Source organism: Canis lupus, chromosome 24 (genome assembly GCF_003254725.2).
Source record: "Canis lupus dingo isolate Sandy chromosome 24, ASM325472v2, whole genome shotgun sequence".
Taxonomy (NCBI): Eukaryota; Metazoa; Chordata; class Mammalia; order Carnivora; family Canidae; genus Canis; species Canis lupus.
In genome coordinates, this window is record NC_064266.1 from 20,746,215 (window position 1) to 20,812,655 (window position 66,441).

The following is a 66,441-nucleotide window of genomic DNA, read 5'->3' on the forward strand; positions in this document are numbered from 1 at the left end:
GGAAACAGAACATGAGAGACTCCTAACTCTGGGAAACAAATAAGGGGTAGTGGAAAGGGAGGTGGGCGGGGGTTGGGATGACTGGGTGACGGGCACTGAGGGGGACACTTGACGGGATGAGCACTGGGTGATATGCTATATGTTGGCAAATTGAACTCCAATCAAAAAAATTAAAAATTAAAATTAAAAAATTAAAAAAAAGAAAACCCAAAAGACTCCACCCTAAGATTGCTAGAACTCATACAGCAATTTGGCAGTGAGGCAGGATACAAAATCAATGCCCAGAAATCAGTGGCATTTCTCTGCACTAACAATGAGACCGAAGAAAGAGAAATTAAGGAGTCAATTTCATTTACAATTGCACCCAAAAGCATAAGATACCTAGGAATAAACCTAACCAAAGAGGTAAAGGATCTATACCCTAAAAACTACAGAACACTTCTGAAAGAAATTGAGGAAGACACAAAGAGATGGAAAAATAGTCCATGCTCATGGATTGGAAGAATAAATATTGTGAAAATGTCTATGCTACCCAGGGAAATTTACATGTTCAATGCAATCCCTATCCAAATACCATGGACTTTCTTCAGAGAGTTGGAACAAATCAACTTAAGATTTGTGCAGAATCAGAAAAAACCCTGACTAGCTAGGGGAATATTGAAAAAGAAAACCAGAGCATTGAGGATCACAATGCCAGATTTCAGGTGGTACTACAAAGCTGTGGTCATCAAGACAGTGTGGTACTGGCACCAAAACAGACACATAGATCAATGGAACAAAATAGAGACCCTAGAAATGGACCCTCAAGTCTATGGTCAACTAATATTTGACAAAGCAGGAAAGACTATCCACTGGAAGAAGGACAGTCTCTTCAATAAATGGTGCTGGGAAAATTGGACATCCACATGCAGAAGAATGAAACTAGACCATTCTCTTACACCATACACAAAGATAATCTCAAAATATGGTCAGTCTTACAGGTAACAAACTCTGATTTCCAATTCTTTTCAGTCAGCTGAGGCTTATTTTTATGGACTAGGGTATAGCCTACCTTGGTATATGGCCCATGAGAGCTTGAAAAAATATGTATTCTGCCGTAGTTGGGTGGAATGGCCTATATATGTCATTGAGATCAGTGGTTGATGATGTTATTGAGTTTCTCTATTGTTAGTAATGATTTCCTTTCTTCTTCTTGTCAATTGCTGAGAAGGAGTAGGGATGTCCCCAAATATAATTGTGTATTTGTCTAATTTCCTTTTAAGCTTTTGCAATTTTTTCTTCACATGCTTTGCAGCTTCGTTGTTTGGAGCATTCACATTAGATTTGCTCTGGTGATGAATTTGTCCTTTTATCATTATATAATGACTTCTATAATTCTTCTTTGCTCTGATGTCTACTTTTCTGATATTAATATAGTCATTCCTGCTATTATTTTTGTTAATGTTCACCTGGTATATCTTTTTTTATTCTTTTATTTACAACCTAATTTATGGTTAAGTTTGATGTGAGTTTCTTATAGATAGCATATATTTAGATTATTGTCTAGTATACTCTGAGAATCCCTGTCTTTTAATTTGTATATTTAGATATTTAAATGTAATAATTTAAATGTAATTAATGGTATCATAACACTTAAATATTTCATATTATTTTTGTTTCCTTTATTTTATTTATATCGTTCTCTTTTCTGCCAATTTGTGGATTACTTGAATATTACTTAGAATTCCACTTTGATCTATCTATAGTATTTTTGAGTATACCTCTAATTATAGCTTTTGTAGCAATTACTCATAGTATTACATTTATATCCGTAAGTTATCAGTCTACTGAAGAATTATTTTACCGTTTCAAGTGAAGCTTAGAAATTTTATCTCCCTTATGTCTTCTTGATCTTTTCTGTTTAAAACATAATTGACTTATTATACTACCCAAAGCAATCTACAGATTTAATACAGTCCTTATCAAAATATCAACAGCATTTTTCACAGAACTAGAATAAACAATCCTAAAATTTGCATGTAATCACAATAGATCCTGAATAACCAGAGCAATCTTGAAAAGAAAAACAAAATTGGAGGTGTTACAATTCTAGACTCCAGATATATTACAATGCTGTAGTAATCAAAACAGTATGGTTCTGGCACAAGAAAGGCACATAGATTAGTGGAACAGGATAGAAAACCCAGAAATAAATTCATAATTTTATGGTCAATTACTCTTCAATAAAGGAAGAATGAATATACAATGGGAAAAAAAGATATTCCCTTCAATAAATGAATGGTGTTGGGAAAATTGGACAACTACATGCAAAGGAATGAAATTGGACCAGTTTCACCATATACAAAAACAAATTCAACCGCTGCGCCACCCAGGGATCCCCAAAAACAAATTCAAAATCAATGAAAGATCTGAATGTGAGGCCTGAAACCGTAAAAATCTTAGAAGAGAGAACAAGTCGTAATTTCTCAGCCATAGCAACATTTTTCTAGATAACATCTCCTGAGGCAAAGAAAATAAAATAAAAAATAAACTATTGGAACTACATCAAAATAAAAAGCTTCTGCATAATAACAGAAACAATCAGCAAAACTAAACTGAATGGGAGAGGTATTTGCAAGTGACATATGTGATAAAGTGTTAGTATCCAAAATATATAAAGAGCTTATAAAACTCAACACCCAAAAACCAAATAATCCAATTAAACAATGGGTAACTGAGTGATGGGCATTAAGGTGGGTGGGCATGTGACTGGGTGTTATAGGCAACTGATGATTTATTTATTTATTTATTTAAAGATTTTATTTATTTATTCATGAGAGAGAGAGAGAGAGAGAGAGTCAAAGACATAGATAGAGGGAGAAGCAGGCTCCCTGCAAGGAACCCAATGTGGGACTTAATCCTGGGCCCTGGGATCATGCCCTGAGCCAAAGGTAGATGCTCAACTGCTGAGCCACCCAGGCGTCCCCTGATGAATTATTTAAAACTACATCTGAAACTAATGATGTAGTGTATGTTGGCAAATTGAATTTAAAGTTAAAAAATAAAAATAAAAATAAATGGGCAGAAGACATAAACAGACATTTCTCCAAAGAAGACATACAGATGGCCAACAGACATATGAAAAGATACTCAGCATCATTCATCACAGGGAAATGCAAATCAAAACTGCAATGAGATTTCATCTTGCACCTGTCAGTATAGCTAAAATTAAAAAAAAAAAAAAACAACACAAGAAACAAGTGTTGGTGAGGATGTGGAGAGAAAGGAACCTTCTTGCATTGTTGGTGGGAATGCAAATTGATGCAACCATTGTGGAAAATAGTATGGATGTTCCTAAAAAGAATTAAAAATAAAACTACCCTATGATCCAGTACTTGCACTACTGGGCATTTACCCCCAAATACAAAAGCACTAATTCAAAGGGAGACAGGCACTTTTATGTTTATTGCAGTATTATTTACATAGTCAAATTATGGAAGTAGCCCAAATGTTCATCGATAAATGCATGGATAAGAAAGATGTGGTGTATATACATACAATAGAATATTAGCAATAAAAAAGAATGAAATCTTGCCATTTGCAACATGTGTGTATGTGTTTAAGATTTATTTATGTATTTGAGAGAGAGCACATGCATGTGTGGGGGTTGCAGCAAGGGAAGGGGCAGAGAAGGAGGGAGAGAGAGAATCTCAAGCAGCCTCCCTGCTAAGCAAGGAATCCAACAAAGGGCTTGATCCCATGATCCCAAAACCATGACCCCAGTGGAAACCAAGAGGCGGATACTCAAACAACTGAGCCACCCATGTGCCCCCAACCACATGTGTTTCTTTTTAAGATTTTAGTTTTAATTCCAGTTAGTTAACCTACATTTTATATTAGTTTCAGGTATACAATATGATGACTCCATGATTCCATATATCACCTGGTGCTCATCACTCTCAAGTATGCTCCTTAATCCTCATCACCTACTAATCCATTGCCCCACCCACTTCCCCTCTGGTAACCATCAGTTTGTTCTCTGTAGTTCAGAGTCTATGAAGGCCATTTGCAACAGCATGGTTGGAGCTAGAGAGTATAACGCCAAGCGAAATAAGTCAATCAGAAAAAGACAAATACCATATGATTTTACCTATATGTGGAAGAAAAACAAAACAAATGAGCAAAGGAAAAAAAAAGAGGGAGAGAAATATTCCATTGTACATATTACTCAGCCATTAGAAACAATGAATACCCACCATTTGCATCAATGTGGATGGAACTGGAGGGTACTATGCTGAGTGAAGCAAGTCAATCAGACAAGGACAATCATTATATAGTTTCACTCATACGGGGAAGATACAAAATAGTGAAAGGGATTATAGGAGAAAGGAGAGAAAATGAGTAGGAAAAAATCAGAGAGGGTGACAGAACATGAGAGACTCCTAACTCTGGGAAATGAACAAGGGGTAGTGGAAAGGAAGGTGGGTGGGGGGATGGGATGACTGGGTGACCGGCACTGAGGGGGACACTGGATGGAATGAGCACTGGGTGTTATACTATATGTTGGCAAATCGAACTCCAATAAAAAATATACCAAAAAAAATTGCCATAAAAAAAAAAGAGGGAGAGAGACTAATCAAGAAACAGGCTCTTAACTATAAAAAACAAACCGATGGTTACCAAAGGGGAGGTGGTGAAAGGGATGGGTGAAATAGGTAAAAGGGGATTAAGGAGTGCACTTATCATGATGAACAGTGAGTAATGCATAGAAGTTTGAATCACTGTATTGTATACTTGAAATGAATATAACACTATGCTAACTGTACTGTAATTAAAATTTTAAAACAATAAAAAATAATTGACTTTAATATTTCTTATTCCTACATTGAGAACCACAATAGTGGTTATAATTTTTGCTTCAACTGTCAAACATAATTTAGAAAACTAAAAACTAGAAGGAAATTCTATGTATTTACCCATGTTTTTGTTTTTTCTGTTGTTCTTTCTTACAATATTGTTATTACAAGATTTCATTTTTATTCACTTTCCTTCTGTGCGAAGAATTTCCTTTAGCCATTCTTTTAGATTAGTTTTATGACCTACCCTCCCTCTCAGTTTTCCTTCAACTGAGAATGTGTTTATTTACTCTTTATTCTTGAAATATAATTTCCAAGATATAGGTATCTGAGTCGACACCTAATATTTTCTCAGTACTTCAAAAATGTTATGCCACCTCCTACTGGCCCTTATAGATTCTTATGAGAAATCTCCTGTCCTTTGGATTGTTCCCTCGCCTTCCCAAGTGTTTTTTCTATTTTTTCCCCCTAGATGTGAGAGTTTTCTCTCTGGTAGTTATAAAGACTTTTTTCTTTGTCTTTATTTTCCAAGAACTGAATTTGATGTGTCTTGGGTACATAGTTTTTTGGGGGGGTGATTCCCTATTTTAGTCATCTTCTTGCATCTATAAATTTGTCTTTTCTCCAACTGCTTTTAAAGGCTTTTGGCCTTTATTTCCTTGAATTATTTTTTGCAGTCTATACTTCCCTTCTCTTTGTTTTTAGGACTTCAATGCTGTGAATACTATATCTTTTGTTATCATCCCACAGGTCACTGAGGCTTGGTTCATTTATTTTTCATTGTACTTTTCTCTCCATTGTTCAAATTGAGTAATTAGTCTTGCCCAATCTTTAAGTTTACTGATTCTTTCTTTTGTCCCCTTCATTCTGCTATTCAATGTATATATTGAGTTATTATTTTTCATTACTGAATTTTCCAGTTCTAAAATTTCCATTTAATTCTTCTTTATATCTATTATTTCTTTGCTGGGGCTTTTTATTTGTTTAAAGTCTTAACTTCCCTTTAAAAAATTTTGTTTCAAGTGTGTTCATTATTGCCTGATGAAGCATCTTTATGATGGCTACTTTAAAATCCTTGTCAGATAATTCAAACATCTATATCATCTCTGTGTTGGCATTCATTGATTCTCTTTTTTCATTGAAGTTGAGATCTTTCTGTTTGTTTCATATTATAAGTGATTTTTTAGATTGAAATCAGGACATATTGTCACGTGGTTCTGGATTATAATTAAAACTTTTGTTTTATCAGGCCTCTACTGATATCACCCCATTGGCACAGCCTCATTTCTGTCTGATGCAGGTGAAAGTTCTGATTCTCTACTTTGTCTCTGTGGGTATGAGGGGTAGAGGAGCTCTTCATCATTATGGAGTAGGGGTAGGATTTAGGCCTCCCATGAAGCTTCTACTGATGCCACTCTGACTGGGAGGGGAAGAAACCCCTCATTACTGCTCCAAACATGGCCTTAACTGATTTAGACTATATGTGTGTAGGCCTCATTACTTCTTAGTCAAATAGCACACTGAATTCTCCAAGAAGGGTGGTACATCCTGAAGCATCAAACAAATAATGTTTATCTTGGAACATTAAGATCTAATTGTGCTGGCAGCCTGTAGGCATATCCTGAGCTTTCTGGAACATCACAGGGGTCAGGTGAGGAACTGCATGTTCAGACCACCATCCATGAAAGGAGCAGGCTAGAGATTTGGCAGATAAGAAGAGCTCTGTTGACAGATATTCAGTGCCACTACTGGTTTAAGTCAACTGAAGAAATTTGACATGTAATATCAGCCTACTTTCCCTGGAACGTATAGGGGCTCCTCAAAATGCCTGCCATTTTTGGATACAAAACATGGTCAGGGCATTGTTAGTGTTGGTAAAAAAGTATTAAGAGTTAAAATGTTTTCATGCATGTTAGTTATTTCCTGATTCATTCATATGGTCTCTATCCCACCTAAGCTCTTTGTTTTTGTAGTAGTAGTTATTGTTGTTGTTTTACCTTGTTTTAGCAAATAATTGACAAAGATAATCATTTCCAAAGTTTACGATATGAAAGTGATTGGCTTAGTTTCCATGCAAGGATACTGTAAGATAAATAAAAGAAACACATGGAATAAACAGGGGTTGGTCAAAGAAAAATAATTTTTTTTCTACAAAAAAATACCACTAAGTAAAATAAAATATTGAATGACTATTATTAATAGTATTCTGCCATTATAGCTTGTTAATGTTGGACCTCATCTATTAATTTATTTGTTATAAAAGAAAAATTATTTATTATTCTTTTATAGCAATAGTAGGTGAAGCTGTATGTTACCTATACTTTATCTCTGAAACCGTCATTCTTTTTACAGTGTGAGCTTATTGCTATACAGGCTATGGAGCTCTCATCCTATAATTTTGTTTTACTAACCTGAGTTGGCATAAATATCCCTAGAAGTCATATGTAAAATTTTTCAATTACTCTTTCTTTTTGTTCATGTTACTTCTTTTAAAGAGTGTGGGAAGTAAACATCAGTACCATGCATTCCAACATATATATTTTTTCTATATTCATATTCAAACATTGTAATAAAAAACCACGGACAAATTTGCACACATAAAAATGGCTTATAATCAGCCTTATTATGTGTAAGGGTGTATGTGTATACATATATACAAATTATATATGGGTTGGGGATCCCTGGGTGGCTCAGGGGTTCAGTGCCTGCCTTTGGCCCAGGGTGTGATCCTGGGGTCCTGGGATCGAGTCCCACATCGGGCTCCCTGTGTGGAGCCTGCTTCTCACTCTGCCTGTGTCTCTGCTTCTCTGTCTCTCTCTGTCTATCATGAATAAATAAATAAAATCTTTAAAAAAATTGTGAATGGGCAATTTGGGGTGAGCAGCTGCCAGAGACTAATCTACAATATGACTGAAAAATAAATGAAAAAATAAGGTCACATCAGAGTTATTATTTGAGAATAAGTTTTTTTGTATGTATATTTTTTATTGGAGTTTGATTTGCCAACATACAGTATAACACCCAGTGCTGGGATCCCTGGGTGGCGCAGCGGTTTAGCGCCTGCCTTTGGCCCAGGGCGCGATCCTGGAGACTCAGGATCGAATCCCACGTCGGGCTCCCGGTGCATGGAGCCTGCTTCTCCCTCTGCCTAGGTCTCTGCCTCTCTCTCTCTCTCTCTCTCTCTCTATCATAAATAAAAATAAAAATTAAAAAAAAAAACACCCAGTGCTCATCCCATCAAGTGCCCCCCTCAGTGCCCATCACCTAGTCACCCCATCCCCCTGCACACTTCCCCTTCCACTACCCCGTGTTTGTTTCCCAGAGTTAGGAGTCTCTCATGGTCTGTCACCTTCTCTGATTTTTCCCACTCATTTTCTCTCCTTTTCCCTATAATCCCTTTCACTAAGGGATGCTATGTAAAGAGAAAAAGAGAAAGAACAAACTTTAGGAAATTAGAAATATGGTTAAGATAATGTGAAGAAATATTTAAAATGTAATTCCAAGTGGAATGTGTGAGCAAAATGTGTGAGACATAGAATGTCAATTCAGGAAAGCTGATATTTGATTAATTATGTGTCTGGTTAATTATCTGGTTCTCAAAGGGAGGACAGAGTAAAGAAAGGAAAGGAATTATTAAAAAAATTACATGAATTTGAAAATGGATATTCTTTCCATATAAATAATGGATCTTCTTTGTTTTCCAGAAATGCTCAAGATAATACTATTTCACACAATAAGTAAAAATGGTGTTCTTCTAGATAAAACACAAAGAAAAAGAAAAGCTGAAAATAGCTAGAGGGAAAAATGAGGTCCTTACCTTACTTAGGGTAACTATTCTTGTTACTGTGACAGATGATTTTTCACTAGCAACAACAGAAGCCATAATCTATGGAATAGCTTCTTCAACATATTACCAAAAAAATAGTAAATGCCACCTAGAAATCATATCCACCAAAAGTATATTTTAAGATTAAATATAAATATAGCCTTTTCAGATTATTTCAAAAAGAAAAATTCCCAAAGACATAGACATCAAGAAATCTCATGAAAGAATAAAATTCTAAAGGATACTGTTGTTGAAAAAATGACCACATTTTTCTGTGATGACAATTTGTGACGGAGAAGTAATTAAAAATGTGATAAAAGTGGATAGATCAGAGAGCTTGGAAGCAACCCTGATCAAAGGATGTTGAGTCCAGAGTCCTATCCCTGCTGGACTGCAAGTATCTGACCCAGCTGCATGTCCTCACTGTATATGGAGGATGCAGTGTGCCAGCTGCCAGAGAACAAGGAAAATAGTAGCCAATATGGTATTGCCAGGCTCTTCACTGAATATTTTAACATTTTAAGTCAGGGAACTCACCTCCTCTTGGGATTTCAGCTTCATCCAAGCCACCTCTCACAATAGGGCATCATTCTTTCTTTTTTTCCTAAAGATTTTATTTATTTATTCATGAGAGACACACAGAGATAGGCAGAGACACAGGCAGAGGGAGAAGCAGGCTCCCTGCAGGGACCCCGACACGGGACTGATCCCGGACCCTGAGGTTCAGGCCCTGAGCTGAAGGTAGACACCCAACCACTGAACCACCCAAGCATCCCAATAGGACATCATTTTTAAGGGCCTTCGGCAGATGCTTCTGAATTTTGGGCAAAAATGGGGACATTCAGATCCTAATCCCTGGAACCTGTGAACGTTATGTACCAAGAAGGACTTTGGAGATAGGGTTAACTTAAGGATCTCAAGATGGGGCAGATTATCCAGGATAATGTAATCACAAATATTCTTGCAAGAGACAGACAAGATTTGATGACAGAGGAGGAAAAACATGATGTAAAAGTGTAAAACGGGGAGGAGAGGGCCACGAGCCAAGGAATGGGGACATTCTTTAGAAAATGGAAAAGCAAAAGACACGAACAGAAATCTCACAGAGGAAGATGTAGACATGGCCAACAGGCACATGAGAAACTGCTCTGCATCACTTGCCATCAGGGAAATACAAATCAAAACCACAATGAGATACCACCTCACACCAGTGAGAATGGGGAAAATTAACAAGGCAGGAAACCACAAATGTTGGAGAGGATGCGGAGAAAAGGGAACCCTCTTACACTTGGTGGGAATGTGAACTGGTGCAGCCACTCTGGAAAACTGTGTGGAGGTTCCTCAAAGAGTTAAAAATAGACCTGCCCTACGACCCAGCAATTGCACTGCTGGGGATTTACCCCAAAGATACAGATGCAGTGAAACGCCGGGACACCTGCACCCCGATGTTTATAGCAGCAATGTGCACAATAGCCAAACTGTGGAAGGAGCCTTGGTGTCCATCCAAAGATGAATGGATAAAGCAGATGTGGTTTATGTATACAATGGAATATTACTCAGCCATTAGAAATGACAAATACCCACCATTTGCTTCAATGTGTATGGAACTGGAGGGTATTATGCTGAGTGAAGTAAGTCAATCCGAGAAGGACAAACATTATATGTTCTCATTCATTTGGGGAATATAAGTAATAGTGAAAGGGAATATAAGGGAAGGGAGAAGAAATGTGGGAAATATCAGAAAGGGAGACAGAACATAAAGACTCCTAACTCTGGGAAACGAACTGGGGGTGGTGGAAGGGGAGGAGGGTGGGGGGTGGGAGTGAATGGGTGACGGGCACTGAGGGGGGCACTTGACGGGATGAGCACTGGGTGTTATTCTGTATGTTGGCAAATTGAACACCAATAAAAAATAAGTTTATTATTAAAAAAATAAAAAATAAATAAAAATAAAATCTTTTTCTCAGGAAAAAAGAAAGAAAGAAGAAAGAAAGAAAGAAAGAAAGAAAGAAAGAAAGAAAGAAAGAAAGAAAGAAAGGAAGAAAGAAAATGGAAAAGCCAAGGAAACAATCTCCCTTAGAATCTCCAGAAGAAACCAGCCCTGCTGACACTTTGATGTTAGTCCTGTAAGACAGGTGTTGGACTTATTATGGCCTTCAGAAGTTTTAAGAGAATAGATTTCAGTTGTTTCAAGCCAAAAAAAGGTGGATAAATCAAGTTAAGAACTGGCAGGATTGAATAAAATGTATTTTGTTTAAAGAATCAAAATAAACTGAGAGGATTGAGTAGAATTAAAGTGTCTTATGTTCCATGTATTTTCAGATATAGGGAAAATTCATGGATTAACTTTACAGTAGATGAAAAAATAGGTATTGTTTACAACAGATATATGTAAAACCAAAAACATAAAGATTAAAAGTTAAAAGATGATAAAAGACATAAAATGCATATAAACACCAACTAAAGAATACTTCTTAATGTTGAACAAAATGGCATTTAAGGCAGAAATTACTGCTGGAGAAATATGGGTCATTTAATAATAATAACTTGTTGGATTTAGCTATAAAGTACAACCATCTCTAACTGGAATGCATGCAATCATTCTGTCTTAATATTATAATAGATGGGAATAAGATAAAATAATAGAGTAAAAAAACACAATAGGGAGTAAGTCTGAACTAGTGGTTTAAAGGGTATATTGAGTTAAAGTATTCCATGAATTATCTGAGTCAGGAAGCTAGAGAGCAGAGATTTGAACTCTAAAGAGCAGAGCTGAAATACCCTGTTATTTTAGGGCTGTGGTTGTTAAGACCCATCAGAATCTCAAGAAAAAGACTGGAGAGCTCTATCTGAGGAACAGGAAAGCTAGATGTAGGTGGAATCATTACTAACACTGAAACAGAGCCCTGAACAAGCAAGATACTTTGTTAGAGTGAGTAATAAGGCCTTTATTTGCTATCTGGAGAAAGGGAGAAGATTTTCTAGTTGAAGATAACATCACTTAGAGTCTTTATAATCAATCCATCTTACCTAGCATCTGGCATACAATAAAACTCACAAGCCATAAAATAAAACTTAGAAAGAATGGGGAATAGCCATATGATAAAAGCAGTATGGTGGAACAGACCATAAGGTGACCCCCAATGATCAGTAATTCCTTGTGTTCAGGCTCCTGAGTTCCTCTTGAGAGCATGCAGAACATGTGATTTAATATAACTTATGGGATACAGCAAAGGTGATGTGCTGTCATTCCTGTTATAACATTATATTATGTAAGAGTTCATCCAGAAACTCATGCTGGTGATTCTCCTTGATGGCTTGATGAAGTAAATGGTCATGTTTGGATAGATTCCAGGTACTGAGGGTAACTTCTGGCCAACAAAGAGCAAGGAAATGAAGACATTTGTTTTACAATTTCAAGGAAATAAATTCTGCCCAGAATCTGAGTGAGCCTGGTAGCTTTTTTTCCTCTCATTTGAGCCTCCAGATTAGAATGAAGCCTGGCCAATATCTTGAAATTCTTACACTCTAGTATAAGCAAAGAACCCAGATAAGCTATGCCCAGACTGCTGAATCACAGAAACTGTGAAATAATAAACGTGTGTGTTTTTTTAAGCTGCTAAAGTTGTGGTAATCTGTTATGCCACATCGAAAACTAATGATAGCAGACTCACTGATGATCCAAAATTTGGAGTTAAGAGATAAGGACTTTTAAAGCAATCATAATTAATGTGTTAAAGAAATAGAGGGAAAATACAGATGAGCTAGATGGATAGAGGATAGAGAATTGCAATAGATGATTGAAACTAATAAAAAAGAGTCAAATGGGGTTTTAGAACTGAAAATATAATGTATAAAAATAAGAACAAAATGGATTTAATAGTAGAGTCAAAAAATGACAGATGATTGGATTAGTGAATTGAACAGATAAATAGAATATACAAGAACTGAAAACTGAAGAGGTAAAGACAAAAGAATGAAAAGAGAAGTGAGCATGTGGTGGATAAGATAATGCTCCTCTTCTCCCAAAAGATGTTCATGTCCAAATCCCTAGAACACTTGAATGTCATTTTATATAGAAAAAGGACTTTATGGACATGATTAAGTTAAGGATCTTGAAATGGGAAGATTATCCTGGATTATCTGGGCTAAACAATGTAATCGCAGTGGTCCTCAGAAGAAAGAAGCAGATACTGGAAGAAGAAAAATGAGATGCGACAGAAAATGAAGATGAGACAGAGCCACGAACCAAGGAGTGCAGGTAAGCTGTAGAAGCTGGATAGGAAGGTGACATAGTCCTCCTTTGAATCTCCAGAAGCAACACAGCTCTGCTGACATCTTGATTTTAACCCAAATTGATTTTGGACTTTCAACCTTCAAAACTAAAATTGTGAAGTTTAGGTAGTAAATCTTTGTTGTTTGAAGGCACTAAATTTGGGGTAAAGTAGCAGTAGATAACAAGTAGAGATTTTGATTCCTGGAAGTGAGATGTTGTTGTGACAAATAAATATAAAAAAATATGTAAATGGCTTTGGAACTGAGTACTAGGTGGTAAACACAAGATTTAGGAAAAGCATGATATATAAAGCCTAGATTGCCTTGAATAGTTGTTAAAAGGGATATGGATGCTAATAACTTTGCCAGCGAGGACTCAGAAGGGATTGAGGAGCACGGTAGAAAAATACTAAATCACCCTAGAGAACGTCTAAATAATCACAAACAGACTTTTGGTGGAAATATGAACAGTGAAAACACTGCTAGCAATGACTCAGAAATAACATGTTATTAGAACCTAGAGGGAAGTTGTCCTTGTTATGTACAGTGGCAAAAACTTAGCCACTGTACATATTATATTCTATAGTTATATGGAAATCAGAATATGTAAAGTGATGCATTTGGATATTTAAGTGAGGATATTTGCAAGCAATGTGCTAAAGGCATGGGCTGTATTCTTGGTGCAGTTTATGGTAAAATGCAAGAGGAAAGATATTGATGGAAAGAATTGTTCAACAAGAAGGAACCAGCATTTGATAATTTGGAAATTCACCTATCCAGATTACAAAAGACATTCAAATTTGGAGATCTACTATCAATAAAACATGTTCTGGAAAGAAACCTAAGGGTCTGGCTAGCAAACCTTTTGCTAATGCCTTGGAAGGATCACTGAAGTCATAATATTCAATCACTCAGAGGCTTCTTCCACGTGATTAAGCATGGGACTAATGGCTCCTCTCAGCCATCTAAGCAGAAGCTGTGAATAGAGAGAGGATTATCCAGAAAATATCTTTGGAGGGATATCTTGTCTAGTGGAATGAATCTCAAGACATACACAGGAGACCCACAAGGTTTCTGAGAATGTTGTATCTTGGACTGAAAGTGACAGAGACAGAAATAAATGAATGAAAGAAGACTGTTGAACTCCCCAAATCCTACAGGCAGAAAGCAAGCTAATCAAATTACCCGTAAATACATGCTACCATTCATGAAGAAGGAAGGATGGGTGGGGTGACATTAGTGGATGTGCTGCAACAGGTGGCTCTGAGTGTCCATTCCTACAGAGAAACATCGACAAATCAAGCCAAAAGTGTCAGAATTAATTTTGTCAGACATCTGGAAAGTAGTCAAAGGTTTATAGTAACCAAGCAAAGACTGAATCATTGAAAAAAAGGAAATTTTTAAATGGTGGGAAAGCTTTGCAGAATTTTTTCTTGTCTTTGCCATAACTGCCCCTGACTCAGTAGTGGTCTTGAAGACAAACAGCCAATATTCTCAGTGTATGAGGCAGTCTAAGGTGAACTGATCTTATTCTCAAGAGTTATGTTCATTGAACACTACATCTGAAACTAAGTATGTACTTTATGTTGGCTGATTGAATTTAAATTAAAGAAAGAATGATGTTTATTTGTTTTAACCTGTCAGAGGTAAACCTAAAGGACTGGCACAAAGCATTTACCATTATTTTACCTAAGTCAGAACCCACTTAAGATAGAAACTGTCTGTTTTCATTGAAAACTTTGAAAGGAAAATGAACAACTTATAACCTCCTGGGAACAGAGATTACAACTGAGGCAAGCATTAGGGTATTGAAAGCCTAGCAGGAAAAATTTGTTTTTTGAAATTAGGGTTTCTCAAAATCCCCATGTAGACTGGGTAATTTAGCAAGCTACACATGTAAAGGGAAGGACACATGCTCAGAAATGACCTTTTTCTTGTTTTAAGGTTAGAATGACAACATCTAAACTCTTTACAGGTGGAACTGAAGTAGGAACTCTGTCTTGGTATATAATTATTGGGATATAATCCTTTCCTTGCAGAAGTCTTCACAGATTTATACATTGCTTTCCAATATATAAATTGTGTTCTATATTTTAGCTTATAGTCTTGCAGATACTATGTAGTTGTTGGTCTAATTCTTTTTTCCTTTGTTAATGTTTTATTCTTTCTGATTGGAGGCTCGTAAGCCTTTCTAGTGTTCAGGAATTTTGCCTGGATGTTCCTAGGAGAGTGTTTTTTATTGTCAATCTATCCTAGGTTCAAATGGCTCGCTTAAATCTTCAGCTTGTCCTTTTTTTTTTTTTTTTTTGAAGAATTACCTTGTTATTATTTTTTTCTTGATCAACTCAAGTTTTTATCTTGTATGTATTTTTCTGTAACTCTGTTGAGGGTTTTTGGGTCTTTCTGTAGATTCTCGTCTACTTCCTCATTATTTCCATTCTTCAGGTTTGTCTTTAATGCTTTCACATATTTAGCACTTAATTATATCCAGGTTAGTAAATTGGGGCTGAGTACTATTTCCTAAATTTTTACCTTGAATATCTTATTTAAGAAAGTATAGTTTTAAACTTAATCTTTTTCTCTGCATATGAATTTGAAGCAGTTTCTATTCATTTCCCTAGCTACTGTCTGCCGTTTCTTTTCTGAGGCAATGGTAGAAACCTTCATGGCTAAACCCTTACCTATGCACTCTCAGGCTAAAAGGCAAGGAGGGCTCAAGCTATGTATTCAATTTAAATCTCTTTGGTGAATGTGAGTCTCATATATTCATGTGGGGCCAGTGTTGACTCTCCAGGACTTCCGCAGGTCTCTGAACACTTGGTACTTCTTCAGGACTGTCAGGAATTTTTCCAACTCAATCAAGGAAAACAAACTTCACAACATTTCTCTTTGCCTAAAGCCCAATAGTGCTAACATCCTGACTTGTGCACCTGTCTAGAACTGTTAGCAGCTCCTTGACACTGGAGAAGTAGGTCTCCTCAAAGTAGAGGAGGAGAAAGGAACCATATTCAGATCACCATGTTCCAAGAATCTTGAGACACATTTTCTAACATTATAACAGAATTGACAGCCTTGGCAATGTAAGCATGATAAATAACTGACGGAATAGGGAGATGTGTTGTGTGGAGGAGGTGATGTGTCTTTAACATCATAAGAAATCCAAAATAATACCTAAAGTTAGTAGAAATAAAATATTTGCACATGTGATTTCATAAAGCCAACTAATAGGAAACTAAAGCATAATATTGCTAACAAGAAGAGGAGGGAGTATAGGGAAGTAATCACTAAGTTTCACTAAGTAATCATACCAGTCAAATCAAGGGGCTCTAGGTACAATTTTGACTTCATAAATAGACGAGATTACACATTTTGGAGAGAATTCTAAGGAGAATATCCAACTTCAAAAATGTTTCCTTTCAGAGGGATATTTCAAGGTATTTTACTTCATGTTTTACTTCATTCTATATTATTTGAAAATGTTTCATCACATACATGTATGGTTTAAAATTAATGATTATGAAATGGTTATATAACAAAATGTAATGGGATAGAGTGGCCAGCCACAGGCTCAGTTAATACCAGACTGGGGTTTTGTTTACTTTTGATTGCTGGTCTGTTTTCTTTTCAATGTGACATTGTAACAGGATAGAATAACACAAGTGATATTATATAACTTATAGTTCAGTCTAATAAAGACCATATATTAATGTACTTTTATGTACTTGTTCTGCTTTTCTATTAGCCATTGTGAGTTAATTTCTTTGTGTGTTGACCATTTTTTGGTCTCTGTAATTCTGTGTGCCTAGATCATTACTCTCATTTCAGGCAGCAAACTTTTTTTTTTACTTTCTTTATTGAAAGTTTGTTCTGTATTTCATTGATTTCTTTTCTTCTTCTTTACTGTTTGTCTTATTTGCTATGTATTTGAGCTTGATGTACTAAACTTTCCTCTACTCTTTCAATATGAATCTCTATTTTCAAATTATCTCCTTTTCTAATATATGGATCAAATGGCACAAATTTCCCTCTAAGAATTGTTCAGTTGATATATCTCTAATATAACTTAGTTGAGAAGATTTTATTTTATCAGCTTTACTGAGGTGTAATTGATAAATAAAATTACATATATTTAAGGTATACATATGGTGTTTTGTTTTTTTAAGATTTTATTTATTTTTTTGAGAGGGAGGATGAGCATGGCAGGGGAATGGGCAGAGGGAGAGAGAGAAGCAGACTCCCTGCTGAACAGGAAGCCTGTTGTGGGGCTTGATTCCAGGACCTTGGGATCATGACCTGAGCTGACGGCAGATGCTTAACTGACTGAGCCACCCAGGTGCCCGCACATGGTGTTTTAATATATGCATACATTGTGAAATGATTACCAAAGTTAAACTAATGAACATATTCATCACTTCCTATGGTTACCATCTGTGTGTGTGTGTGTGTGTGTGTGGTGAGAATACTTGAGATCTACTTTATTACTAAATTTCAAGTACAACATATCATTACTAATTATAGTCACTATGCTGTACATTAGGTCTCCAGAACTTTTTGATTTTATAACTGAAGATTTGTACCCTTAATTATTATCTCCTTTCTTTCCCCCACTCCTAGGCTCTGGTAACTACCATTCTACTCTCTGTTACTCTGAGTTCAATTTTTCTTTTTTTAAGTTCCACTTATAAGTGAGATCACATGATCTCACTTTTGCTTTTCTGTGTCTGGCTTATTTCACTCAGCATAATGTCCTCCAGGTTTATTCATATTGTTGCAATGGTAGGATTTCCCTCTATTTTTAAGGCTGAATAATTAGTGATATGTAAGGAATTACTAATGCCCCTTTGTTAATTGTTTTCTGGGTGTTTTGCAGATCCTTTATTCTTTTCTTTCTGTCTTATCATATTCTTTTGTGATTTGGCAATTTTCCATAATAATATGCTTTGAGTCCTTTATCTTTAAGTTTTGTGTATTTTTTTATTACAGGTTTTTACTTTGTAGTGATTATGAGTCTTGGAGTCAAACTTTTGAATGTCATTATTAGGATCAAATACTGATATGCATTGAAATCCAATTCTCATTTAGTTTATTTAAGGAAAAGATTTATTCAGACACGAAAGCCTGAATGCACAGCTAGGAATGTGTGTGGTTTTCAGAGCTCATGCTTGAGGACTATGCGACTCTGCAGGATGAAAAACTAACAGGTTAGAAGTCAGCCTTGAGGATACCTTCAGGTTTAACAGGAGATGAGTTAGAGATATGGCCTTGGGAGCAGCAGAACTGCTTCCCAAATGTGGCTGGCTGCTCTTGTTCAAGATCCCTTACCTACAGGAACTCAGATTTTTCATATTTTAAATGAGAATAACCTATACCTCACATACTTTTTTTAAACCCATATTTCATAGCATTTCATTAAGTATCAGAGACTGTGCTCAGTGTTCAAGGTGCTTATTTAACTTTTAGACCTATTCCAGGAGGTCAGTGTATGATTATACCTGTCTTACCAATGAATAAACTGAGGTAGAGACCACATAATAAGTAAACATAGTAAAAGGAGAACCTAGATATGTTTTGCTCTAGTTTCCTTAGCTTTAATCATGTTATCATAATTCTTATAGAAGGCTTTTATTTAATTACATTGTGCATCAATGTGCTTGGCACATTCTGGATTCTCATACAATGAAGATTCCTTCAAAAGCAGAGAAGGGTTATTTGCCACCTAAGTTCCAGCATGGGATGAAAAAGGAATGGATGTAAGGGAAAAAGTAGGGTAAAGTTTCAGGCTGCCACACTAAGATGATATTCCTCACCCATAATCACAGTGATCATAGCTCTGAGGTGTTTGCAAGGTAGTGATCAAGATGATTACTGAGGGGAAAGCACAGTGAGTTCTACCAGGAGCCTTTAAAATCCCATCTGGCTATTCAGTGAGATCCTCTGATCTTAACCTCTGTCACAGCCTTCTTTGCATTGCAATGAACTTCCTTCCCCCCCAGGTGAAACATGGCTGCTAATCACCATACCCATGCAAAACAGCCATGGTCTAGTGAGCAGGGCCCTCGGGAACTGTGCCTTTCTGCTCTTCCCCCAGGAATCAGCAACCTGCTATGGCTAAGTCCTTATGTTGTGAGTAAATTTGAATATACTACTCTAGCAACCTTCAAAGGACCCTGAGTGGGACTAAATATTTTCTTTATTCTTCAGCTTCATGAATTTAGGCTTAAAGGTGGGAAATTAATTGTCCACAGACTGAATAACTGAATAGTTGGTGGGACCATGAGTGACCTCATAGATGTCTGACTGTGAAGCTCATGTTTTTTTCCACTGCCCTCCTGTGCTGAAGTGACCTGCCTCTGTCCATCCCCTTTCCTGTGTGAGTTCATGAGTTCTGCCTACAATGAGAGCCATGGGAGTAAAAGGCAATGATGTCCTGCTAGTTTGGGATGACCTACCCCTCAAATTTCCTCTGCTGGATGATAACATAGATCATAGATGTGTCTGTTTCAGGATGCAGAGGCCAGTCTCCTGGAAGAGATCTAGAATAAATGAAGGTGATATTTCATTCTGATTATTTTCTCTGACTTATGTGGGCAGCTCTTAAGGAAAAAGGCCTATGAATAAACATGAATAACTAAATAGACCAGTATTTACATCACACTACAAAGCTCTTACTCTCCTTTCTATCCTCTCTAAATTGGCCATTATATTCAGATTTCCAGGGAAAGAAGAAAATTGGATAACATCAAAGTAGAGTGATAGAGTGCTCTTTTTTTTTTTTTTTTGATAGAGTGCTCTTAATAGTCAATTAAGTCTATCTCAGTTCAAATGCCTGCAAACCAGTATTTCTCTTCTTTGAAGTGAGGTCACAATACCTACATCCTAAGGTGGTTGTAGGAAACCCAATAAGAGAATGGATATGAAAGCTTATGGTAGGAATGGTTTTGTATTATTAACCACTTGAAAAATATTTGGCAAATGCCTTCAATCTGTAGGAGGAGGCCTTCAAGCATTCCATATTATGGACCAGTAATTCTCAAAGTGTGGCTCTTTGAGTAGCAACACCAGCATCACCTGGGAACTTGTGAGTAATGCTAATTCTCAAGCTCTATCACAGAATCAGAAACTGGAAGTGAGAGCCAGAAGTCTGTGTTTTGCAGTCTCTCTGGGTGTTTCTGTTGTGCTTTAATGTTTGATAATCACTGCTATCGGCAGATTGAGGCCTAGGAAACTGTCTTCAGTGATGACACCACTTCTGTCCATCCATCCCTAATGAGTGTTTTGGACTAAGCCTCACTTGTGTCTGGCATCTGCCTTATTTGCATCCCTCCTCTGGCACTGCTAGTGCTAAGGAGATGTGACGTGAGTGGAGGGACAGTGGGGAGGGGAGTAGAGAGAAGACTGAGCCCAAAATAAGGCCCTTTGCTTTAATGAACCAGGGATCCTCTAAGGAGACAGAAGCTGAAATGTTCAAATAGTAGAAGCAGTGATCACCATTAGTGTAGTTTTCAGTTTCTTAGTAGTTGATAGTTGTTGATTCTTAACAGTTGGCATAAAGATTTTATTACTGGAACTTAAGGGTTTAATTTTATTGTCAGTAGCCAGAACACAGCACACCTTGTGTCTGTCACATCTCCATTTCAGATAATCTTTTTGAAGTTCTCCACTAATGCATTTCTTCTTGCAATATCCCATTTTGTTTTCACACCTTCTCAAAAATAAATGACCTGTGTAAAGGAATTGTTTAACTCATTAAACCAAAGATATTTATCAAAATAAATTTAAACATTGAACATTGACTATTGAAGTCTTTTTCAGTTGCTTTGTTGTATTTGTCCTAACAGTGAAAACTTCCTCTGAGGAATAAATGAGATTTTATGAATACAGAAACATATGAATTTATATACATATGTAAGAACTTACCGTTCCTGAAATGAGAATTCTGCATGCAAACTTTCCCCAGAATTCTATTTTTCATTTTTTTAATGAAAAAAATTACATATCATTACACATCAACACAAAATCCCCAGTTTTCTAAAGTGTAACCAAAACACATTTAAACACATAAGTAGAACTCACAAGCTATCCTCCTATAACATATGAAATGCTTAAATCATTGTTGTAATGCTTCTCAGAATTATCAAAACAGACATAGCTTTTGTTGACACTTGGGGGATTTTGAGAATATCATTACATGTTTCTGAGATCCTACAAATTTTATTTGGAATGTAATTCTATGCTTGTCTTACATATGTTGTTAATAATGTATCAACTGATAGACAAATACATCTAAAGTTTTAACATATAAACATTGATTATATATGCATAATTCTTGGTAATTTTAGTAATAAAATATAAAAGAGGCATTTTACTAGGAACATACTAATCAGAGAGACATTCTGCAGGGTATAAATATTTTGTAGGTACATAATATGTGTGCATATTACATACATATACAAAGTCTTCCATCAAATGGTTTAACATATAGAGGGCCATGAAGAGATGTTCGGACTCTTCCCCATCTTGCTCTATGTTGAGTCATATTTTCTTTTATTCAATCAAAATATATATAATCAGAATTAAGCAGAACAGACAAGATCAGGTGCTTACATTGGAAAAGAGGAGAAAGAAAATAACAAGTAAATAGCTACAGGTTGGTCTAAGTATTATTATTATTATTATTTAAAGATTTTATTTATTTATTCATGAGAGACTCAGAGAGAGGCAGAGACATAGGCAGAGGGAGAAGTAGGGAATCCTAATGCAGGACTCAATCCCAAAATCCCAGGATCATGACCTGAGCTGAAGGCAGACGCTCAACCACTGAACCATCCAGGCATCCCATGATCTAAGTATTATTAAGGAAAGAAATAATGTAACAGAGAAACTGAGTAGATCTACTAATGACAGGATGATAGAATTACCCCTAAGGAAGTGATAATTTGATGCTAGACATGAATGATAAAAAGGATCCAGCTCTGTGAAGACCTAGAAGGTGTTAGAAAGAAAGGGAGTAGCGTATGCAAAGGCCATGAGCTGGTGAAGAGCTTGATGTACCTGAGGGACTTCTGCTGTTTTCATGACTCTTCTCCCTCTTCATATTCTGTGTGTCTTAAGGGCTCTTGGAATGATCCTTGGACTTATACTCCCTTTCCAACCATGCCTTCTTTTATCCTTTTCCTCACTGTAAAAACAAACATCTCCATGAATGGGACACTCAAAAGTCTTTCTTCAGCTGGGATATATGGATGGAAATCTCAGATCAAATCTGTTGTTTCCTTCTTTCCATTCCTGATGTTCCACGTGTCTTGGTGTTTTGAGGATTTTCTCTCCCAAATATATGTATTCCACTTTTAATGCCACTAGATGTTGGAGATGGATTGGCTAATCTTACAGGATAATCCTGAATTGCTTGTGTTTGTCTAGAAAATGAACCTGAACTTTCTCAGGGCCCTTTGCTTTAAAACTAGAACATCATGTGAGTGTGTGATGTATGTTAATGTTCCCAGAGGCAGGGAGAAAAATTGTACAACCTAAACTCATAGAATTTTGAGGTTACTTAAGACCAGGAACATTTTCTGAGACATTTCTCATACCATTATTAATTTTCTCCTATCCTTCAATTTGAACAGTTTGCTAGTAGTAGAGAATGGAAACCATTATATTCTTGGAGGCAGGCTGTAGAATAACACAATTATCTTTCTGTTAGGAAATTCTTCCTCAAAAAGTTAGTTTGGTACTTTGTGGCATATATTCAAAAATTACAGATAAGATATAGTCCAGTGGGCAGCCCGGGTGGCTCAGTGCTACCTTCGGCCCAGGGCCTGATCCTGGAGACCTGGGATTGAGTCCCACATCAGGCTCCCTGCATGGAGCCTACTTCTCCCTCTGCCTGTGTCTCTGCCTCTCTCTGTCTCTCATGAATAAATGAATAGAATCTTAAAAAAAAAAAAGATATAGTCCAGTGTAAAAAATAGAACCATAGAAAATATAAAACACAAGTAACTGTTCTCAATACTGGAAAGAACTTTCTAAGCTAATGGAGAATACAAAGAAAAATACTAATAGATTTGATATGAAAATGAAAATTTCACACCTCAATAAATTAATAAAAAATTAAAAAGTGACCAATAGGTGATTGCCTTGGGTTTGTGGGGCCAAGTGAGGAGTGACTGCTGATGGGCACAAGGTTTCTTCCTAGGATGATGAGGAGATTCTAAGTTTAGATCATGGTGATAGTTGCATAATTCTCTAAATAGACTAAAATGCATTGATTTATATATTTTATTTTTTTTAAGATTTATTTATTTATTTATTCCAATGCGGGACTCGATCCCAGGACTCCAGGGTTAGGCCCTGAGCCAAAGGCAGGCGCTAAACTGCTGAGCCACCCAGGGATCCCCGATTTATATATTTTAAATGAGTGGGCTATATGGTATACAGAATTTATCTGTATCAATAAAGTAAAAAATAACCAACACAATAATTTGCAATGCATAAAATGCCAAAGTTAACATACCTGTCAGATAAAAGTATCAAATTAATAAGAAAACACTAATATGCTAAGAATAACCATTTGAAAATATATGCCAGTTCCCTGATAAAAATAATGTCTTGTCATAGATATGAAAGTACATATCAATAAAGGTACTAAAAGCTAGCACACAATATTTACATTAATATAAAATTTCAAAGTTAATATACTAATCTAGGAAAACCTAAATTAATTAGTGAGAAAGTACTAACATACTAAGAGTGACCATTTGAAAAATGTATGGTGGTTCTCTTAAAAGAAATACTATGATGTAACCTGGAAATGAACTTCTAAAATTTGCTTATATACAGAAATCCTACAATGATTTATGAACTAGATTACAACATTTTATAATACTAACACATTGGAAAAAATAACTTGGGACGCCTGGGTGGCTCAGTGGTTGAGTGTCTGTCTGCCTTCGGCTCAGGATGTGGTCCTAGGATCCAAGATTGAGTCCCACATCTGGCTCTTTGCAGAAAGCCTGCTTCTCCCTCTGCCTGTGTCTCTGCCTCTCTCTCTCTCTCTGTGTCTCTCATGAATAAATAAATAAAATCTTAAAAAAAAAAAGGAAAAAATAACTTGATGCAAGCAAAGTCTTTCCAAACAAATGTTGGAATAAAAATAGAATAATGAACATCTATGGCAAACCTTATTTTTGAGGAATATTTAAAGGTCTGTAAAATTCACAAAACGTTAAATTAAGCAGTTAGGTTAGAAACATGACATATGACTTGGTCAACATTTAGAAAATATAAGAGGTTATTAAATTGTAACCAATTTTTTTTGATTTCCCAAGTAGAGTATTCCTGTCTTAATTTTGTAAATATGAACTATAGAATTAATTAAAAAGAAGGAATGTTTACACGAGAAGCCTGAAATGTGACATGGGTCTTCCAGCAGTTCTGAATCTTTTCCCCATGTCCACCCAGGATAGTTTCCTTCACTTTTCCACTTTACAGTCCTACAGATATTCAGAAATAGCCTTTCCAGTCTTATTAATCACATCCAAGAATACAAAAATGGGAGATCTTCTCTGAAAGATCAAGAAAATTAGAAGTAATATTGTAGAATTGTTACTTTAGAAGATAACACCTGGTGCCATACAAAGTGAAGTGAGGCAGGGCTGGCCTGAGTTGGCCCTCGGTGATAGGATAGAGGGCGGTTTGGAAAGTCAGGTCCATCTCTGCATTTGGGTACTAATTATTCTCCCTCAGTTTCAACCATAGTCACTGCTCCATTGTGAGATCTCTTAGATCTTCTCTTGGGATCTCTTAGAAGAGAGATGTTCTAAAGAAACAGAGCAAACCTCAGGCTCCTGTCCTGTGAAAACACTTTCCCCCATTCTCATGGAGAGTTTGACAATAGGGATTCTATGTGCAGGACCCTGTTCTAGGTTAGTGTTTCTTTTCCCCCAAGATTTTATTTACCTGAGACCAAGTGAATCAGGAGGAAAAAAATTGCGAAGGTGAATAATAAGGACTTCATAGCTCCTGAAAGACAGTGGGTTCTATGGAGTCCAAAACTCTATTCAGTGTGATTCTGGACACAGGTCTCTGTTGTCTTTTCTAGATGGGGTTGGGCTCAGCCAGTAGACCAGTAGCATATAGGATACTGTGTCAAACATAACTGCAGTCTATTGGCCAGAAGCTCTAATTGAAGCACCACTGTTCAGAGTCCTGTCCTAGGTATGTCGTTAAGGAAAGTGAAAGATAGAAGAAAAGGTGAAAGAATGGTATGGTAATTTGGAGAGAAAGGACACTTACAAGGGTAATTTATTTTGATCCTCTAAGCCTGGGCACTCCTACCTGGGTTTGTTTGTTTTGTTTACAGCTTCTTGTGTTGACTCTATTAGTGTTTATCTTACTGCATTGTGACAATCTGTTCACCTGTCTCTCCCTCTAAAATGGAATGCCTTTAAGGACACTGACTATATATTATTCTTTTCTGTTTTTCAGTAGTGGGTACAGAGAAGTACCTATATAATTGTTGAATGAACAGATTAATCCTCTTTTGATCATAAGCACTTCAAAAAGTTTTTTTTTAAAGAAATGTCAGTGATCAAAGATCTATGTACAAAGATGTCTTCAAATCCCCCTTTAAGCCCATCAGTAGAATATCATTAAATGAAGTGCATTCAAATGATTTAACATCATGCATCTGTTAAAAAGACTGCAGCAGATTTGTTTTTCTAAACATATTTTTGAGTGCAAAAGCAATGCTGTAGAACAATATAGTAATGATTCTAATTTATGTGTATGTATGTCTAATTTGTGTGTATGTATGTCAGTAAAAGTATTAGCTAAAGGGGGTGGAAGGATACACATCATTTTAATAATAGTGTCCTCTAGATGGAACTGGTTAAAGACAGGTAGTCCCAGTAAACTTTAAATTGCATTAAAATTTTTTGAGTGGCCCTCTGGATTGTGGCTGAAATTCAAAAGACTTGAGATTTCCTTCTTTGTGAAGAGATTTTATTTTTTCATTTCTTTTACAGCTTTATTGAGATATAACTGACATATATTAAACTGTATTATTTAAAGTGTTCAATTTGATGAGTTTGACATATGCAAACATGGGTGAAACCACCACCACAATCAACATAATACTTCCTTCAACCTTCAAAGATTCTTTGTGCTTCTCTGAAATCCATTTCTTTCTTTCTCTTCCTCCATATTTCTCAGACAACCAATGGTCCAGTATCTGTATATAGATTTGTTTGCGATTTCTAAAATAGCACATAAAGAATGCATAGCATTCTTTTTTTAGCCTGTCTTCTTTCATCAGTGTAATAATTTTGAGATTCATCCATGGTGTTGGATATAATAATACTTAATTTACTTTCACTGATAACATTCCATTTCATGGATATACAAAAATTTGTTTATTCATTCACCTCTTAATTTTGGTTGTTTCTAGATATTGTTACTACAAAGCTGTTGTTGATCATTTGTGTGCAAGTCTCTGTGTGGATATATGCTTTCTTTTCTTTTGTATAAACAGCTAGCAGGGGAATTTCAGTCACAGAATAGGTATATATTTACTTATTAAGAAATGGCCAGGTGCCTGTCTGGCTCAGTTGGTAGAGCATGTGACTTTTGATCTCAGGGTTGTGAGTTCAAGCCCCATGCTGGCTGAAGAGTTTATTTAAAAAAAAAAAAAAAGAAAGAAAGAACGAAAAGGAAAGGAAAGAAATGTCCAACTTCTTTTCCAAATGATTGTACCATTTTACATTCTTACCAGTACTTTATGAAAGTTCTTTTGGATATATATTCAGAAGTGGGATTGCTATGGTAGTTCTATTTTTAATTTTTTGAGGAACTTCTGTACTGTTTTTCCATAGTGGCTATCCCAATTTACATTCCTATCAACAGTGCACAAGTGTTCTCTTCCTCTGCATTCTTGCCAACATTTGTTATTTCTTGCCTTCTTGATGACAGCCATTCCAAAGACGTGAGATGACATCTCATTGTGGTTTTAATTTGCATTTCCCTGATGATTGTGATATTGAGCATCTTTTCATGTGTCTATTAGCCATTTGGATGTATTCTTTGGAAAATGTCTATTTAAGTCCCCTTCCTATTTTAAAATTAGATTGTTTGCTTTTCTGTTATTGAGTTGTATGAATTCTTTATATATTTTGGATATTAACCCTTTACCTGATATATGGTTTGCAAATAGTTTCTCCCATTCTGTGGGTTGCTGTTTTCATTTTGTTGATAGTTTCTTCTGCTGTGCAGAAGCTTTTAAGTTTGGTATAGTCCCACTTGTTAATTTTTGCTTCTGTTGCTTGTTCTTTTGGTGTCATATTTTAAAAATATTGTCAAGACTTGTGTCATTTATATGATACTCTAGACATTGCAAACCAACCTGTACAGAACTGGTAGAAATCTAGCATGCCTGAAGGCGTATTGTGTGCCAGTCTCAGCCTATCAATAATTGGTCTTGTGGTTGGACCAGCCCTTGTGGTTATGATTGCAAGATACTTTTCAGCAATAACCATCAGGAAACTTTGAAGAAATAAAGTTTATTACTTATAAGACATGGAGATTACATAGCACACCTGAGGCCACACAGGGAAGTCATGGGGAGAGAGAAAGTGTGCACAGGGGTCTGGAGTTCTGCTTTTATTTGGGCTGAGGGTGGGGTTTAGGGTATTATGGTCTCACTATTGGTGAATTTTAAATGTAAGAGCAGAAATTTAAAGCATTGGAAGAGAGGGACACCTGGCTGGCTCAGTTGGAAGAGTGCATGACTCTTGATCTCAGGGTTGTGAGTTTGAACCCTATGCTGGGTATAGAGATTACTCAAATAAATTAAACAAAAAAAATGTAAAGCATGGGAAGAGAAAAAAGTAGTGTCCCAAGTGGTCAGTTATTGAAATCAACCAAGATCTCTAAAAGGGACCTAAGTGAAGATGGGTAGGGGGCTCTTTTTCTAGCTCTGTAGCTGGTAATGTGTTTATTAGAGATAGCCATTGTTGAAGTGGATGCCTCTGCAATCAAAGCTTAAGTCAGGCACCAGCATTACAAAAACAAATAAACAACAAACAAAAAAACACAAAACAACTGCCTGGGTTTAGGCTATAGGGAGACTCCAGCAGAGCAACAGAGTGAGAAGAATAGGAGTCTGGACACAGTTGAGAGGAATTCCACAAGAGCCACCTAGGGTGATACTGCACAGGGCTAAGCTGTCCAGCACTGGGGACAACCTCTCCCATTGAGAAAGTTTAAAGCAGTGAGTTAGTGCCCAGCTACCCCAGTTATGTGGGTCATGGCTGGAGAAACTTGTTTCTTTTCAGAAGAACCAAGAGTACCGAGGTAGGGCTTCCATGACAGGGGAAAGGGAAAAGACAGGGAAGGAAGCAGATAAGAATATCAAAAGGCCATAGAGAAAGCAATTCCTGTTGACTGCTTTGGGGTTTCAGTAGGAAGTCTACCTACAAACCACTAGGAGTGTCCAACTGGAAGATCTCCATACCTGGTCCTTCGGAACCCATAATGCCCCAGTGCTAAGCCCGCACCTCTCCCTACTTTGCAGCCAGATCTTTGTGTGGCCCACGAATGCTAGCAGTGAGAATAGTTCAGATACCTGGGTCTGTGGGCAAGGAGAAACCACTGGAGCTGCAGTGCCACCTTCTGGAAACTAAAGAGAGGTTTCCAGCAGCCTGACTGGTGAGTTTCTAACAAGAGAAAACAATAAAAGCTTAAGAATTCTGCCACAAAATGGAACAAGAAAGGTGGAGCTGATCTACCCATACACAACCTAGGAAACACCAGGTAAACTGATAACAAGGGACAGTACTGCATGGGAAGACAACCAGCAGAGATTTAAGAAGGTTTCTGCTGCTTTATATGTGAAGGCAGCATGAAAAATGCAGGAACATCACTATAAGATATCCATAATTCTCCCAACAGCCAAACTCAAAGTTAGAGAATATTGCAATCTAGCTGATAAAGAATTCAAAATAGCTGTTTTGAAGAAACTTAGTAAGCTATAAGAAGACTTAGTAAGACAGTTCAATGATATTAGGAAAAAAAAAACACATGAACAAAATGAACTCTTAATCAGAGAAATAGATCCTAAAAAGACCCAAACAGAAATTCTGGAGCTAAAGGATTGAATGAATCAAATGAATATAATAGAGAACATCTTTTGAGAAATGAGCAAATGGAAGGTATTTTAAGTGACTAGAAGATAGGAATTTTGAACAGAAGAGAACGAAGAAAAAAGAATAAAGTGAAGACAGCGGGTATGTTCTTTGGCACTGAGCCAAAGGGGAAATATTGGAATAATTGGGGTCCTAGAGAGAGAAGGGAAGGAGAAGAAGACAGAAATCTTAAAGAAATTATAACTGAAAACTGCCCAAACCTGGGGAAAACTTGGACACCCGAATTCACAAAACTAATAGATCACCCTACTATCTTAGGGGCAAAAGACCTCCAAAATACAACATAATAAAACTTCAAAATCAAAGATATAGAGAATCCCAAAAGGCAGCCAGTGAATGAAGAGAGTGACTGACAGAGGAAACGATTTTAGGGTGTCAGCAGATTTCTCAGCAGAAACCCTAACAAGACAGTGGAGTGACTTTACCAGGCAAACAAAAGTTGAAGGAGTTCTTCACTACTAGACCTGCCTTGTAAGAAATGCTGATGGGGGAGGGGCAATATGATGGAAGAGTAGGGTCCCCAAGTCACCTGTCCCCACCAACTAATGTAGATAACTTTCAAATCATCCTGAAAACCTACAAATTCAGCCTGAGATTTAAAGAGAGAACAGCTGGAATGCTACAGAGTGAAGAATTTGGGCTTCTAACAAGTACAACTCATTTTTAGCCACTCTGCACTGAGCAAAATGACTAGAAAGAACTCACCGTGAAAGAAAGAATCAGAAACAGTCCTCTCTCCCACAGAGTTACAGAATTTGGATTACAATTCCATGTCAGAAAGCCAATTCAGAAGCACAATTATAAAGCTACTGGTGGCTCTGGAAAAAAGCATAAAGGATTCAAGAGACTTCATGACTGTAGAATTTAGATCGAATCAGGGCAAAATTAAAAATCAATTAAATGAGATGCGATCCAAACTGGAGGTCCTAACAACGAGGGTTAATGATGTAGAAGAACAAGTGAGTGACATAGAAGACAAGTTGATGGTAAGGAGGTAAGGAAGGAAGCTGAGGAAAAAAGATAAAAACAAAAGACCACGAGAAAACATTAAGAGAAATAAATGACAGCCTCAGAAGGAAAAAAATCTACATTTAAGTGGGGTTCTAGAGGGTGCCGAGAGGGAGAGAGGACCAGAAAGTGTATTTGAACAAATCATAGCTGAGAACTTTCCTATCTTGGGGAGGGAAACAGGCATTCATATCCAGGAGATAGAGAGATCCCCACCCCCTAAAATCAATAAAAACCATTCTACACCTCGACATTTAATAGTGAAACTTGCAAATTCCAAAGATAAAGAGAAAATCCTTAAAGCAGCAAGAGACAAGAGATCCCTAACTTATATGAGGAGAAATATTAGATTATCAGCAGACCTCTCCACAGGGAACTGGCAGGCCAGAAAGGGCTGGCAGGATATAGTTAGGGTCCTAAATGAGAAGAACATGCAGTCAAGAATACTTTATCCAGCAAGGCTCTCATTCAGAATAGAAGGAGCGATAAAGAGCTTCCAAGATAGGCAGAAACTGAAAGAATATGTGACCACCAAACCAGCTCTGCAAGAAATGTTAAGGGGGACTCTGTAAAAGAAAGAGGAAGTCCAAAGAAATAATCCACAAAACAGAGACTGAATAGGTATTATGATGACACAAAATTCATATTTTTCAACAGTAACTCTGAACGTGAATGGGCTTAATGATCCCATCAAAAGACGCAGGGTTTCAGACTGGATAAAAAAGCAAGACCCATCTATTTGCTGTCTACAAGAGACTCATTTTAGACCTAAGGATACCTACAGCCTGAAAATAAAAGGTTGGAGAACCATTTACCATTCAAATGGTCCTCAAGGAAGACAGGGGTAGCCATCCTCATATCAAATAAATTAAAGTTTATCCCAAAGACTGTAGTAAGAGATGAAGAGGGACACTATATCATACTTAAAGGATCTATCCAACACGATCTAAAAATCATGAATATTTTTGCCTATAATGTGGGAGCTGCCAAGTATATCAATCAATTAATAGCCAAAGTCAAGACATACTTGGATAATAATAAATTTTTACTAGGAGACTTCAACACGACACTTTCTGAAAACGACAGATCTTCTCAGCACAACATTTCCAATGAAACAAGAGATTTAAATGATACACTGGACCAGATAGATTTCACAGATATTTACAGAACTTTACATCTGAACGCAGCTGAATACACATTCTTCTCAAGTGCACATGGAACTTTTTCCAGAATAGACCACATACTGGGTCACAAATCAGGTCTTAACCGATACCAAAAGATTGGGATTGTCCCCTGCATATTTTCAGACCAAAATGCTTTGAAACTAGAACTCAATCACAAGAAGAAATTTGGAAGAAATTCAAATACGTGGAGGTTAAAAGACCATCCTGCTAAAAGATGAGTGGGTCAACCAGGAAATTAGAGAAGAATTTAAAAGATTCATGGAAACTAATGAGAATGAAGATACAACCGTTCAAAATCTTTGGGATACAGCAAAAGCAGTCCTGAGAGGGAAATATATTGCAATACAAGCGTCCCTCAAAAAACTGGAAAAAACTCAAATACACAAGCTAACCTTGCAGCTAAAGGAACTGGAGAAAGAACAGCAAATAAAGCCTACACCCAGCAGAAGAGAGTTAATAAATATCCGAGCAGAACTCAATGAAACAGAGACCAGAAGAACTGTAGAACAGATCAACAAAACCAGGGGTTGGTTCTTTGAAAGAATTAATAAGACAGATAAACCATTAGCCAGCCTTATTAAAAACAAAAGAGAACAGACTCTAATTAATAAAATCATGAATGAAAAAGGAGAGATCACCACCAATACCAAGGAAATGCAAATGATTTTAAAAACTTATTATGAGCAGCTATATGCCAATAAATTAGGCAATCTAGAAGAAATGGATGCATTTCTGGAAAACCACAAACAACCAAAACTGGAACAGGAAGAATTGGAAAACCTGAGTAGGCCAATAACCAGCGAGAAAATTGAAGCAATCATCAAAAACCTCCCAAGATAACAAAGGCCAGGGCTTGATGGCTTCCCAGGGGAATTCTATCAAATGTTTAAAGAAGAAACCATACCTATTCTACTAAAGCTGTTCTGAAAGATAGAAAGGGATGGAATTCTCCCAAACTCGTTCTATGAGGCCAGCATCACCTTAATTTCAAAACCAGACAAAGACCCTGCCAAAAAGGAGAATTATAGACCAATATCCCTGATGAAAACAGATGTAAAAATTCTCAACAAGATACTAGCCAATAGGATGGAACAGTACATTAAGAAGATTATTCACCATAACCAAGTGATATTTTTTCCCGAGATGCAAGGCTGGTTCAACACTCATAAAGCAATCAACGTGACAGATCATATGAACAAGATAAAAAACAAGAACCATATGATCCTCTCAATAGATGCAGAGGAAGCATTTGACAAAATAGAGCTTCCATTCCTGATCAAAACTCTTCAGAGTGTAGGGATAGAGGGAACATTCCTCAGCACCTTAAAAGCCATCTACGAGAAGCCCACAGCAAATATCATTCTCAATGGGGAAATGCTGGGAGCCTTTCCTCTAAGATCAGGAACACCACAGGGATGTTCTGTCTCACCACTGCTTTTCAACATAGTACTAGAAGTCCTAGCCTCAGCAATCAGGCAACAAAAGAAAGAAAAGGCATTCAAATTGACAAAGAAGAAGTCAAACTCTCCCTCTTTGCAGATGACATGATACTGTACATAGAAAACCCAAGAGACTCCACCCCAAGATTGCTAGAACTCATACAGCAATTCGGCAGTGTGGCAGAATACAAAATCAATGCCCAGAAGTCAGTGGCATTTCTATACACTAACAATGAGACCGAAGAAAGAGAAATTAAGGAGTCAATCCTATTTACAATTGCACCCAAAAGCATAAAATACCTAGGAATAAACCTAACCAAAGAGGTAAAAGATCTATACCCTAAAAACTACAGAACACTTCTGAAAGAAATTGAGGAAGACACAAAGAGATGGAAAAATAGTTCATCCTCATGGATTGGAAGAATAAATATTGTGAAAACGTCTATGCTACCCAGGGAAATTTACACGTTCAATGCAATCCCTATCCAAATACCATGGAATTTCTTCAGAGAGTTGGAACAAATCATCTTAAGATTTGTGTGGAATCAGAAAAGACCCTGAATAGCCAGGGGAATATTGAGAAAGAAAACCAGAGCTGGGGGCATCACAATGCTGGATTTCCAATTGTACTACAAAGCTGTGATCATCAAGACAGTGTGGGGATCCCTGGGTGGCGCAGCGGTTTGGTGCCTGCCTTTGGCCCAGGGCGCGATCCTGGAGACCCGGGATCGAATCCCACATCGGGCTCCCTGCATGGAGCCTGCTTCTCCCTCTGCCTGTGTCTCTGCCTCTCTCTCTCTCTGTGACTATCATAAATAAATAAAAATTAAAAAAACAAAACAAAACAAAACAAAATCCTGTAAGAGAACACAGGCAACATCCTTTTTGAACTTGGCCACAGCAACTTCTTGCAAGATACATCTATGAAGGCAAGGGAAATAAAAGTAAAATGTATTATCGGGACTTAATCAAGATAAAACCTTCTGCACAGCAAAAGAAACAGTCAACAAAACTAAAAGACAACCTACAGAATGGGAGAAGATATTTGCAAATGATCTTTCAGATAAAGGGCTAGTATTCAAGATCTAGAACTAATAAGTATGTAAGAACTAATAAGTTCTTAATAAAGAACTTATTAAACTCAACAGCAAAGAAACAAACAATTCAATCATGAAATGGGCAAAAGATATGAACAGAAATTTCACTGAAGAGGAAGACAAAGACATGGACAACAAACGCATGAGAAAATGTTCTGCATCATTGCCATCAGGGAAATACAGATCAAAACCACAAAGAGATACCACCTCATACCAGTGAGAATGGGCAAAATTAATAAGACAGGAAACAACAAATGTTGGAGAGGATGTGGAGAAAGGGAAACCCTCTTGCACCGTTGGTGGGAATGTGAACTGGTGCAGCCACTCTGGAAAACTGTGTGGAGTTTCCTCAAAGAGTTAAAAATATAACTGCCTTACGACCCAGCAATTGCACTGCTGGGGATTTACCCCAAAGATACAGATGCAGTGAAAAGCCGGGACACCTGCACCCTAATGTTCATAGTAGCCATGTCCGCAATAGCCAAACTGTGGAAGGAGCCTGGGTGTCCATCGAAAGATGAATGAATAAAGATGTGGTTTATGTATACAATGGAATATTACTCAGCCGTTAGAAATGACAAATACCCACCATTTGCTTGGACATGGATGGAACTGGAGGGTATTATGCTGAGTGAAGCAAGTCAGTAGGAGGAAGACAAACATATGGTCTCATTCATTTGGGGAACATAAAAGATAGTAAAAGGGAATAAAGGGGAAAGGAGAGAAAATGAGTGGGAAATATTAGTGAGGGAGACAGACCATGAGAGACTCCTAACTCTGGGAAACGAACAAGGGATGGTGGAAAGGGAGGTGGGTGGGGGGTGGGGGTGACTGGATGATGGGCACTGAGGGGGGCACTTGACGGGATGAACACTGGGTGTTATGCTGTTGGCAAATTGAACTCCAATAAAAAATATACAAAAAATAACTATAGTTAACTATAATTTGTTTTTTTCTTTAAAGATTTTATTTATTTACTCATGAGAAACACACACACACACACACAGAGGCAGAGACACAAAGGGAGAAGCAGGCTCCATGCAGGGAGCCCGATGGTTACTATAATTTGTTAATGAATTCACAGCATAAAAGAGGTCAATTTTTTTTTAAGGATTTTATTTATTTATTCATGAGAGTACAGAGAGAGAGAGAGGCGGAGACACAGGCAGAGGGAGAAGCAGGCTCCATGCAGGGAGCCCGATGTGGGACTCGATCCCGAGACTCCAGGATCGCGCCCTGGGCCGAAGGCCGGCGCTAAACTGCTGAGCCACCCAGGGATCCCCAAAAGAGGTAAATTATGACATCAGAAATATAAAAGGGGAGGAGAAAAAGCGAGGATCCTTATAGGTGAATGCAGATTAAGTTGCGGTCAGCATAAAATGGACTGTTTTATCTATGAGATGTTTTATGTAAGCCTCAAGATAACCACAAGACAAACATCTAAAGTAGGTTCATGAAAGATTAAAAAAAAAAAGGAGAGGTAAGGGGGAGAACAGAGCATTCAGCCATGGAAAATCAGCAATTTACAAGAATAGTCAGAAACAAAGGAAAAAAGGAACAATGGAAATACAAAACAACCAGAAAGCAATCAGTAATATGGCAGTAATAAGTTTTTTACATATCAATAATTATTCTTAAGATAAATGGATTTAATTCACCAATTAAAAGGCACAAAGGGGCTAAATGGTTATTTAAAAAACAAAATAAGGGATCCCTGGGTGGCGCAGCGGTTTGGCGCCTGCCTTTGGCCCAGGGCGTGATCCTGGAGACCGGGGGATCGAATTCCACGGTGCATGGAGCCTGCTTCTCCCTCTGCCTGTGTCTCTGCTCTGCCTCTCTCTCTCTCTCTCTCTCTCTCTCTGTGACTATCATAAATTTAAAAAAAAGTAAAAAAAAAAAAAACTAAAAGTTTAAAAAAATAAAAAATAAAAAACAAAATAAAACCAGACCTAACTATATGCTGCCAAAAAGAGACCCATTTTGGCTTTAAGAACACACATATGTTCAAAATGAAGGGATGAAAGAAGATATTTCATGCAAGTGGAAACCAAAGGAAAGTGTGAGTGTAGGCTATAAGCAAAAAATGGTAACAAGAGACACAGAAGGTCATTATATAATGATAAAGATACCAATACATCAAGAAGATATACACTCATGAATATATATACAACCAACATTGGAGCACCTAAATATATAATTAAACAAATGCTAACACATCAGAGAGAAAAAATAGACAAGATTACAAGAATAGGACACTTCCATACTCCATTTTCAGCAACAGATAGGTCACTGAGATAGAAAATCAATTTTAAAAATTGGAGTTGAACCATGCCTTACACCAAATGGACCTAACAGACATTGTTCAAAAAGTAAATTAAAATGGACTAAATAGTTCAATGTAAGAGCTAAAACTATAAAATCCTCAGAAGAATACACAAAACTTCATGACCTTGAGTTAGGCAATAATTTCCTAGATATGACACCAAAATCAAAAAAGTTAAATGTTAACTTCATCAAAATGAAAAATGGTTATATTTTATTTTCTTAAAGAATTTTGAGGGTGTGGTTTTCCTAACACAATTTAAAACTGAAAAATAAAATATTTCATCATAAATGTATATAATAAAAAGATATGATTACTTATGTATTATAAAAACTTACCTGTAAAAATTATAATTTAATTTTTAAGTTCAATCTGAATACATAACAATTATTCATTTAATAAAAATGTAAAGAAGCTTTTTAAAAGAACTAGAAACATTACATCATTGTTTCCTCTTTAAAATTTCTTTTAAAAGATTTTATTTATTTATTCATGAGACACAGAGAGAGGCAGAGACATAGGCAGAAGGAGAAGCAAACTCCATGCAGGAGCCCGATGTGGGACTCGATCCCAGAACTCCAGAATCACATCCTGAGCTGAAGGCAGATGCTCAACTGCAGAGCTGCCCAGGCATCCCTCCTCTTTAAACTTTTATTCCATGAATTTAAGTTTTTATTCCAACCTCCTCACAAAATTAAATCTTAATGTAATATAGTTTTATGTTTGAAAGTTCATTATTGATCATTATATCATATTTCTTAATAACAAAACATGGATATATATTGTAACTTATTATAAAATCTCCATGAACATAAAACTCTAAATCTTTAACAACATATTCAAGATTGAGTCATGATTTCAATATTTGGGACAAAATTGCTTAAGGATGCGTAAGTGTATTATCAGACAAAAAATAACTATTAACAAAGATAACTTTTTGTTTCAGTGTATATATATTTAGTAAATAGATAGTGCTTTCTTTCTATTAGTTTATGAATACATAGATAAATATTACTTGTTACTGGAATGAGATGAATATCAGCATTAACTTTTCCCCAATTTTTATTTTGAAAAATGTAAACACTAAAAGAACTAATTCACATCAATAGGTATAGATGAGAAAGTTGGAAGATTAGGCATCAGATAGATGATAGATAGATAGATTGATCACACAGGTGTTTCAACTCTTTACAAGTTATACACCAAAAGTTCCTTAGTAAGCTATTATTAAGCTTCAAAAAAGCTTAATTTCAAAGCTTTATCCACCATTAGTTTGATTCTTCCTGATGTCATTGTTTTGGTAAACAAAAAATTTTCAATCACTTGGATTTCCAAAAGATTTGTTACCCAAAGTCTATGATTACTCACTTATGAACACCAGCACCAATATTTAAATTATCCACTGATTTGACACCTGGAGATTTGTCCACTCTGGGCAACCCATGATTGTGAGATAAAGGACATGTGAGAGGTACATTTTCTTTTCAGAGTAGGAGAAGAGAAATTGAGGAAGTGGATGTGAAAAGAAGAGCTTGTTAAGAACGCTCTGAGCATGATAAGACATTCAGAAATTGAGGGTCTAAAAATTGATTCCCTTAAATTCTCAATGTGCACACCTTGGAAAACCTTTTTGTAGCTGGTATCCCAGTTTGAAGACTACCAATCATATTGTGTGACCTTCTAATATCTATTGAGATGATTGATGAACCATATATTCTCAAGTTTTTATTGAGCATTTGCCATGTGCTAGGCACTGGTCTAGCACCTTGGGACACAGGCATGAAAAAGATCAAGGTGTTAGGACTATATGGACATTATGGTTGTAATGACAGTCCATAAATAAGTAAATAACTCAATAATTCAGTAGGACAATGAAGAAATATACAAAATAATTTCAAGTGGCTTAAGTGATAAGAAGAAAATAGTGCGGAACAGTGAGGAGCAGTCTCGTGGCCAAGAATTGTTTCTAAGGAGGTGATATTTGAAGCAAAGATATAGAAAAAGAGTAGTCTAGGCTGAGGCAGACTGGTGGTCGAGGGACGGCTTCATACTGAAAGGATGCCTCTGTGAAGAGTCAACACATGACCTGTGTGATGAGGTGTCAGCTATGCAAAGAAATAGAGAAGAGCAATTTAGGCAGAGAAAAGGTGATCAATTTGTTCCACTTTGCTAAAGACTTTCTTAATATTGGCACTAATTCTGGTGATCTGTGGAAACTCTCAGTCCCAAACTAAGATGATTTGTCAGCCTAACGGGGGGAAGACCTTTATTGGAATAAAGATTCCTTGAAAAGTCAGTGATCCAATATTCAAACTGCTGTCATAGTCACTGGCAAGTTGACTTAGATAAAATAAAAAGAGAGGAAAAAGCCTTCTTGATTCTGAGACATTTAGGCACTTGAGACTGTGACTTTCAGTAGCACCCCAGATTTAATTCAATACATTAATAATTAATCAACTTTGTAGTTAATAACTGCTTCTCTGTGATATCAAAGAATTAACTTGCTGACTCATCAGTCACCATACAAGCATCATTCCTCATATGTATGTAGGCACACAAAGTTTAGAAACCCTACATACAATAAGCATTTGTGGACAAGATAAAGATCTGGAGAAGCATGATGTGAGATCACTATAGTGGGAAATTGGACTGTTCATTGAAAAGAATATTGGAAAGATGAGTAGAATTTGTGATGCAGCTTTTAATTTCATATGATGCTCTCAAGGCAAGTCCCACTTTCACCTCTATTTAGTTAAATCAGTATTTGTGCAGAATGAGGTAGTTTCTAACTATCATCTGTATCTAATTAAGTCGATATTTTGGAGAATGAGGTGGTTTCTAACTATAATTGGGTTAGTTTCTAGTTGAAGCCTTATACAAAAGTTGACCTAAAGATACAGATAGGGATTTCAACTCTTAACTTATAATAAAAGGGAGGGAGGAATGTGAGTGTGGTAAAGGGAGGACTTATTTGGAACTTTTTCTGTACCTTCATAGATTCCTCTGTATATGATAGTAGTGGTTCAGGCATTAATAAAGTCAAAATCCTTGTCTCAACCATAAAAGCAGCTCCAAGCTGTGGTTTTAATTTTGTTTTTGTTTTTGGGTTTTTTTTTTGGTATGGATGGAAAAATACACAGACACACAAATGTTCTCTTGAAACCACTATATTTTAATACATCACAGGAAGACAAATAAGGAATATCAGCCCAATAAAGGGAACCCTTGTGGCTTCTATGCACTGCCCTTTACACATTTCTAGGGTAAACCTTAGCGCATATCTTGGCAGTAGAATTATGTCCATATGCATGCCATCCAATTCCTAATAGAATTGTCTCTGGTGAAATAACATCAATAGAATGAGTTCCCTGGATATTATTCCCAGTGCTTATTTCTAGTGTCTCATACCCAGATGAAATGGTAATTAGTTGTACTGTTAGTGGTCTCAAGAGGATGGGCCAAAGCTTAGGAAGAAACTTGTTAGGTCTCAATTCTTCTTCTTTCTCTGGTATTGCTTGATTCATCTGTGAACTCATCATTTAACCAAGATACAGGGGAATTCAACAAAAAATCCCAAGTACTGACATCAGTAGTTATCTCTTCTTTAATGGGTTCAAGACGTGGTGGCATTTTTGTGTATCCATGATCATCTTTTATAGGAATGCAGCATATTAGCTTGTTCATACAAAGAAGCTTGTACCTCTCAACATGAAAGCATCGTTTTCTGCAGTGTCCTATATTATCCTTCCAACATCTTTCAGTTTCCCAGCCAGCTGCAGGGAATAAATGAGTAGATCAAGTTTTTAACTCTAGCAACAATATGGTAAGCATTAATTCAAAATTTTGACAACTATTACTACTCCCATCTAAAGTAATATGATCAATACTATAAGCTATTGGAAGACAGGAAAGAAAACTGAAACTGTATATTAAATACTGTGTGATATGCCATCAAGGAAATGGGGGGCGGGGGAGAGAGAAGGAAAGCAGAAGAAGGGAAGAGCAGGAGGAAGAGAGAGATATATATAGAGAGGGAGACCAACATAGAGCTGATATTTAAGCCAAGGCAAGAAGGATGGAAGGAGCTAGCTAGGTACACAGGAGGCAGAGATTGTTTCATGGAAAGACCAGTGAATGCTCAGTCCCACTGCTGAGAAACTGCATTGTGTATTTGGAGAAGATATCTAGAGAAGGCTGATGAGTCTGAAGTATAATGTGCAAAGAGCAAAGGAGAAAGAGATGAAATGAGCTTGAAGTGGCAATGCTACCCCCCAGTCAAGTTAGGCCATTTTTAAGCATTTTTATTTCAAAACAGAGTGTGACCTAATTCATGATTTAAATGGTTAGTTTGGATTTTATTTGGAAATTAGATTAGGGAAAAGAAAGAATAGAATCAGGAAGGCATGTTAGAAGCCTTGGCTTGACATAATGGGACTAGAACTGGGGCTTCAAGACCTGTGGAAAGAAGAGGACAGATTTAAGCCATCCATTGGGTATAAGATCAGAAGATAAAGAAATCAAAGTGCATTACTACAGTTCTGTTGAGATTAGTGGTGCTCACTTCACAGAATAATAAACTGAGAAAAGAACAAGATTTGGGGACGTTTGGGTGGCTCAGCGGTTGAGCGGCTGTCTTTGACTCAGGGCATGATCCCGGGGTTCCGGGATCGAGTCCTGCATCAGGCTCCCTGCAAGGAAACTGCTTCTTTCTCTGCCTCTCACTCTGTTTTTCGTGAATAAATAAATAAAATCTTAAAAAAAAAAATAAGATTTGGAAGGAAGAGAAAGAGGCAGGCTCAAATATTTGCTTCAGGGCATATAACATATCATATACCTAGGATGTTAAGAAGGCAATGAAATATACTTGTAGGATCTCAGTAGACAAGTTTGGACTCTAGATGTAAATTTTGGAATCTTCACTCACAGATATCTAAAACTACAGTAATGGATAAAGTATAATGAGTTGGAATAACATGGGATAAAAGAGGGCCAAGATTCGGGTGAGTGTCAATATTGAGAGCTCAAATAGAACAAAAAGGCACAAAAGGAACAACCATGTAAGTCAGAACAAAACAGGAGAATGGGACACTGGAGAACTAGATTAGTTTCTCCCAAAGCAGACCTTGGGGAATATTTTGAGTATAATAAGTGAATGGAGAGGCATTTTCCTCCCTCCAAAATCAGTTTGGAAATGGGATAGTTAGGGAAGTTAGAAAGTACAAAAAGAGCTAGGAGGAGTTAAAATGGTGGAGTAGTAGGGGGACTCTACGCTTGCCTCATCCCAGGAAGACAACTAGATGAATACCAAATCATTCTGAACACCCAAGAAATCGATCTGAGGACTGAGAGAACAAACCGCACATCTAGAGGGAGAGAAACAGCCACTTTGAGGAAGGTAGGAGAGTTGATTGAGGGAGAAAAGATCTGTGGTTGTTCCAAAGGGGAGGAAGCCCTGCGTGGAGAGAGGAGAGAGAAACAGGGGGAGAGAAAAAAAAGAAAGCAGTGCAGAGGGGATTGCACGAGAAAAATGCTTCTCCCAAACCATTGACTGGGAAAAGGAGAGGGGCTGATTATCATAAGTTTTTCAAAGCAGTGGAGCTCAAAGTCTGAAGTTTTAGAAATCCGTGCCATTGCAGAGGGTCGTGCCTGCCAGGCTTAGGGGTGCTCTGGTGGGAAAGGAGGGCAGAGGCCGGCAGCGGACAGCGTGGTTTTAGGAACCTCTGGATGGCACTGGAGAGACCGTTTCCCTCCTTGGAGTGCATTTGGGAGAGGTGGCACTGCCTCTCTGGGGAGGAAGGAGAAGGCGGGCGCTACGGAGCAGCCCTCTTAATTAGCACAGCAACAGAAGCACCTGCTGAAGGTACCACAAACCCGAGCCCCTGTGTAGTAGAGCGACGGGCACCAGCCACGTGCAGCAAGACCCTCCCCTAGAGGATCCGCATAGGTCCACACCACACCGGATCCCTGAGATCTGGAGTTCTGAAACCCAGCTGCGCACCTGAGATAAAACACTGGAGCACTGTGCCACCAGATAGGGACACAGACAGGGTGAAGGCGAGGTCTTGGTGGAAGCCTGGGACGCCAGAGGGGAGATGACTCACTCTTTCCTGAGGCCTTCCTGAACAGTGGCAGGAACAAACTCCCCTCTCCAGGGATGAGAGAGCAGGCCCATGCCATTTTTCCTCTAGTCCATCAGCGCAGACTGACTTCAGTGAGCGACACAGTGTCCCTCAGTGGAGACTGGAGCCACTTACACCAAGCCCCGCATCTGCGTGCCCTGCAGGTACATCTGTACTAGGGCAAGTGGGTCTGAGAAGCAACGCAGCAAGCTTGCCCCCAGATCAGCACAAACCCCTGGCGCACACCAAGTCTACTGATCATAGAGTGCTGCAAATCTTCAGCTCTAGGGGAAACAGGAGCTAGCCTAGCTAGACACACCTAGCTAAAAACTTGCCACACAGTGGACAAGGTCCAAAGGCTCCCCACTGCAGGCGGTGAGAAACTCCACAGAGGACTAACCTGAGGGAAGAAGCAGGCAAAACCCAATAGCAGTGTGCACACTCAGAACATTCCTGAAGCCCCTGGACAGGGGACTTCTTTATTTGAAGATTTTTAAAAATGTTTGTTTATTGATGAGAGACACACAGACAGAGGCAGAGACACAGGCAGAGGGATAATCAGGCTCCCTGCAGGGAGCCTGATAGGGGACTTGATCCCAGGACCCCAGGATCACACCCTGAGCAGAAGGCAGATGCTCAACCACTCAGCCACCCAGGCGTCCCTAGGACCTCTTCTTAATACAGCCATTACTCTCAGGAGCAAGAAATGCAACAGGCTTTCCTAACACACAAAAGGACAGTGACCTTGAGAAAATGCTAGATGGAGGAATTCACTCCAAAAGAAAGAACAAGAAGAGGTCACGGCCAAGGATCTAATAAAAACAGATCCAATTTGCCTGAATCAGATTTTTAAACAATCTTAAGGATACTAGCTGGGCTAGAGAATTGTATAGAAGACACTAGAAAATCCCTTACTGCAGAGATAAAGGAACTAAAAAATTGTCAGGCTGAAATTTAAAAAAATATGCTCGGTGGGAGAGTTACGATGGCAGAGGAGTAGGGGACCCTAAGTTCATCTGCTCCTTGGAATTCAGCTAGTAGTTAGCAAATAATTTTGAACACCTGTGAAATCCGAGATCTGAGAAAAGAAACGCAATTTTATAAATGTAAAAGTGATCACTTCTGGAAGGTAAGAGATTCAGAGAGGTGAATCTGAGGCCATGTATCAGAAGATAGGGCGACGGGAGGCTCCTGCAAAGTATTTTAAGCAGCATAATGCAAAATCAGAACTTTTTGAACTCAAGGGTGATGTCCTTGGCTTAAAGGTGCTGAGGTGGCAAAGCAGGGAGGAATCCCAGGTGGGACAGCATGGTCTCAGGATCCCTGGGGTCACTTAAAAATGGCTGTGCCTGAATATGGCAGTTCTGAGGCACCTGGTAGGGAAGTTGGCTGAAAACAGCGAGTCTAGGCGCCAGCTTTCTGCTCCATGTGGCCCTAAACTGTGAGCTGCTATATGGTCATGGGACTGCTCTCCTGGCAGGGGCCCAGCAAAAGCTAGAAGCTCTGTGAGACTGTGAGATCCCTTCCCTTCCCTCTCCCTGCCCCCTCTGCCCCAGGAAGAGCATGGGTCCACACCACAGGAGTCCAAAAAATTTGGAGACTTGAAACTCAGTCATGTGCCTGAATAAAAACACTCTGTCACAGGCTGGGTGAACACAGAGTTTGGAGGGAAAAGAGGGAGACAAAAGTAATTGACTGCTGTTCTGTGAGGGCTCACTGGAGTGGAGGATGCAAGCTTTCAGCTCTGGGGCTAGAGAGTGGGGAGTTGCACAGTCATCACCTGCCATCAGTGTTGAAAGCCTTCAGGGAGCAAAACAGTGCCACCTAGTGCAATCTGGAGCTGCTTACTCTGAGCCCGGCTCCCTGGCAAGGGAGGCACATTTCCATAAGTGCAAAGGCACCTGAGAATCAGTGTGTCAGGCCCCTCCTCAAAAAGACTGCAGGAACAACTGGCTAGTGCCAAGTTTATTGATCATAGATAGAGAACTGCAAGGCTTCAGCTCTTGGGGAAAATACTATATAGCATTCGTGTTTTTTTCTTTTCTCTTCACTCTATTCTTTCAGGGGATTTTTCAGATATTGTCTTATTTTTCAATGCTTTTTAAAATTCTTTTTTAAGTTTTATTTTATATAGATGTTATATTTATTTTTGGTTTCTGTTCATTGTATTTTATTTTACTTTATTTTGTATATATATGAGTTTTTCTTTGTTTACTATTTTGGGATCTAGTGTCTTTTAACAAGCATACCAAAATACAACCAGGATCTAGTATTTTGTTTTGTTTTATTTTTTGTTTTTTGTTTTTTTTTTCTTATTTTGTTTTGTTTTTGTTTTCTTCTGTTTGTTTTTTTTTTTCTTTCTGCTTTTGTTGGTGGTATTGTAGTCTCTTTTCTCTCTTTCTTCTGTTCTTTTCTGGACTTAATGACAAGATAGGGAAATTCACCACAAAAAGAAAGAACAGGTGGTACTCATGCCGGGGATTTATGTAATCAATATGGATATAAGTAAGATGTCTGAACTAGAATTTAGAGCAACAATTATAAGGATACTATCTGGACTTGAAAAAAGCATAGAAGACACTAGAGAACCCCGTACTGTTAGAAATAAAAGAACAAGGCAGCCCAGGTGGCTCCCCAGTTTAGTGCCGCCTTGGGTCCAGGGCCTGATCCTGGAGAGCCAGGATCGAGTCCCACGTCAGGCTCCCTACATGGAGCCTGCTTCTCCCTCTGCCTGTGTCTCTGCCTCTCTCTCTCTGTCTCTCATGAATAAATAAATAAATAAAATCTTAAAAAAAAAGAATTAATAAGCTAGATAAAGCCCTAGCCAGACTTATCAAAAAGAGAAGAGAAAGGATCCATAAATAAAATCATGAATGAAAGAGGAGAGATCACAACCAACACTGAAGAAATACAAACATTTACAACAGAATATCATGAGCAATTATATGCCAACAAATTAGGCAATCTGGAAGAAATGAATGCATTTCTAGAAATGTATAAACTACCAAAACTGAAATAGGAAGAAATAGAAAATTTGAACAGACCCATAACCAGCAAAGAAATTAAATCAGTAACCAAAAATCTCCCAAAAAACAAGAGTCCAGGGTTGGATGGCTTCCCAGAAGAATTCTACCAAACATTTAAAGAAGAACTAATACCTATTCTTCTTAAATTGTTTTAAAAAAAAGAAATGGAAGGAAAACTTCCAAACTCATTCTATGAAGAGAGTATTACCTTGATCCCCAAACCAGACAAAGACCCCACTAAAAAGGAAAATTACAGACCAATATCCCTGATGAACATGGATGCAAAATTCTCACCAAGATACTAATAGGATCCAACCGTACATTAAAAGGATTATTCACCATGACCAAGTGAGATTTATTCCTGGGCTGCAAGGTTGGTTCAACATCCACAAATCAATCAATGTGATTTACCACATTAATAAAAGAAGGACAAGAACCATATGATCCTCTCAATGGATGCAGAAAAAACATTTGACAAAATACAGCATCCTTTCTTGATAAAAACTCTCCACCATGTAGGGATAGTGGGAACATACCTCAATTTCATAAAAGCCATATATGAAAAACCCACAGTGAATATTATCAATGGGGAAAACTGATAGACCTTCCCATAAGGTCATGAACAAAACAGGGATGTCATTATTCAACATAGTACTGGAAGTCCTGCCTCAGCAATCAGACAACAAAAAGAAAGGAAAGGCATCCAAATTAGCAAAAGAGTCAAACTTTTACTCTTTGCAGGTAACATGATACTCCATGTAGTAAACCCAGACTCCAGCAAAAAATTACTAGAAGAATACAGGAATACAGCAAAGCTGCAGGATATAAAACCAATGCAGAGAAATCAGTTGCAATTCTATACACTAATAATAAGGCAGAAGAAAAAGAAACCAAGGAATAGATCCCATTTCAATTGCACCTTAAAAATTATAAGGTATTTAGGAATAAACCTAAACTAAGAGGTAAGGTATCTGTACTCTGAAAACTATAGAACACTTAAGCAAGGAATTGAGGAAGATGCAAAGAAATGGAAAATCTTTCCATGCTCATGGATTAGAAGAACAAATATTGTGAAAATGTCTATACTACCCAAAACAATCTACACTACCCAAAACAATCTAATGCAATGCCTATCAAAATGCCATCAGCATTTTTCATAGAGGTGAAACAAACAATCCTAAAATTTGTATGGAACCAGAAAAGACCCCGAATAGTCAAAGTAATGTTGAAAAAGCAAAGCAAAGCTGTAGACATCACAGTTCAGTACTTTAAACTATATTACAAAGCTGCTATCACCAAGAAAGTATGGTACTGGCACAAAAACAGATACATAGATCAATGGAACAGAAGAGAAAGCCCAGAAATGGACCCTCAACTCTATGGCCAACTAATCTTCAACAAAGCAAGAAGGAATATCCAGTAGAGAAAAGACAGTCTCTTCAACAAATGTTGTTGGGAAAATTGGACGTCCACATGTGGAAGAAGGAAACTTGACCACTGTTTTACACCATACACAAAACTAAACTCAAAATGGATGAAAGATCTAAATGTGAGACAGGAATCCATCAAAATGCTAGAGAGAACACAGCAGCAACCTCTTTGACCTCAGCTGGAGCAACTTCTTGCTAGACACATCTCCAGAGGCAAGAGAAACAAAAGCAAAAATGAACTATTGGGACTTTATCAAGATAAAAAGCCTTTACTTAGCAAAAGAAACAGTCACCAAAACTACTGAATGGGAGAAGATATTTGCAAATGTCTTATCAGATCAAGAGCTAGTATCCAAAATCTATAAAGAACTCAACACCCCAAAACCAAAAAATCCAGAAGACATACAGAAGACATACAAATGGCCAACAGACACATGGAAAAAATGCTCAGCATCACTCAGCATCAGCAAAATACAAATCAAAACCACAATGAGATACCAACTCACATGGTCAAAATGGGTAAAATTAATGACTCAGGAAACAACAAATGTTGGTAAGGATGTGGAGAAGAGGGAACCCTGTTACACTGTTGGTGGGAATGCAAACTGGTAGAGTCACTCTGGAAAACATTAGGGAGGCTCCTCAAAAAGCTAAAAATAAAACTATCTTATGACACAGCAATTGTACTACTAGATATTTACCCAAAAGATAGATACAAAAATACTGATTTGAAGGAGCACATGTACCCCAATGTTTATAGCAACATTGTCAACAATAGCCAAAGAGCCAAACGTCCACCAACTGATGAATGGATAAAGAAGTTGAGATTTATCTATATACAATGAAATATTACTCAGTCATCAAAAAGAATGAAATCTTGCCTGTTGCAGCAACCTGGATGGAGCTAGAATGTATTATGTTAAGTGAAATAAGTCAGTCAGAGAAAGACAAATAGCATACAGTTTCACTCATATGTGGAAATCAAGAAACAAAACAGATGAACATAAAGGAATGGGGGGAAAAGGGAGAGAAAGTGGGAGGCAAACCATAAGATACTCTTAAGTATAAAGAACAAACTGAGAGTTGATGGAGGGCGGTGGGCAGGGGAAGGGCTAAATTGATGATGGATATTAAGGAGGGCCCTTGTGATGAGCACTGGGTGTTATATGTAAGTGATGGATCACTAAATTCTGTGCCTGAAACCAACCTTACAATATTTGATAACTAACTGGAATTTAAATAAAAACTTGAAGTTTAAAAAGAGAGAGCCAAAAAGGTGAGTTAAGCAATTAGTTACCACTGTGGTTGACTAGAGCATAATCCTGTGGGAAACTCTGGCAGCCAGTGTATGAAACAAGCCTCAGAATTATCCTTGAGAATGAAAGGAGCTACAGTATTTATCTGCCACCTACCCAGGCAATAGTTGATAGATGATCATGAATGAAATGAGCTCAGAGTGAGCTCATAATTCCTTCTTGTTTCTGAATTGCTCTGTACAGGGGTATTTCACATACAATCAACCATGCTTTGAGGATAACTGCCAATTACAGGCTCATGTGCATGAAAATGTAAATGCCAAAAGGGTCCAAGGAAAGTTGCATCAGATATGACTAGATTATGCAAGAGAGGAAAGGTGTTTCTTAAGGCAGTGAGTGGACATTTGTAGGCAAATACTGCTGAACAGTTGAGTAAGATAAGGGCAGAAGTGTCCACTGTGTTTAATATGATGATTGTCACTGGTAAACATGAGAGGAGAAGTTTCACAGTGGTAGGGAAAAAAGTAACAAAAGTGAAGTTGGTGAAATGTGAATGAGAAAAGTCAAAGTAGCACCTGGAGACAAAACTCTTACAAAGTTTAGTGTAAGGAAGAGCAGAGAAATAGAAAGATTCTTGGAGGATAATACAAAGCCAAGTGAGCATTTTTCAGGCATGTTTTGAAGAATGGGAAATAACAGAGCATGTTTGAAGGCACTTTAGAAACCAGTAGAAAGGGAAAAATTAATGTAGAATAGGGAAATGAGACAATGGAGGGGCATAGTCCTTCACAGTTGTCAAGGATCCAAATCACATTGGGCAGATTGAAACACAGAAGGCACACATCCTTAGTTATGTCAAGAGGGAAGGAGAAGATGAATGCAAAGGCATATTGGTATGAATGTTGATCATAGTAAAAAGAAAAAGTTCTATTTTAATTTTTTGCTATTTGTTTATTCATTTTTTTTAGATTCCACATATGAGTGAAGTAATATAGTACTTGTGTTTCTCAGTCTGACTTATTTCACTTAGCAAAATACCCTCTCATCTATGTTGTTGTGAATGGCATAATCTTGTCCTTTTTAATGGCTGCATAATATTATATATATATATAATATATATATAACGTATACGTATCACATCTTTCTTATCTATTTGTCTATTATTGGACACTTGGGTTGCTTCCATATCTTGGCTATTGTGAAGAATGCTACAATAAACATGGGGTGCATATATCTTTTCATATTAGTGTTTTCATTTTCTTTGGGTAAATACTCAGAAGTAGAATTATTAAAGCATATGGTGTTTCTATTTTTAATCTTTTGAGGAACCTCCATACTGTTTTCCAAGTTTCTGCCTAATATACATTCCTATCAACAGTGCACAAGGGTTCCTTTTTCTCCACATCCTCACCAAGGCTTATTTGTCTTTTTAATTTTAGCCATTCTGACAGGTGTAAGGTGATATTATGGTTTTGATTTGCATTTCCCTGATGATTGGTGATGTGAGGCATCTTTTCATGTGACTCTTTGAATTTTTAAAATCTTGACATGTGGGATAAAGTCATAGGCTGGGAGGGAGAAGCACATAGAGAAGCAGAGCAGGAGAATTAAAGAGAAAGAAAGGTCAGTACCAAATAGCTGTCTAGGAAAGAGGAAAGATGAGCTCACAAAAGAAATACAGTAGGATTTCTAAGCAATGTGATAATTCATTTGTAGGATATAGATATGAATGTAAAATGAAACTAGCTTGCTCCATTGTATGATCATTTATCAAGAAAGCAAACATGATCATCTTTCTCAGAAAATTGCCTGCAAAGTAAAAGGCTAGTGTATTCTAAGCAGAGAATGCAGCTAGAGCAAAGGTTCTATATTAGGGGGTAGCCTGGTATATATTAGAAAGGGGAAGTAATTCTCAAAACAATCTTTTCTGGATTTAATTTGATAATGTATAAAAAAGCACCTTTCATGGGTTGACATATATAAAGCTCACAATAATTTGTCTTCTATTGCCTCCCCTGGGCCAAGAAGTTTATTCCACTTCTTTAATGATTGATTCTCTTACTATTTACTGGCTTAAATTTACTTTGCTCATGTTAGAATTTTCTGTAAGTTTCAAATGTAGACATTCCACTTTTTTCATTCAAGATACCACTTCTTCCTTCCTTACTTCTACAAAGATTATTTCTCAATTTTTCTTTTCCTCCAGAATATCTGTTCTTGGCAGCTCCTCATTCAACAAAGTTTGCGCCCCTAACTATGGTACAGACTTCATTCTAGGCCCTTAAAGTACATTTGTGAACTAAGCAGACAAAGTCACATGGATCTTACTTTCCACCAGGGTAAGACAGACAATGAAAAACAAGTAAATTGTCTTATATGTGAGAAGGTGATAAGTGGTTTGCAGAAATAAGAGAGAATCTAAAAAAAAAAAAAAATAATAAAATAAAATAAAAAAAAATAAAAAAATAAAAAAAAATAAAAAGAGAGAGAATCTATTTGGAGTGTCATGTGGGCAGATTGCAGTTTCTTTCTTTCTTTCCTTCTTTCCTTCCCTCCCTCCCTTCTTCTTTCTTTTCTTTCTTGGTTAAAGATTTACTTACTTACTTACTTACTTACTTAAGAGAGAGAGAGAGAATATAGGCAGGAGGGGCAGAGGGAGAGGGAGAATCTCAAGCAGACTCTACTGAGTGCAGAACCCAAGGCAGGTCTTGATCTCATGACCCTGAGATCATGATCTGAGCCAAAACCAATAATTAGATGCTTAACTGACTGTGCTGCCCAGACACCCCTAGATTGCACCTTCTTAAACAGCAGTTATCATAGGGCTTGAAAGAAGGTGACAATTAAACAATGACTTAAAAGAGTATAGGAATTAACCACACTAGTACCTGGGGCAAGTGCAGTCTAAGCAGAGGAAACAGAACGCTGGGTTAAGCAAGCCAGGCATGCTTGAGGAAGAGCATCAAAACCAATGTGGCTCTACTGAGATGAGCAAAGACTAGAATAGGAGAAGATGAGGTGAGAGAGGTCATAAGGGACAGATCATGGAGAGCAGGTGTGCTGCTCTTGGGACCCTGGTTATTGTTATGAGTGAAGAGGGAGCCATTGCAGAGTCTGAGCAGAAGAGGTACATAATCTGACTTCCAGAGGGAGTGAATCATGCTGTCTGCTGTCTTGATGGCAGATTGCAGGAGGCAAGTGTAGAAGGACAGATCACTGTGAGGAGCCTATAGCAGTAGGAGGTGACAAATGGTAGTGACTTGAATCAGAGTGGTAGGAGTGGAGGTGGTGAGATCAGTTGACTCTGGACATAATTTGAAGGAGATTTCTTGATAGATATAGATGTCACCGCTAAAAATATGAAAGAGGGGATCCCTGGGTGGCGCAGCGGTTTGGCGCCTGCCTTTGGCCCGGGGCGCGATCCTGGAGACCCGGGATCGAATCCCACATCGGGCTCCCGGTGCATGGAGCCTGCTTCTCCCTCTCCCTGTGTCTCTGCCTCTCTCTCTCTCTGTGTGTGACTATCATAAATAAATAAAAATTAAAAAAAAATATGAAAGAGAATTTTAAGAATGTGGCTCAAGCAATGCAATGATGGCAATTGGGAATAATCTATAATTGAATGTATTTTTGTTTCGAATGATAGCAGTCATTTTTTTCAAAGCTCTCCAGTCTGGAATTATGCTGTTAAAACGTGTGCCCTCCATCACTAATATCTCAAAATCATGAACCTAAAAAATATGAATAACAACTGTATTATTTCAGACACATAAGCCATTTGCCAAAACATTATCCATCTCTCTAATACATACCAGATGCAGAATCAGAAACCATCAACTTAAATATAGCTATTGACATTGATGGATAGCTTGGGTTGGCAAAAGTTACTTTACAAAACCACCAGATGGTGTCTCATTCGAAAATACAGAATAAACCCAAATACATTAAAGAGTTATATTTCAAAATAGAACCTATAAGGAAAAATCTACAAATCAACAGGAATAAAAACTACCCCCCCAAAAAAACTACCCCCAAAAAAGGAAAAAATAGTCATAGCTACGCAATTTGTAGAAAAATTAAAAATACACAATAAATACATATCTGAAGTTTGACTTCTTTATACTGAATGATATAGAAACAATGATATCTTTAAATACTATCTTTCATGTAAAAAAATTGATTTATACCTAAGAACAGTTATATAGAATATAACTCATGTGTATAACATAAATGCACTTAGCAAAAATAATGACATAAATGTCCAATTATCAAATTGAATAATTTGCAGAGCATCCATTCATTGAAATTTTATGTAATTATTGAAAATTCAGTTGTTGGAAAATATTTAATATATGGGAAAATACTAATAACATAATAGAAAATTTAAAGTAGGCTACACATTTTTATTTACGTGGTATCCAAGGAATTTGAGGAAGAGGAACAGAACAAAACTCTTTGTTTATTTCTTTATTATTTAAAAACCTTTCAAAATGTTGGCAAATAGTTCATAATCAAATTCACCTATCCTCTATAAATTCTATGCATCTTTTAATAATAATAAGTAAATTTCTATATTGATAAGAAATCTCTAAGACAGGTAGTATCTTAGAGAAGAATCCACATGGTTCATTTACGTTGAGTTTTAAAAAATCTAATGTATATATATATGTGTGTGTGTGTGTGTGTGTGTAGTATCCTACAAGTAATTGGTATGATTGATTGAGGGATTCTGAAAGGAAAATTGAAGAAATGTTATTCTAGGGTTAAGAGAGTATTTTCCCTTAAACTCATGTAAACCTATCAAGCGTTTGATACTTTGTATCAATTACAAGTACTATTTTTCAATAAAAAGTAGATAATTTCTCAAAGTAGCATTACTAAAAATCAGGAATAAGCTCATTCTTGTTGATCTAATACCAGGAGCTTACTATTTCACTGGTTAACACTGGTTAGTGAGAGACAGAAAGCGCTGCTCAGAGGGTTGAGGAAATTCTTGCCTTTGGAGAAATGTCTCAGAAGATACCCCAGCATGATAGGTGCCTCCAAAAGAGTCTTAAGAGTGTTGGGGACGTGGAGTTGCCATGAGAGCATTTCTCGCCTTTTTATTGGCCCAAGGCTTTTCCTGTCCCTCTTTTCCTGTCAAGACACCTGAAAGCTCAAGGTCAGTACTTCATCCTAGTTCCATTATCTCTACATTTTAGGGTCCCATTACCTTTGGTCACCAGATTTAGGGACCCACATATAATGAAAGTCAACATCAGGAGATTCATGGCTTCTGGCAGAGAGGAAGCTCTGTGTCCCAAGGAATCCAGAGCAGTTTGCCCAGCTAGGAGTATAAATAGTCACCTTTACTTGCCTATCATGGGTGACGAACCAGAGATGGGAGAATGCCATGCCATCCAGATCACCAAACCATTAACTTGCACCACTGAGTGTGCATGACAAAATACTCTGTTCTAGAAATTATTAAAGGAAACTGAGGCTTCGTGAAATGAATTATAATCCTGAGGAAGTGTAGGGTCTGATGGGAAGTAACAACTCCCAAAGGAAATTTTTCTCCTTAACCCTAGATGGGGCCAATTACTTCTCCTCTATAAATATACACCAGTACTACAAATACACACCAGTGATAGCAGAATGGTACATAAAGATATTTTAGACCAATTAGCTTTTGACTTCCAGTAGAGTATCCTCTGCTCCATCTGAATGATTGCCAAATCCACTTTGGTTAATTTTTGTATAAGTTATGGAGTTCAGTTTGAGATGAATGTTTTTTTTACTGTGGATATTCAATTTTTGCAGTAACAATTTATTGAAAATACTATCCTTCCTCCATTGAATTGCCTTGGCATATCTGTCAAAAATTAGTTGCCCATACTTGACTTTGTATTATATTCCATTGATTATGTGTCTATTCCTCTGCCAAAACAACACACTCTTGATTATTATAGCTATATAATGTCTTGAAATAGTGCAGTGATTCTTCCTGCTTTATTCTTTTTAACCTTTTTTTTATCTATACCAGTTCCTTTGCCTTTCAATAAAAATTGTAGAATAGTCTTATGTATATCTACAAAAGATCTTACTTGAGATTCTGACAGCAATTGAGTTAAAACTGTGTATTAGTGGGGGAGAAATGACTTCTTTGTTATCTTGAGTCTTCTAATACATCCATATACTCCTACACCATTTCATTTAAGTGTTTTTAAATTTCTTTCATCACTTGAAGTTTTTAGAATACAAGGCTTAAAATATTTTTCAATTTATATCTAAGTATATTATGAGTGATTTTAGTAATTTTATACTTTTAATTCCAATATGCACATATCCTCACTAGTGTACAGAGGACAATTCATTTTTATGTGTTGATTTTTGATACCAAACACTCTGTTCAACTCAGTTATTAGTTCTAGAAGATTTTTTTTTGTAGATCCTTGATCCTTTCTACATAAACTGTCACATCAACTGTAAATGGGGAGAATTTTATTTTCTTCCTTTCCAAAGTCTATTTATTTCCTTTTCTTGTCTTATTACGTGGAGTAGAATTTTCAGAATACATTAAATAAGAGAGGTTAGAGTGAATATCCTTGTACTTCTGTGATCTTAGAGGTGGGTATTCATTCTCTTACATTAATATGACATTAGCTATAAGTATTTCGTAGATTTTTTTTATCAAGTTGAGAAAGTTTCCCTACATTCTTAGTTTTCTAAGAGTTTCTATTATGAATGCATTTGAAACTTATTCAAATGTTATTTATACATCAACTGGTTGGATCATATTTTTCTCAGTTAGTCTGTTAATTTGCTAGGTGACATTGATAATTTTCAAATATTTAACCACCTTTCTTTCTGCAACAAATCCCACCTGGTCACGACTTTAATTCTTTTTGTGTATTGCCCAATTCCATTTGTCAATACTTTCTAAATTTAAATAATTGTAGATTCACATGTACTTGTAAGATATAATTTAGAAAAAAAATTAAACATTTAAAAAAGAAATAATTTAGAGCAGTCCTATATACCTTTTATTTTGTGTCCCCTAATAGTCATAGCTTGCCAACCTATCAACAGGATGCAATATCAACAACGAGGATGTTGGCATTGATATATTCCACCAATCTTATTCTGATTCCCCAGTTTTGTTTGTAATTATTTGTGTGTGCATGTGTGTGTCTTGATGAGGTGTGTGCATACAGTTCCATACAACTGTATCACATGTAGGTTTGCTTACCTACCACTCAAGATACACAGTTCCATCATCACAAGAGTCCCACTTTTAGTTTACTTTGGCCTTGCCAAAAGTCAGTTGAGCATATTTGTATGATCTATTTCCAAGTTCTGTAATTTGGTCTACTAGGCATTTATCCCTCCACTAATACCACACAGCTGTACCTAAGCCTTGATAGCCACTTCATTCTCTGTCAAGATGGTTTTAATTACTCTAGGGCTGATGTTCTTTGTTTTTTTTTTTTAAAGATTTTATTTATTTATTCATGAGAGACACAGATGTGAGAGAGGCAGAGACATAGGCAGAGGGAGAAGCAGGCTCCCCACAGGGAGCCTGATGTGGGACACAACCCCAGGACCCCGGGATCAAGACCTGAGCCAAAGGCAGACACTCAACCACTGAGCCACCCAGGTGCCCAGGGCTAATGTTCTTATATATCAATTTTATAATAAGCTTGTCCATGTCTAGAAAGATCTTTCAGAAATTAGTTAAGAATTTCATTAAACCTATAGATCAATGTTAAGTCTTCCAATCCACAAACACAGTCTGACTCACTATATGTTTAGGTCTTCTATGCTTCCATCAGAATTTTTAAATTTTCAGTATTCAGATTCTAAATATGTTTTGTTAAATGTGTATCTAAGTATTTCATTTACTTTGTGGGTGATTTGTGCTGCTTTATAACTCCAATTTCCATAAGTATATTCCTAATATATAGAAATGTAATTTAGTGAACAGATGTTTATTTGGGCAGTTAGAATTGCAATTCAAGAGTCACACATTCAAGTAGAAATCTGAACTGACTAGCGAGTTCAGCTGTGTTGCAGGATAAAAGATGAGACACAAAAGAATTCAGAGGAGGAAGATAGAGAGCATGAGGAGGGAGGAGAGGTAGAGGGACAAGCACACTCCCCACTGAGTGGGGAACCCAATGTGGGGCTTGATCCTGGGACTCTGGAATCAACACTTGAGCCAGAGGCAGATGTTTAACCAACTGAGCCACCCAGGCACCCCTAAAGATTTGTTTGTTTATTTATTGAGTGAGTGAGTGAGTGAGTGAGTGAGTGAGTGAGTGAGATGTGGGGAGAGAAGAAGGAAAGGGAGAGAGAATCTCAAGCAGACTGCGTGCTGAGCTGGGAGTTCCTCATGGGGCTTGATCACATGACCCTGAGATCATGAACTGAGCCAAAATCAACAGTGGTTCACTCAACTAACTGAGTCACCCAGGTGCCCCACATTGATTGATTTTTTGAGTATTAGCCAGTCTTGCATACCTGAAATAAATTACTTTTGGTCCTGGTGTATAATGTTTCATACATTGCTGGATTCTATTTGTGAATATTTTACTGAGATATTTACATGAAAGTTCCTGAGGGCATCTGGTCTGTGGTTTTCATTTTTCATAATGTCTTCATCTAGTTTTACTATTAGGGTAATGCTGACGTCACAAAATGAGTTAGGAAGCATTTCTTCCTCTTCTACTTTCTGAGGGAAGTTGTGTGGTATGGGCATTCAGTCTTTGTATGTACAAGAATCCCTCACTTTTTGAAAGTTTGGGTTACATCACTTTGCTTTTATGAGAGACCTACATTAGTACTTGTTTTTGCTAACTGAAACAAATCTGAAGAGGATCTTTGCTTTTACAAAGAAGGTGAAAAGAAAATCCAGTTCAGTGTTTGTTTTGCAGTAACAATGGCACTCAGTTCAGTGTTTGTGCATCCATTAGCAAGCTATGTCCCAAGTTATCAGAAAGCCTAAAGAAAGATTATTTTGGGGTCTGAAAATATTCAACAAAATTTCCATATAGATTAATGGTAATTGCTTCTTTGCTTTATGCCATTTTGGCTTACAAAAGATTTCATAGAAATGCTCTATGGATAGTGGGGGAAACCTCTACTGGGTAGAATTCTCCCATGAAACCATTTTGGCCTGGAGATTTCTGTTTCAAAGCTTTTGAATTACAAATTCAATTTCTTTAATGGTTACAGAACTATTCAGATTGTCTATTTCATCAAGATTGAGTTTAAATCATTTTTGGTTTTTGAAGAATTGGCCAATTTCTTCTAAGTTGTAAAATTTTTGAGTGAAATATTTCTTATAGTTTTTCCTCCTTATCTTTTTAAAAGGCTGTAGGATCTTAATGATATCCATTGTTTCATTGTGGATACTGATGGTTTCTGAATTGTTTCTTTTTATCTTTATCAATTTTGAAATTTGATTTAGCGATTTTATAGTTTTTTTTTAAGAGAATCAGCTGTTTGTTTAATTCCTTCTTTCTATTGTTTTCTGTTTTCAATTTTATTTTTCTCCTGCTGCTGCCCTTATTGCTTCCTTTGGGTTGATTTTGCTCTTCTTTCTCTAGTTTTGAGATAAGGTCTTAGATTATTGAGATCTTTCTTCTCTTTAATCATAAGCATTTAGTGCTACAAGCTTCCTTCTAATTACCCACATATTCTGATATGACCTATTAGGAAGAAATGTGAAACACGAAAACATGTGAAAATGTGTCTTATACAAATTAGGGTTTTATTCTTCTCATATGATATAATGTCAGGGAATGTTAAGAGCTTCACAGTGACATCAAGCACCAGGCAACATCTTTCCTTCTTTTCACACATTCCTAGCTTGTGCTTTTGGCCCATAGTTATAAGATGGCTGCATCACCTCCAGCATTATGAGCATGCTTCAAACAGAAGGGAGTAGTGTCCAGGAAAAAGCAAATGGGTACATGCCACTTGCATCCTTGCCCCACCACTTTGAAGTATCTTACAAGATAGCTCACCAAAAATATTCTGCTTAACGTCACTGGCCATAATTGCACCACATTTCACCACTGTGTGCTTGCCAGATTTGGGGAAGTTGTTCACTTGGGCATGCTGCTGCACCTAAACTATCATTCAGACACAGTATGTTGTACTAAGTGAAGAAGCAGAAATGCCCAGAGCACACTGAGTTCTTCAAGAAAGACGGCACCCTTGCAGGGCCAAACTAATGACCCCTTTCTTGGAACATCAAGACCTAATTGTGCTGGCAGCCCGCAGGCATACCCCAAGCTTTGTGGAACATCACAGAGGGCCAGGTGAGGAACTGCCTGTTCAGACCACCATCCATGAGAGGAGCAGGCTAGAGATGTGGCAGACAGAAGAGCTCTGTTGACAGGTGATCAGTGCCACTAATGGCGATTTAAGCCAGCTGAAGAATGTTGGCAACTGATACCAGCCTACAGCCCCTGGAACGCACAGGGGCTTCTCAGAAAGCCTGCCATTTGAGGACACAGTATGTGGCCAGGCAACACTCTTGGTGACAAAGTATCAGTGTCAGAATACTTTCATGCGAGTTGCTTATTGCCTTGCTCACTACTTTGACTTCAGTTACCACCTAGGTTCCTTTTTGTTTGTTCACTTTTGATTTAGCAATTAATTCACATAGATAGGCTCACTAGCTTCCAAGTCAGAAAGTGATGACCTGATTTACATGCAAAGATATCTTAAGAAAAATGTAAAAACATACATGTCCTCAACAGATCATCTTACATATGTTTCAGAAAACAAATGCCACAAAATAAAATGATACATATAGTAAATGAGTGTGTACCTCACTTATTATATCTTGTCACTTGACCTTATTCTTCCTTCTACAATGTGAACTCATTTCTTGCTAAACAGGCTACACAGATGTCACCCTAGAATTTTTATTATTAAATTCCTGAGTTGGCATAAATATTCTTGCATGCCATATTTTCATATTTTAAAAAATTACTCCATTTTTCTGCTGAAGTACCTTTTATAAAGAGAATAAGAGCAGTAAACTTCAGTGCCATGCATTCCAACAAATATATGTTTTTCTATCTTCATAGCTAAACATCTTAAATCAAAAGCTTAATGAGGATAGGCTCAAACACATAAAAATTGCTTACAATCAAAATTTCTATTATATATATTAATTATGAATAGAAAATCTAGGATGACTGTATTTTGAGAAAAAGCTTCAATTTGACAGTGAATATATGAAAACCATTAGGCTCTCACAGTCAGTATCTAGCTAGTGGCAATGGTGAGACTTCAAGACTTACTTCCTCGGAGAAGGACAATCATAATATGGTTTCACTCGTACGGGGAATATAAAAAATAGTAAAAGGGATTAAAGGGGAAAGGAGAGAAAATGAGTGGGAAATATCAGAGAGAGTCACAGAACATGCAAGACTCCTAACTCTGAGAAATTAACAGGGGGTAGTGGAAAGGGAGGTGGGCAGGGTGATGGGGTGACTGGGTGACGGGCACTGAGGGAGGCACTTGACAGGATGAGCCCTGGGTATTATACTATATGTAAAAGAATAATTAAAAAAAGGACTTACTTCCTAACAAAGGTCTAGTCTCTAGGGAGAAAGAATCTGATGGAGGGGAATTCTGAGACTTTATCCCAGGCAATAGAAAGGCATCTTGCTCACTCCAACTTGTTCTAAATTTATTTCATCTAGAGTAACAAAATAGACAATAGAAAAGAGTTCTTCAAGGAAATATATTGGGGATACTGCACTCAGGGAAGAAAGCAGTGGATAGAAAAAACACTATATCCTGGAAAAAGGGACAGGAACACTGGTAAAGGTCATATCCCTGAGACCCAACCTCAGTAAAAGTCTGGGACAAAGTCAGAAAAAATTTAAATCTTTTTCCCTCCCCCTCAGTGTACCGATGTACCAAAAAAGCTTCAGGATACTGACAGTGGATTTCAGCTGAAAGGGCTGAACAGACACTGTAGGTATTTCTAAGTAGACTTACATAATTTTGAAAAGGTATAATGAAAACTCTAAGTCAAGCACTTAAGAATTGTAAAAATAAGTTTAAATGATGTGCCAAGAGACAGAGAAAGAAAATGGAACCATGCAGAACAATAAGCTACTTGCATGAAAGTATTCTGACACTGATACTTTGTCACCAACACTAAGAGTGTTGCCTGGCCACATACTGTGTCCTCAAATGGCAGGGTTTCTGAGAAGCCCCTGTGCGTTCCAGGGGCTGTAGGCTGGTATCAGTTGCCAACATTCTTCAGCTGGCTTAAATCGCCATTAGTGGCACTGATCACCTGTCAACAGAGCTCTTCTGTCTGCCACATCTCTAGCCTGCTCCTCTCATGGATGGTGGTCTGAACAGGCAGTTCCTCACCTGGCCCTCTGTGATGTTCCACAAAGCTTGGGGTATGCCTGCGGGCTGCCAGCACAATTAGGTCTTGATGTTCCAAGAAAGGGGTCATTAGTTTGGCCCTGCAAGGGTGCCGTCTTTCTTGAAGAACTCAGTGTGCTCTGGGCATTTCTGCTTCTTCACTTAGTACAACATACTGTGTCTGAATGATAGTTTAGGTGCAGCAGCATGCCCAAGTGAACAACTTCCCCAAATCTGGCAAGCACACAGTGGTGAAATGTGGTGCAATTATGGCCAGTGACGTTAAGCAGAATATTTTTGGTGAGCTATCTTGTAAGATACTTCAAAGTGGTGGGGCAAGGATGCAAGTGGCATGTACCCATTTGCTTTTTCCTGGACACTACTCCCTTCTGTTTGAAGCATGCTCATAATGCTGGAGGTGATGCAGCCATCTTATAACTATGGGCCAAAAGCACAAGCTAGGAATGAGTGGTCCAAGTCTCAAGTATTCAAAGACCTATTATTAGGCAGGATATTTTAAGAGCTCATAAGTTAAACATGTGCCAGAGGCTGCTCAAGGACCCATTCTCATGATTCTGGGAATGTAGAGTTGTGATAACCACAAGTCTGCTAAATTAAACCTTTACTGCATAGTCCACACCCACAGTTCTTGGCCTAAGCTCTCTTACTGCAAAACAATCATATATATCTGAGTGTCTACATTTAGTGTAGCATCTATATAATAATTTTAGCAATAATATTAGTATGTATATTCTTAACATTTAAAGGAGGCAGTGTGGGCTACAGAAAGACTTCAAGAAACAACTTATGTACTCTAGAAGTCCATTACATACATTTTTATATTTTTGTACCAGTTTCATTACTTGTGTCTGCCTTGGTTTACCACTTTACCTTATGATAAATGTGTGCAGAACTATTTAGTATAGAAATTAGTTGATGGTTGGAGAAAGCCGTGAGCAACAATCACTTTTACAGTTGCCATAAGAAGAATAGGATGCTTAGGAATAAATTTGACCTAGGAGATGAAAGACCTATATGCTGAAAACTATAAAACATTGATGAAAGAAAGTAAAGAAGACAGAAATAAATGGAAAGATATCCGATGTTCACAAACGGAAGATAAATCTTGTTAAATTGTGCAGCCACTATGGAAAACAGCGTGGAAGTTTCTCCATACTGTTAAATTAAAAATACCACTGCCATATAATCCAGAAATCCCACGGCTAGATATCTATCTGGATGAAATGAAATCACTCTCTTGAAGAGATATTTGCATTCCTGTGTTCATCACAGTATTTATCACAACAGCCAAGGTATAGAAATAACCCAAGTATCTGGTGATGTAGTATAGGTAAAGAAAATGTATGTATGTTAAGTGGAATGATAATCAGAACTTTCTTCATGAATTTGCATGTCATCCTTGCACAAGGCCCTGCTAATCTCTGTATCGTTATTTTAGTCTATGTGCTGCTAAAGCAACCCCAGTAATCAGCTTTTTAAAAGGAAGGAAATCCTGCCATTTTTTTTTTACAACATGTATGAATCTATAAGACATTATGCTAGGTGATATAAGCCAGATAGAAAAAGAAGAATACTACATGATCTTATTTACATTGGAATCTCAATAGTCAAACTCATAGAAGCAGAGAATAGGCAGTGATTGCCAGGGGTTGTATGGAAGGGGAAATGGAGAGATGGTGTCAAGAGGTACAAGATTTTAGTTATGCAAAATGAATGAATTCTGAAGATCTGTTGTACAATAATGTGACTGTAAGTTAACAGCGTTGTATTATATACTTCAAATTTGCTAAGGAAGTATATCTTTAAATGTGTCCACCACGCACACATAAAAAGATAAAAAAAGAAGACAGTAACTATGTGTGGTAGAATTTTGAAGAATGAAAAGGATTAAAAGAAGCCATACACTGAAAGATATTATTTGCAAACTACATATTCAACAAAGAACTCAAATAAAGTACATAAACAACTCTTAACATTTAATAGTTAAAAACAAATATTCCATTATTCTTGAGTAAATACCCAGAAGTGGAATTGCTGGGTCATATGGTAGTTCTAATTTAATTCTTTGAGGAGCCTCCACACAGTTTTCCACAGTGGCTACACCAGTTTGCATTCCCACTGAGTGCATGAGGGTTCCTTTTTCTCCACATCCTCGCCAGCACTTGTTATTTCTTGACTTTTTTATTTTCATTGTTCTGACAGGTATGAGATGATATCTCATTGTAGTTTTGATTTGCATTTTCCTCATGATGAATAATTTTGAGTGTGTTTTCATGTGTCTGTTGGCCATTTGTGTATATTCTCTGGAAAAACAACTATTCAGGTTTTCTGCCCGTTTTTAATTGGATTATTATTTTCCTGTGTGTGTTGAGTTCTTAACATATTTTGGATATTAACCCAATTTGAAAAGATATACACACATCTATGTTTATTGCTGCATTATTTAGATTAGATTCAGAAACAACCCAAGTGCCCATCAATAGATAAATGGATAAAAAAAAAAAAGATGTGGTATATGTATTACACAATGGAATGCTACTGAGCCATAAAAAAACGATAAGATCTTGTCATTTGCAAGTGCCTGGATGGAGCTAGAGGTTATAGAGCTAAGTGAAATGAGTCAGACAGAGAAAGACAAATACCATATGATTTCACTTATATGTGGAATTTAAAGGGAAAAATGAACAAAGATAAAAGAGACAAACAAGAAAATAGTTTCTTAAATACAGAGAACAAATTGGTGGTTGCCAGACAGGAAGTTGGGGGGCAGTGGATGAAATAGATAGAGAAAAGGGGATTAAGAGGTACAAACTTCCAATTACAAAATAAATAACTCATGGAGATTAATGGTACAGCATAGGAAATATAGTCAGTAAGATGATAATAATGTTGTTTGGTGACGGATGCTGACTACACTTACCATGGTGAGCACTGAGTAACGTATAGAATTGTTGAATCACTATATTGTACACCCAAGACTAATATAACACTGTATGTTAGTTATTCTTCAATTAAAAAAAAACCTACTCTTCATAAAAAAACATAAATATTCCATTTAGAAAATGGGCGAATGAACAGACATTTCATCAAAGAGGATGGCAAATAAGTACATGAAAAGATGTTTGACATCAGTAGCAATTAGGGAAATACAGATTAATACCAGTATGGGATACTTCTACATATGTATTAGGACCGCTAGCATTAAAAACCATGACACTACCAAAAGCTGATGAGGGGAAACTGAATCTCTCATATGTTGTTGGTGAAAATGTTAAGTGGTGCAAGCACTCTGAAAAATAGTTTGGCAATTTTTTAAAAAACTAAACTTATGAATATCATTCAATCCAGCAATCACCTCCCTTAGGCATTTACCCAGAGAAATGAAAACTTATGTCCACAGAAAAATCCGTATGCAAGTATTCATAGCAGTTTTTATTTGTAATAACCCAAATCTGGAAACAACCGAAATGTTCTATAATATGTTAATGGTTAGATAAACCACAGGACATCCATACCGGGGAATACTACACAGCAAGGAAGAAACAACTATTGATAGATGCAGTGATCTCACAAGGTTGTATAATGTGTGATTCCATTTATATAACATTTTCAAAATGACAAAAAATTAGAGCAATGGAGAGCATATTGTTAGTTGCCATGGGAATGTTGGGGAAGTAGAGAGCTGAGTAGCACAGGGAAGATCTTTGTGGTGATTGAATAGTTCTGCATATTGATTGCTTACACTAATCAAGCCTGTAATAAAATGACATAGAGGTAGACATAAACGTTGTACCAATGTCAATTTCCTTGTTTTGACATTGTACTACAGTTATTCAAAATGTAACATTTGGGAAAACTATGTAAAGGATACACAGGATGTCTTTACTATCTGCGACTTCCTCTTAATCTATAATAATTTCAAAATAAAATAAAATAAACAAAGACAGATATAGCCAGAAGAAGCATGTGTTTGGTGAGACCGTTTTCTCTGGTGCAAGGATAAATGGATCTGGAGTCAGATAGACTAAAGTCCCATTCCTGACTCCATGGATTACCAACTCTGTGGCCTTAAGAAAGTCCACTGACTTCTCTGACCTTCAGTTCTGTGCCATAGAATGGTCTTTATCAATTTCCTAACCTAAATGTTAGTCATTTTTATATCATTTCACAAATGTACAGATTGCTACATCATCTATAGACTGTAGTGTTATTTAATTATACTTTTTATAAAAACCAACACAATCCATTTGCTTAAACTCATATTTGGACCACATCTTAAGTAATTTTTCTGTAAAATCACCAGATCAAGAGGTAGTGATTTTTTTTGTCAAATAAGTATTAAAATAAAATTATTAAAAATTGAAGTTTGCCACTTAAATTGTCACTTATACTGTCAGTGACATGGGTCACACATTTCATGAAATGCTAGTTTGGCAACTTACAGATGAAGAAAGTGATGTCTCATAGACAAAAAGAAACAAATGTTCAGATTTTAAAGATCTCTTAAAGTATAAATCATAAGTAAAGTCCCAAGTCCTTAGCAGTATTTGTCCGTCCTGAGTTGGATCTCTATACTAGACACAGTTCTAGGCATTGGGTAGCTCTGCCTGCTTCTGTGGTTTGTTTCTCTTTTTCCCTTGCTCACTAGACCCCAGTCATACTTGGCTTTTTGCTCTTCCTAGGAGACCTATTGCTTTTCTTCCTCAGAGCCTTGCGATTCTCTCTGCCTGGAAGATTCTAGGTATTCATGTAGCTCACTTCCTCCATACATTTAGGTTTCTAGTCAATGTCACTAACTCACAAAGTCCTTCCTCGGATAACCTTCAAAATAGACACTCCCACCACCCACCATTTATACATGTACATCATCTTATCCTCCAACCCTTACCCTGCTTTGTTTGTTTGTTTTTTTGTATATTTTTTATTGGCGTTCGATTTGCCAACATATAGTATAACACCCAGTGCTCATCCCGTCAAGTGCCCCCCTCAGTGCCTGTCACCCAGTCACCCCATCCCTCTGCCCACCTCCCCTTCCACCCCCTTGTTTGTTTTCCAGAGTTAGGAGTCTCTTATGTTCTATCACTCTGTCTGGTATTTCCCACTCATTTTCTCTCCTTTCCCCTAGTTTTCTTTATAGCACCATGATCACTTGCCATTATATGTTTATTGTCTCCCCTCCTTAATCAGAATGGCAAGACTTTGCTTTCGTCTTCTTGGAGACCCAGTGCCTAGAACTGTGTCTGATATAGAGATCCATATCAGCCAATTCACCAGTCCTCCCTGCAGGACCTGAGAGAAGTGGTCAGGTGGGTTCCATTTGTAGTATTTGGACACCAGGAACCAGCACATCTCCCAGACAGTCCAACCATTTTCAGATGGTACCAATCATCAGAAGTCTTTCCAATTAGTTAAAACCTGCCTTGCTGCAATTTCCACCCAAGACTTCTAGTTCTGCCCTCTAGGCCTGCACAGAACATATCTTTCAGGAGGTAGTGATTCTACCTATCGTTCACTCATCAGTGTTTTTCAGGTTAATAGGTCTCTCCTTCCATCATTACACAAGCATAATCCTCTGGGATGATAGAGAGAACATGTGCTCTTGAGACAAGTAAGCCAAACCTGAATCCTGACATCACTCTTCAGTGTAACACTGAGCAGATTACATTTGCCTTTCAGGGATCCTGTGAGGATTCTAGGGGGTCAGTGACTTCATTGAGTGGCTTCATGTTCACTGCTTTCCTGGAGAAGGGACTACTTAGATATCAAAGGCAAAACAGATTTCCTGATATGCACCAGGCTTTCCCTAATACGTGCCAAGAAAGAAGAGAGTACAAGAGCACTGGGACCATCAAAGGGTATAAAATGACCATACCACAAACTAAGGATCCCCGAAAGAAAACCCAGTGACTCACAGATACACTTCCTGGTGGAGCCCAAGCAGTGCTCCCTTTCTATTTCCTCTTTGTTGGAGAAACTGCGGGAAGCATTTTTGCTCTGAGGCTAGAGACTAAGAAAG

The 66,441-nt window shown here is 37.3% G+C and overlaps 1 long non-coding RNA gene and 1 pseudogene across 1 annotated transcript; both read right to left on the reverse strand.

Moving 5' to 3' along the window:
• Positions 1-18,045: 18,045 nt before the first annotated feature.
• LOC112673752 (uncharacterized) lies at positions 18,046-25,052 on the reverse strand. The gene is made up of 3 exons (XR_003145033.2): positions 24,895-25,052; positions 21,988-22,114; positions 18,046-20,657 (listed from the first exon to the last, which is right to left on the reverse strand). It is a non-coding gene; the product is annotated as an uncharacterized LOC112673752 (long non-coding RNA).
• Positions 25,053-61,787: 36,735 nt separating this feature from the next.
• LOC112674325 (U6 spliceosomal RNA) lies at positions 61,788-61,883 on the reverse strand (annotated as a pseudogene).
• Positions 61,884-66,441: the final 4,558 nt, after the last annotated feature.